Source organism: Manacus vitellinus, unplaced genomic scaffold (assembly GCF_001715985.3).
Source record: "Manacus vitellinus isolate BGI_N305 unplaced genomic scaffold, ASM171598v3 scaffold_22_pilon, whole genome shotgun sequence".
Classification (NCBI taxonomy): Eukaryota; Metazoa; Chordata; class Aves; order Passeriformes; family Pipridae; genus Manacus; species Manacus vitellinus.
The window spans coordinates 1,996,666-2,068,754 of NW_021939632.1; positions in this window are offsets into that span (position 1 = coordinate 1,996,666).

Below are 72,089 nucleotides of genomic sequence, written 5' to 3' on the forward strand. Positions count from 1 at the left end.
AAAGTTCCAATTTTATCTCATTTCCAAAATATGTATCAGGCTTTTAGTGTTCTGAATTTGAATGCTTTACCTTGAAGATCACTGTGCATGTCAAGCACAAATTCCCTTCTACAATGCAATGATTAGCCTCAAATGACCCCAGACTCTGGTTTTCTTTAAGCTTGTATCATACTAAACCAGAAATATTTTAGTTAAGAAACTCCTAACTTTAAAGTGTAAAAAATGTAAATTCACATTCCAGGTAAATTTAGTGCATCCATTTATGCCAAGTGCTGATAGGGATTATTTTTTTTTACTACAGATTTTATAGGGTTTGGGTGAAAAACATTTTATTGTAATTACAACTTATGTGAGTTGTAGCCATTTAAATAACATTTTTATAAGGTGCATCGCATCCAAGAAAGCATCTCACATCAAAAATGAAAGCACGTAAGGCATTATCCAAGAGGAACTCATGACTTAGAACATTTACAAGAAATGTTTAAACCTAGGTTCAAGTACCTCAGCTGCCTGTTTCATGTCCTAGGTGAGTTTCTTCGCTATAAAAATGTGGAATTTCCAGTTCCTAGAATATCTTCAAAGAGAGACTAACAAGAAAGTCAGATAGCTAAATTTCATAACTGGCTTATGGAAAACTTGGGCTGATGGTAGAATTTTGCCCTGACATGAAACAGAGGCCTTTTCCAAAACAGTGATTATTTTCACAGGTTGGAGAAATTGTTTGCAGCTCACCCTATTTATTATTGTACATTTATACCTATTATTTCTCTTTTACACTCTGAGAGAAATTATTCAATTGCGAGATATTTTGAACTTCGAGCAGTTTGTAAGGCTCTCTGATTTTGAAGGTGCAGATATAATATTTCTTATTGAAGGTGCTTTAAAAAGAAGTCTTTTGTTTGTTTAATACTTTCTACAGATCATTTATAAATTTTTAAAGGACTACATATTACAGTAATCAAGAGTTCGACACTAAAAGTAATTGGTAGAGAACGCAGAAAAAGAAGTATACAGGGTTACTAATATACATCAGGGCTTAAGCTGACATGAATTTTTATCTTAATTATCAGACAAATTTGTACTCCCACTATTTAATTCAATTTGCATGCATCGGTAGACACTTATTAAAGGTAATATTACATCTGTCATTTTAAGACTGGTGAGAATTTTATCATAGGAGCTGCATGAAGCAGCCACTCTATTATGCAAAGGACTCTTTTGTAAAGCTTTAAATAACCAGTATTGCATCCCAATTAACTATTTGGAGAAAAAAGTCTTCTTTGTGGTGCAATTATACATAACATGTAATAATATGTAGGCCTTTTCCTATACTAGGCTGTATATGGACTTAATGAGTTCTTCAGACCCCTCCTGTCCTTAACATCAGACCAAGGATAAAAAAAAAAAGGCAATTGTAACCTGGTTTCAAATCAAATTATTGATGAAGGATGTGTCTGCGCTATGGCAGTTTTTCCAGACCTTTTCTATATGAACTACACCTACTGTATGGAGAAAACATAGCTGTCAAGTGCACAGGAGCTAACAGCCCCTAATTCATTGTTTTTCTTTGGGATAGAGCCTTGGTATATTGCAGGAAGCAGGGAAAGAGGTAGCTGTTCTCACTACTGAAAGTCAGCTGTTCAATTAAAAGCCACACAGTAGTTACCATGGCACCAGCCCTATTATGCTGTGTATCAGTACAGAAGCTTAAATACTTCAGACAAACATATACCTTTTTTTTTTTTTAATATAAAAACCTTTTAAGGAAGTCTCTTTATAGTTCTAATGGATACAGTCAGGTAATTTTATTTGATAAGCAGCTTGTTAGGAATGTGATGTGTGGAATTTCCCCAGGAAAATTTTCGCTTAAATAAAGGAGCTGTGGAAAAAGAATTTGAAAATCAAGCTGATAGGAAAAGAAATAATAAGAACAGGAACAGCTGAACTGTGCACTGTTTCACTCCTGCACCTCTGTTTTTCAGTTGGCTTTAGACTAAAATAACATTGTCTTACTAACTCGATTACTTTAGCTGTGTCTTCCAGCCATTGACCTTCTGATTATTTGTCATTAAAAAGTCTGCTTTGCCATCCAGTGTTTACTGTGGGATGCCCTAACAAGATAATATAAGCAATGGCTTTTAATAGAAAGTGTAATTCCTCAGCTGTGAAGAATAAGGGTTTCCCAAAGTATCCACAAATCAAGACATACTGTCAAATATAAACCAGTATAATTGCCTTGGATTTTTAAAGACTGCAGAACTGGCTTAATGGAAGTTGAGATATTTTTAGTATTAGATTATTTTCTATTGCAGAATTAATCAGAGCATTACTTATTACTCTGGGAACAGAATAGGAAGATGATCTCAGCCTCAAAATGTACTTTAGAGCTGAGTTGAGTCCTGAACTTTCCTAAGTGCATCGTCACTGTGGTGGTACTGGAAAGATGATCATCAGCTGGTATATTTGATCTCTGCCTTGTATCCTCAGCTGAGCTGTGTTTTCACTAATATGGCTCACAGGACACAGCCGTGACCAGACACGGCTATTGATGCATATCCTAGCGCTGATTTATCTTAATTGGATTAACCAGTTAGATATTCAGAAATATTGTTACCTTCTTTGCCTTTTTCACAGGAATTTTACAAAATATTACTTCATATTTTGCATCAGTTATTTTCTAAAAGGCGGGTATTTGGCATCGGGTGTTATTTCACGAGCAGTTGGGTACTCATGCTGCTACATCCAAAGCTGTATTTTATTTTGCTGCAGAAAGAGAGGAAAAGACCAAGTAATTTGTCTCCACTAACAAGAAGTTCTCCGCGACTTTCTATTGCTGCTATTGTTGAACGAGCCCAAACGGCAAGAAACAATCTGGGAATTGAAATTGTTGCTGGATGCTGTGTCAAAGAACAGCCCATCAATCTTGGAAGAAATTTTAAGGGAACAGGTTTTTCATGCCTGTGCGCTGGTAGGAAGCCAAGAGCGTGTTGCCATTTGATGGTAAAATCAGTGTACACCTGTTCCAACCAGCTGGCGACATAACCTATGTCAGAGGGATATGTCACTGCTGCACCAGCCCAAACTGCTGGCGGTGTCTGCGTGACAGTCAGGGAAGACAGAAAAAGGAACTTGGGGACCAAAAGAGGAGGAGTTTACAGTGCCATTTCAGGGACACAGATGTGTGAAGAGTGTGATAAAAGAAGGAAACATCGGAGGGAATAAGCTCAAACAAAACAGCAAATGTCATTTGCATGATGTAATTATGGACAACCATTGACTGCTTCGTAATAACACTCAGTAGGGCAATGTTAAACCTACTGTGAGTGCTAAAAAGGCCTCAGCTTGAAAAAAGGTCAGTGTGAATTAGTATATATTTGCAGATTAATTCTGAACATTATATCATAAATTTTATAGCCTAGCGGTTACTGGTGTATGGTGAAGATGACACTAATGCAATTCAGACAGGATTAATTCAGAGAGGACTAACTTCTAGCTTGTCACTTTAATTTGTGGGGAATGAAGAAAACGGAGATATGTTAATATATGTGTATATTGTGTGTGTATAACTTGTGCATGTATGTGTTAGACAGAATTGTTACATCTCCTGCTGTGTTGCATCGAATTCACAACCAAAGTCACAAGCCACTTTAAAAGCGGAAACACTATCAAATGTGCTATTTTTAAACTAACTAGATTTTGAGTTCAACTGCACTTTCTTTCTTAAAAAAAACAAATCCTACTAGCCCTTCACAGGTGTAAATGGTTATGCCAGTGTATGCCAGCTGAGGATGGTGTTGCTTAATTATTGAACAATGTTATAGTCTTTCTACTCCCCTCATACCTTTACATGTATTTTTAAGTTCACAGATTCTGGATGTCCTATCTTGAATTTCAAGGCCCAAGGCCAAATTGTGATGTTCCATGTGCAGTGTGTCCCCAGTAAGAGAAGAAGGAGGCAGTACAGGACCACGAGCACAGAGCTGAGGTAATTGCATTTAGCTACAAACTTTGCCATGGACTCTTGGAGTGCCTTTGAGATTATCACAGAGGATTACTTTGGGCTTCTTTGGGAGGATTGAGAGGTCTAGATCCTTGTTGTGGCAGTCAGTAATGTGGAGGATAAACACAGTTGTAAACCTGAAAACCCTTTCCCGAGCGCCGCCTGGCTCTGTGGGCACACAGCTGCTATTGGTACTTTATCCCAATCCGGGTGCCTGCAGCCACAGACAGGCTGTAGGGTGGGCTTCATGACAGTACTCCATTTGACAGCATTATTTAACAGCAACAAAACCAAATCTGAGACTCTCTTTCCTTGAGGAAGAAGTCAAGACAACACCCTAAAGGATAGGGAGGTGAGGGGCTTCAGCTGTCTGGGGGTTTTAATTTCCTCTCAATTGCTGGCACAATGGACACGTGTCTATGTTCAGAAGAAATCCCAGCTTGAGGCCAAGGGGACAAAGCTCTTTGCAGTGGGCTGGAGTGAATTTTTACATTTAAGACAGCCATTCAGTGCATTGTATGTTCCTTGGCTCTCCAAAGGGCCAAGTGGTCAATGCACAGAAGCACTTACCTCTAGTGTAAAGAGCTACTTCTTTCTCCAAATATTTCACAGGGAGTCAAGTTGCTTTTCCCTTCATCTGAAATTTTAACCTAGCTTCATCCTTTATTAAGCAGAGGCTTAGTCTAATCCCCAATTCCCATTTGGTAAAATGGACAAATTATATAAAATGTTATAAACATATACACATAAAAAGCAATTAATAAAAATGTAATTCCTTCTTTCTTACTCACTGGAACTAGGAGTTCCTTACTATAAAATTTATGGTGTCTAGCCCAATATACTTTCAGTGACACAAGAGTAAGTTCTTCTTAATTTTCTGTACATCTTTTCCCTTTATAATTTTGTTAGAGACAGAAGTTCTGAACTACAGATTCCTAAAGTAGTTACAAAGATTCCTTTAACAATTTTTGTAGCAGTGAATATATGCTGCCTTCTGTCTTTAAAACAGTGGGGAAGGTCTGAAATATTGACTACACTGCAAAGGCAGTCAAAAATGTCATTATGCTTGGGACTAGTGATAAAGTTATGTTCTTGATTCAAATGGATTTTTCTATAATTGAAGGGTTTATTATTATTATTATTATTATTATTTTCTTGAGATTGGATGAGAAATTATGCTTTCATGAAAATAGGAATTCACATTAATTTCTTTGGTTTTCATCCTCCCCAAAAAGGTGACATGAAAATTCAATCTCTTACAACTAAAAACTACCACGATTCAACCTGAAAACAAAGCAGCAAACCAAAATGAGGAGAAGGAATTCTTTTCTGACCTCTTCTCAAGACCTCATATTTCCAAGTCAAGGTTATTCTAATGGCTGGAGCTGCATCAGTACAGTGGGAAGTAGGGTCCTTTTGGGGCAGTTGGTGACAGCAGAAATTCATGCCTCAAGCTGGGAGAGAGGAGAAAAAAATTCCTTGCTGGCATATCTAAGCTGCAGGAGCTGCTGGACCTGCAGGAAGGTGTAGGTGCCTCTCTCGTGCCATGGAAACCCATTTGAAGCTGGAGACTCTGGAGACACAATAATTCATCTCATAAAACAAAGACTTATGAAGGACTCATAGTGTTCTCCTAGAAAGCCAGTTCTCACCAGTGAGAGGAGACCTCTGCTGACATGGGGAACCCCAGAGCTGTGGGCACAAGTGGGGTGAGACATGACCCCAGCTTCCAGCATCAGCTGGGCTCTAATTGAAAGTGTTTGGGCTTTTTTTTCCTCAAAAATTGTAACCTGGGAATCCCTGAGCTGCTTACATAAATTAATGCAAGATGTTACCCGATAAAGCTCTTCTCTTAATCTGTGAGAAGGGGTTTGGGTCTGACATCTGAGTCATGTGGTTGCATGTTGCCAAATGAGACCATTTATATTTTCTTAGTGTTGTATTTATGCATTCCTGTACTGTGTGTCCTATTATGAAAAGGGATGATTTTCATATTTTCTTTTTCTTTAATCATATGAAAATAACATTTTTAATATGCAAGGGAGAGGATCTCCTTTTTCTCTCTCCAGGATGAACAATAATTCCCTGATGTCCTGCTAGCTACCTGTCTGATGATATTTTCGCACCTGAATGCTCTAGTCACCAAACTTCCAGTTTCATTCCATACTTAAAAGTGTAAGCAACCAATTTGGCCAAAATTTTGCAGTATTTGTCCTACAGGCAGCAGGATTTTCTAAGAAATTATGAAAAACTCCAAAGTCATCAATGGAAAAAAAAATACTACTTTGAACAAAAAGTTAAAAGCAAAAACAGAGCTTCTGCAAGGTTGCTCAGATATCACAGTGGTGTCTGATATTATCCTGAACCACTGAGGAAACTGGAGCACTCTGAGTGTGAAATATTTAAAAATAGTTTCATGACTACATAAATACCTTTGGAGTCAGAATTTAATTGAAACTTAAATTCTTTGAGAGTTATTAGTCATTAAAAGGAATGACCCTCTATTTAATTTTTAGATTTTAATCTCATATTCTTTTCTCTCACATTAGCTCAGAAACCAGCTTGTTATTGCCCCTTAAGGCTTTCTATATAATTAAATATTCCTGAAACTCCAAATGCCAGCCATACTGGAAGAACCTGAATCAGGGTAAAGCAAAGTTATTTACAAATTTTTTATGTTGAGGGTTCAGTAGTGGAGTCTGCTTTTACTCATGTCAGGTATGGGTCATACTTGCATAGCAATGGGAATTTTTGTCACAAGCCTTGGTGTGATCTTGAGTAGGTACCACATGTCTGTGAAGATATACAGCTCTTTTAGATTAGGAAGATGAAGAAGATATTTCTGTAGAGGACTGTTAACAAAAACCAAGAAGTAAACCCTCCAGGTCTGGAACAAGGGACCAGAACTTACACTTGGTAAAATGTGTGGCCATGTGCATGTATATTGTTTTATAGGTGATGTAAGATTTATGAAGTCCTTAACTATAAAAAGCCTTACTTTTAAATGTTGGATATTTTTTGGTAAATGGGGTGTTAGATAAGTAGACCATGTGGTGGATATGGAGCAAGTATTTCATAATCTAGGAATATGTGCTATAATTTAGCCAACAGTGCATGTGATTGCTGGTGATGCACCGTTCCAGCATATCGATATGCATTTACATTTTTATATGTCTAGTTATTGGAGAAACCAGCAGGAGAGCAGCACAATGATTATATAAATAAATGCAAGACCAAGGTCCACTTTTAGGGGCCAGGGCAAGATTGCACAACTTTTCTTTTTGGCAGAACTGAATGCTTAAACGGTTCGTGAGAAATCAGGCATTTAAAAAGGAGTCTCTGAAGAGGAAAGAAAGCTCTGAGAAACCAATTCATAGACAGACCAGGTGGAAGAGACTCTGTGGGTGCACACCCTACAAGAAAAGAGTGTTTCTAGCCAGCCTCAGTTCTCATGCAAATTGTCTTTAAGGGCAAGCAGGCATGAAACTGTCCCCAGGACTAATTAGGTCCTAGGTTTAGATACAGAAATAAACAAGAAAACAAAACTCAGAGAAGGACAGAGTCCAGATGAAAGATGAGCGTGAATAACAAACTACCATTAGCAAACACAGTTCTCCTTTTAAATGGAGCCTGAGGTCAGTTCTTAGTGACTCCTGTATAAATTATGCACGATGAAGGGAAAAGATAGTTACTGGGGAGGGTGGTGGGAATAGAGGTCAGTTCTTAGCTTTGCCAGAAGCTTCCTTGGGCAGTCTCTTAGTCCATCTAGAATTTAACTCCACAGGGCCCTGGACTTGCCTTGAAACCACCACTGATGAAAGAAATAGCAGTAATGATAAAATACCTGGGTTTTGTGCTGGTTCAGCATATTTTTTTCAAATTCTATCATTTACCCCTTTCCATGCCTCTTGGTTTTACTTTGCCACAAAAGGCAAGAAAGAGGATTATTTAGGAAAATGCAGGTAGCGACAATTACCAACTTTATCCCAGGTAGTTTGAGTATCACTGTTTCCAGTTTCTGGAAAATCTAGAGATTTTGTTTGTTTGCTTTGAGGTTGGATTTACTGACTGAGAAAACAGTCAAACAAGCAAAATAATATGAAAATATTTGATTGCTCAATATAAAGCAAATGATTTATCTTGTAGCACTGAATTAAAACCAATATATCTTCAGAGGTATATTCACTGGTTGCTGAAGAAGTTTAATAAAGCACTTTGCTGCCTGCCAATATCCAGAGAAAAATCCAGACTAATGAGTTAGTACTGTTGATCTGGGTGAAGAGATTCTTTTGAAAGTTTTGAGCTATAAGATCTGTGTTAACTGTGTTCTGATTTTCATATCAAAAAGCACCTTCCAGCTGGATGCGTTCTGGATAGAACTGGGTTCTGGATGAAGAATAACTGACTCGGATGGATCTGATCACATCAGTGGTGAAATTAGCTAGAAAGGGAGAATGCTGGGACAAAAAGATCATTTTTTTCATGACTTTTCCTTGATAGTTATATCAAGATAGCATTCATAATTTCTGGACTTCCGAAGACAGCTGTGACCAAAATTTTTTCTCCTTTTAAAATTTACAGGCGTACTGCATCTATTTCTGTCAACCAAGCTCAGCAATTTAAGTTTTGTCACATCTGTCTAAATGAAAATAAGTCCCTACTTTGCCACTGAATGTCTGAGCTTTTTTATTAATTGCATCTTGTTTCTTTTTTAATCATGAGATCTTATGTATTATTTAATTAAATATTACAGAAAACTTCTTAGCCATGAGGAGAACAAAGTAATACTCCTCAATATAAGAAACACTATATTATGGTGGGAATACATTTTAATATTTATATAAGGAAAACATGTTTGCAATGTAGAATGGTATACTCAATGACCCAAAGGGCTTCCTTTGAAACTTAAAATGTCCATAATTTCAGATTGTGACTGCATACTTCTGCTGTTCTTTCTTTGATTCTCTTTCTTTCCCACATCAGTGGCATTTATTTGATTCTCATTATTATATTGTCAGGACTCCTCAAATTACCCTGTGTTTGTTCTGGTAACATCTGTGTGAAGTAGTTAAGTGCTGGTGCTTTCACTTTACAGGCTGGGAACCAAAGAGAAGGAACTAAGTGACATGTCCAAGGACACTTGAAGAAAGACTGTGGTGAGGCAGACTTAGAAATAAGCCTTACAACTCCCAGACAAGCCCCAAATATCAGGTAGCGGGATTCCATTGCCTCTTCTTTTAGTACTACATCACCTGACTGCTCTTAGCTCCCTTTTTTTATAACCTTCAAGGCAGGAAATCAATACTAGGGCTCCTCTATCTCAGTGCCAAGGACATCTAAGCATATATCTAAATGTAAGTAGTAACAAGTAGGTTCTAGGTACGGGATTTTCTCATCTAGCTCAAAAAGTCTGTGCTGTAAGTTAAAGCAGCTGAGTTAACTGTCTTACTGCCTCTTCAGTCCAGAAGGTGTTTTGAGGGTGCTTTTTGTTTAAGGGGGGCAAGGTTTCACCCTGTAGGTGCTATCTCACTGCTATCTTCTGATAGTTCTGTGCAGAAGTTAGGTAGAGAGAATCCCAACTAGCTTTGATTATTGTTTCCAAGTTAACAGAAATGTTTGCTCTAATATTTCTTACCCATCTGTGTGCCCACTCAGACTCTTTAACAGGACAAAGATGCTGCTGGTTGGACAAGCAAGCCATGACTGCGTGATCATGAAGCATGGGACAGACTGCTTATAGTCTAACCACAGCAAAGATTTTAGTACATGGTAAGTGGATGGGAAAGCACATTAAATAGATCACTGAGGAAGAGGGGGCAGGCTTTAGCCAAAAACAGACTACAGTTTCTACTGGATGGACACTGTTATGATTCATGAACAGGGTAGGAATCAGGATAACCTAATTTTTATTCAGCTTCTGTAGTTCACTTGGTCCCATATTACTGCTAGAAAAAGTCCACATCCCAAAATTTTGTTGCCACAGTGATTTTTATTTACAAACAATAGCAATTGGCCTAAACTTTGAATGTGATACTTTAGTTCCCCTCCATTTTCTTTCCTTGTTTGTAACACATGTGAATTAATACATTTGCATTTTTAGGAAGAAGTGTCTTAGACTTTCTTCTAATGCATCATGATCTAAATAGTTCTACTGATCACTGATTAAGGAAGGCTAACCTAATGAATTAAACATTGGCTCAAGAGCATGGCTTTCAAAGAGGACTTTCTGTGTAGGGTTGCCATGCTGCTATCCATGATTTCCCAGGCAGAAATATGCATGCATGCATTATGGAGATGGATTCCCAGTGTGCAGTAAGCCAGGCATATCGGGTTTATTGTGCATGTGTCGACATTTTTTGGCACATTCATGAACGCATCCAACTCATTTTGCCTGCATCATGCAGTTGAAATGTAGCACATTTTCCTCCATGCAGAACTTGCCCGTGTCCGCAGACCTAAAAGAGATAGTGTTACTCTTGCCAAGCTGCCAGATATCCAAGAATGGCTAATGTCCTCGAATGCCATAAAAACAGGATTTCCAGGAGGAGAAAGAGGACATATTTGAGTTCTCTGGACAAGTGATTATCCTCAGTCCATGTTCTTAGATAAATCATGTCTTCTGATTGCTTACGCATCCATGCTTAGGGCGAGGTAATTACAATGTTAAGTTACACTAAGTGGTGCTGTGGGTTGAAACAGTGTTAGTAAAGAGCAAAAATTCTTCTAGATGTAAATTTTCAGGAGGTGTAATCCATGAAAATACATTTCAAATCATTGCAGCCCTCTCTATATTTCAATATAGAATATATTTCAATATATTTCAATGTGCTTGGAGACATCCCCGAAGGACATCCACGAGATATATTTTTTGCTCTTTACAGAGAACCAGTTATTGTCATCTTGTATTTCACTAAATACTTGTTGGGGTTTTGTCTCTTTCTTTTCAAAAGTCATTCCCAATACAGTGTTGCAAACAGGAGCAGGTCTAATGGGTAGAAAAGGGATTGAGGCAGCTGATTCAGAAGAATAAAAATTGACCACAGAGGCAGAAGCTGCTCTTCTCTTAGACAATTCTTCAAAGCATCACAGTTGCTTGCTCTGATTTTCCGTCTGTTCTTATATCTCTTTGTTTAATGTCATCTCAGGGACATTGCCTTCTGTCTGGTAGAGGGCACCTTGTCACCTTCCTAACCTCCAGTTAGTCTTTCCTGAAAAAAACACTTGAGCATGAAGAGAAGAAAGTCTTTGCCCTTGAGAATGGTTACTGCTAAACTGCATTTGCCCCTCCATTGCATCATGAAAATTTGACTTCTTCTGAAACTCCAGTTATATTTATAATTACATGAAGGGATGTGACACTAAAGGAAAATTGTGTGGGTTTTGTTTCATGTGATTTGTTTATAACTTAACATGGCACTTAATAAAAAAGGCTTTATAAATCAACTGATACAAACAATCATTCCTTTATCAGGAAATTACATGTGCAAAGTATTGGTTAGCGGAATGAGTCTTAATGAAATTCAGTCAAAAGCTGCAGATCTGAGAATGAACAGGGGCCTCTTAATAGAAGAAGGTTCTATTTTTCCTGTAAGGTTCAGAGATTCAGACAATAAAATAGTGATTTAATAGACTTTAAGTCAATCAAGATGATACAATAGTGCTAATTAGCCTTTTGTGCCTAATTCACAACTAATTCTGTTGTCTACTTATTTATGTTCTAAAGTGGCTCTGATGAAATTTTTAATATTTCACCTTAGCTGAGGATTCATTTTTACGCTGGCTGGTAATTTTCTCATATATAGCTTGAAATTGTACTCTAGATAATTTTGCATAGTAGTATATCTACATGTCAGGACCATTGGCTGCTGTGTTGAATGGCTCTTCAGAGCTGACAAGTGGATAATAGCTTTACTTTCAGCCAGCAGAGGAAGTCAAGAGCAAAAGTGTAGAGATAATGTGAATATAATTCATTATTCAAATATGCAAGTGATGAACTGAAAACAAAGAGGGAAGAGTAATAATGGTGTCATTATTTTTATTACTCTTGTTTTACAAACGTAGCGTGAAACATTAAAGTAGATCTTTGAGAGATTCTGAACTATACAGTGACAAATTTACTTTCTTGGCAGTATTGATAAAAGGAAAGTAAATCAGACAGGTTTCTGCAGAAGGTATGCTGCACTGTTAGTTCTACTATTAAATATTTTCTTGTTGCCTTTTGCTCCTTAAAATTCACATTATTAGTTACTCTTTAGAAGCCTGATCAATGACTGGAAGAAAATGCATTGTTGTCCTTGCGGCTCTATTTAGTTAAGACAATCTGCAAAGCTTCTAAGTCTTTGTAGCATGACTAACAAAGGCCAAATAGTCAGGTTATATAAAGCTTTCCTTGAAAAATGAGGAATTTGCGTGTGATAGCAAAACATCCTCTGTGGAAGCAGATACAGATTTTAATGAAATAGGGACATAAAGAGCATCCATTTGGTAACTGTTTTTCCCTTACTATTCTGTTTGATACTTTACCTTTCATATCATCTGGTTTATTTTTCCAATGCTTAGATGAAAGTTTATTTTAAAAATCCTTTAGTGCTTTTAATTTTTTGAGTGTAAATACCATGATTACAGAGACTTATAGAAATAAAACTGAAAGCCATTTTCTGCTAAACTTAGAGCAGGGGTAATGACAGTCCCTCGCAAAGATGACATCCCTTTTTTGTGTGGCACTGTGGCAAACACCCCTTTCTCCAGGCAGATTATGCACCAGAGAAAAAAAACACGGAAGAGGTGTGGAGGTCTCACCTCTGCGTGTGTGAGTAATGAAGGGCAAGGCAGCACATCTGGAAAGGCCCAGGTACAAGCTATGCCATTGCCTATCTCAGTTTAAAATCTCTTTGTAGCTGCATGGGAAGGCTTTGTGGATTATTTTTATAGTACCTGCAAAGTGTGCATTAGTTGTTTATCGTACTGCAAGAGACTATATGGCATGTTCTATGAAAACTGTCCAGAATTTACTGGCCAATTTGCCATGCAGCCGTTGTGATGTTACAGCTCTCTGGGAGAGCTGGACTAGGGACCGTTCTGCAAGGGGTTAATTTGAGAAAGGGCAGAATTACCTTCATGTTTTTAAAAGTAAATCGAAGTAGGCAAAACCTGGGAAGAAGAGAGGATTGTTTTCCTGAATACATGAACGGGGTGGGGAATTCTCAGGAATACTGAGACAAGGGCAATTAAGGGTGTTGCATAAGGTGAAAGAAGAAGTTTGAGGGAGATGTCTCCCTACATTCAGTTCACTGTTACTCCCACAAGACTGCCTTTCTCAGCTTCACAAGCAACTTTTTGCCTCCTAAGCCAATGATACATTGATAACTACTAGAGAAATAGTATTCAACTCTGAAAGTTTTATAATTTTCACTGTAAATTAGCAAAGGTGTGAAATGCTAAAATGAGTAGGAGTACCACAAAGGTTTGCACAGTATTGTAACTGTTGATGGATCTGAACCTCTTCTGACTTACAGTATAAACACAGGTAAATCCCATTTTTTTCTTATTTAGAGCGGGTTAAACTGTAGGAGACTTGACATTTAATGCCTTTAATTGTTCTTTCTATTTTTTTCACCTTTAACTGATTTCACATCTGCAACCTGTACACAAACCTGAAGTAAACTTTCTATCTAAATAACTGACACAGATTTGGCTACAGCCTCCAGCTGGAGAGCCTAAGGGGTTGTCAGAGTTCTCCAGAACACTTTTGGAAATGGACTCTGTGAAGATATGACCAAGGCTGCAATGTGAACTGGAGGCTTCACAGTCAGCTTGTCCTACTGCTTTTATGACTCTGAGAGAGTCATTTAGATCCCCAGTCAAAAAATTATTTAAGCGCGTGCTCAACTTCACTGGGACAGAAGCCTGTGCTTGCAGAAGCATGTGTTTAAGCACTGTCTTGAAAAAATATGGTTTCCTGTATCAGGCCTTTTAATCTCTCCATTCTCCAGTTCTCCATCTGTTAAAAAGAATTAACAGGTGGCAGAAAGGAAATGTTGTTATCTGTCTTCTGTTAGCTCTTGAAAGCCTGGGTGCATGGAGCCACAACCTCAGTGAGCCCTCAGCCTCTCCTGAAGCATCCGTGTCACACTACAGTGAAAAAGAATAATTTGTGCAGTTACTTAACAAGGATATTATCCAACATGGAGATGCACAAATGAAGGATTCTGAGGAATGGGGAGAGACTGTTGAGCTTCCTGGAAGGAGATGTAACTGTGCAGAGAACCCCACGCATTGCACTTCAGCACCAGAAATGCAGTGGCTTCCCTGTTCTGTTGGACTCTGAACAAGTACTGCTGTTGTTGAGACCAGATAGACCAACCTCTTCTAGGACAGCCTCAGAAAGCAGAGGAATAGTCCTCCTAAAGATAACAGCTGTTGCTGCCTAATAATAAACGTTCCCTTCAGCAAATACCAAAGAGCATTAACCTAAAGAGTGAAATTGCCTTAAGGTGCTGATCTTAGGTCTGAGAACAGTGATCCAGAGCATTAGGAAGCTGGCCAGGCACAGGAGGAGAAGAAATAATCAAGTCTGCAAAATCTTGAGTTCTGTTCCTCTGTCATGGATAAAGCCAAGTCCAGAAACCAGGTACACTTTGGATACTGCACTCCCTGGCTTGGAAAGACTTCGTTAATTATTATTAGTAGCATTTGTTTGCATTGTATTATGAAGGCCCCATATGCAATACAGAGTAGAATAAATAGTTATAATCTAATTAGATGAGACAATTAAGAATGGGGAAAGGATATAAAAGAGTGAACAAAAGGATAATTAACCAACATTTCATTAGTGCCAGTATTTTTCCTTTTGTTTGGCCCTTCGAAGTTTCTTCCTTGCTTATTTTTTAAATAATTTCTTTTTAAATTAGCAAAATCATTTCAATTTTCACTTTGGCTCTATATAAAATGGAGAAATGGCTTCTCATTAGAAATGTATTAATTAACATGATAATAAGCATGATCCTGCTTCATGCATAAAGGCAGCCCTTTCCTATTAAAGGAGTGAGAAGGACATTATACACTGGCTGCTTCAGCTGCTGAATAGCAGTGTAACTGATCAAAGCCAGCTCAGTCCATCACAGGGACACACGGGGCAGTTGCCCATGTTACCAAAACCAGAGGGGCAGGTTTTTTTCAGCCCAATTTCTTACTGCCCAGTTATCAGCTGAGTCACTCCAGTGGATGCGATGGGTAGATTTATGTTGCCCAAAGAGTGGGGCTGACCCAGGCACAACAGCAGAGAGCTCCTTGCACAGTCAGGGGGAGTTTGTAAGCTGCCCTGGGCTCTGTGCTGCAGCAGCTGCTTTTCCTCCAGCCTGCAAACCAGGCAATTAAAGTGAGCCTGGGTATGTCTGCAAAAGCTGAGGTCAGAACTTTGACTGAAGGTTCACATACTTAGCCTAGCCTGTGCTTAACACTGTGTTATTTATTCCCATAGCTTTCACGGTCAGCTGCTTGTTTATCTGGTTGTTTTGCTCACTGTATTCCTGGGAAAATTTCTTTTCCTCTGAAGGTGGGTGGGGGTCTGGACAACAGCCACAACACAGGTGCAGTTTCAGCCCCTCTCCAGTCCTGTAAAACCATGTGCTATTGTGCTTAAAAGAGCATCTTCTCCTTAGACAAAGGTCAGGAATGACAAAGTGCAGTTGGAGAGGCAGAGACCGGCCTTTCCCTGGCTGGTGTTTCCACAAGCTCCACAAGCCTGATAGAGTTGCCGTAGGACTCTTTGCTAAATGGTTACTCTCAATCTCCTCGATCTTTGTCCAGCTCCAACGTTTTTGCACGAGCTCCACAGGCAGAAGTAGCAAAAAGCATTGTGATGGGGAGAGTGTGATATGTGAGTTATTTTCACAAGTTAGAGATGACCCCATAACTCATATGTGGTGGAGCAGAGCCTGCAGAAAGGAATTTCTGTCCACCACTGACTGTGCTCACTTAATTTATTGCTTAGCATGTACCTCTCATCATCAACAATGAGAAAACTAGCTTTCTGTGTGAAGTTAATGCCTTTGCTTGCTCCATCCTGGCAGAGGATGCCTCCTTCCCCCTCATCCTTATGAGTGCAAGGCATCTCTCTGGGTAACATGTTTTCAGGTGCATTCTGAGTGTGCTGGGTTGTCAGCTCCATGCAACATCACAGACAAACTTTTTAGTGATAAAAGCAATTGACAAGTACGTGTGTGACGTGGCATCTGACTATCAGATGTTAGAGGAATGCAAAAGACATACCATCGCGAGGCACATAATTCAGTGTGTGTGTGTCTGTATATATAGAACTAAGAATTTATATTCTAATCATCACAAAGCAATCATACTGTGAATGCATTTTTGTTATTAATTCTTACTCTTTGATGCATAAACAATCCCATTTGAAATTCCTGGTACCAACCATGCTAATCTTTCACTGGAAAAAATTTATTTGCAGAGGAGGAAGAATGAAGGGTAGGTAAGCGAAATGTATTTCATCTGTTTGAAATAACTGCAAAACTATCAGCAATAACAGTAAAAATATTTAATGAGTATTGCACTAGCCAGCACCAAAAGTAGTGAGATACAGAATTGCATTTGTTCTGTCACAGACATGACTGACATTTAATTATTGTCTATTTTTGTGCTGATAATCTCATTCTTATCATTTGTTGTTAAATCCTTTAGAACCCCAAGAAAAATGAGATCAAGTGACAAAAATAAGATAATGAAATCATATGAAATAGAATAAAATTATATCTTGTAGGTAAGAGATGATTCAGGAGACTAGGTTATTTTATAGGGTTGTATAAGCTCTGTAAGTGATTGTGAATTAAATGTGTTGAGCTCACAGAAAAGCTTTGGAAGAGAATGGCTGCTTGCAAGCTAAGCTGACTTCTGGGTTGCCATTGTGCAGCACATGCCATATGTGATGATATAAGATCATTGTAAACCTCAAAAGATGGTGAATTTGATTCTTGTTGGGGAAAAATATATATCTTTCCAGCTCACTTCCCTTTTGCCAGTTTGTTCCCTTTGTGCTGTTGTGAAGCTTTTGGAAGCCAGTTTGTCACAGTGACTGTAAAATCAGGATCTATTTTTATCATTCTTAGCTTTCAGCCAGAAAAAGGCTTCCCAGTCTTTTGCCAAAAACTATATTGACTACACAGCCCGATCCAAGCTTCTGAGTCACTTATATATCTGTTTGCAATATGTAACAGGAAAGCACTTCTAGCTGAAGTTTTAAACGAGGTAGGAAATCTGTTGCAAAAATTAGATGAACAATGAGCTCTGCTAAGTGAAAGTCAAAGGCAACACTCACCATTTATTAGACTTTTCCAAGATAAGATAACCTGTTAAGTGCACTGAAAAATGACTTTGCAGGTTGTACAGTGGTGAAAACATTGAGAATTTAGTTTTGTTCCCTGCTAACCTCTGAATGATGTAGTGGAAATCTGGTCTACACAGGCTAAGAAAAAGTGCTGACAAAGTATATAACTCATGAATCTGCTAATTTACTGAACAGGAATATTACTTATCTGAGTGCCCTAGGTAGTGACCACTTCAGTGTTTGTATTTCTGCCAGCTTTCCTCTAAGTGGGTTTTGCAGCTATTCAACGACAAAAAGTTTAGACAGTGCAGAAATACAGGAATTTTTTTTTTGCTCCCTTCACAGGATTATCTGTGACCTTGTGGGACAGCTCTAAACTGGGAGAGGAGGCTTTTTCCAAATTCTGTTTTTGACTCACTGTACATAGGCATAGGTCTCAAATATTGTTTCCATTAGTCTCGAATATTCTTTCCATTAGTTTCTGCCTTGTAAAATAGTACAAGTCATGATGACAATATTTTGGAGTTCCTGGATGAACAGCCTTTTATGAATTCAAAAAGCTCTTGTCAGAAGAACTTTTTTGTAAAGTATTATTACAAACACCTCTGCAAATCCTATGTAAGGACAGTGATGTCTGAAGGGGGGTCTCAGTCTCTGTACTGTTTTTGTCCTACTCTGGGAGACTTCAGTCTACAAAGCAAAATTGGCTTTATAAAGTATTTGTTTTAGAAAAACATACACAGGGTCAAAAAAAATTACATATATATATATAAATATTTACTTTGGACTAGTATAATTCTGTTGCTAACATACTACCCTCAGGCAGAATTTAGATATGTGATTTGATAACCTGTTGACATTTACATGTCCATAGGTGCTAATGACCTACATCAGCTGCTTGTTTTGACAGAGGCTTCCTCTGCTCTCCCCATTTCATATATAAAGACATAAATCTATTTAAGGGATTTCTAACTTTCTGAATTGGAAAATAACACAGAAATATCATTTAAACAGTGTCTTGGTCTTACATACCTTTTTGGTTTTTTTCCTTGCAGTCATTCTATAAGCCTTTCTGTTGGTGGTAGAATAAAATCTGCCACCTTGCTGCCTGGCAAATCTAAATACAGAGTTGCAGCTGGGCCTGTTTGTATCTTCTGCTACACTGGTATTCATGCATTATACTGGCATATCACTCGTGGTAAGAGAGAGGGGAAAGCAAGCCTGTTAGCTTGTTTACATTTACTAGCTGGAAATATTCCTGAATAATAGAATTCGGGAGATTTAGAATAATTCATGTGTTTCCAACTACGATGTTACTAACCTTCATTGTAGTCCTGGACTGAATTAATCATGCCCTTTTCAAATATGCAATGCAAACAGAGGCTGCAAAACTTTCTAACTGACTTGGAAATCTCTAAGTATCTGCTTGCAGGTTTCACAGTCCACAAGATTTTGAAGACATAGTCGCTGCTTCGTGAAAAAAAGAGCTGTCCCTTTGTTACACAGTGGCAAATGAGTCATGTACAAACTCGGTCAACCTAAATTCATATGCATAAAAATTTGTGCTAATTTAGATCATGACTCAGATAGAGAATCTATTCACCTCCTGTGACGCTCATGGGAATCTTTCCCTTGACACCAGTGCACTTTAAAGCAGATTTTTGACCAGGGTCAAAGCAAGTATTATTATAATATTTAGAGTTAATGGCCAATTGCGAATTTAGTCCCTGAAGCCAGGTAATATATAAATCTATATTCTGTCCTTAGTTATAGGATAATGGATGTACTTCACAGATGCAATCAAAACAATTTACCAAGGATGAAATTCTCGTTTTGGAAAGCAAAGTCAATCACACACCATCTGCAGACAGTAAAGTATCATGAGGACAGATTTAGTGGCACAGTGGTTGTTCCCAGGGAGCTCCTGCTGCACTGAAATGGTAACATGAGAAAAAGGGCTAATTGCTGGAAGATTGAAAAATTATCATTTGTATCACTATCAGAGAGGTGGGAGAAGCAGATGTTTCGGAGTAGGCAAGGCGATGACTAGACTGTGGGGAACTTGGACATTGAAGAGGGCACGTTGCTCAGCAGTCTGCAGAGCCCAGGAGAGTAGGTTTGCTTTGCTAGACATTGGTGTGAAAAATGAGCCACAGCAGTGGGCTGGAGCTTCCTCTGGTGAGATCCTCTTACGCCGACGGCTCCCTACAAGAAGCGATTTCTGTTTGCCATAACACAGAAAGTGGAAAAAGATTAATATAAGCAAGCAGTATAAATAGTTCCCAAACTCTGAATAAAGGCTGCAGACAGAGCTCTCTATCACGCCTTTATGCATCCTCAGTCTCACAGATGGTGAGGCAGAGAGAGGCTTGATAGATAATACTCAGCCTGCGGTTCTCCTTCAGACATGCTGACAAACATCCATCAGTGGGGCCCGAAGCTGGTCCTAAGGTCCAGTTACAGTGAAGGGTGCCTATACACACATCCCACAGGAAACTAATTTCCACTGCTGGATTTCTTGTCCACTTATTCCTTGCCCGCTGCGGTTGGCAGCTCAGTGATGCTGCATTTCTCAGCTTGTCTGACTGAATACTCCTGGATTATTCTTCTTCCTTTGATTATCTCTGTCTGCTAAGCAATAACATGTGGCCTGTCTTGTAAGCTAGGTAAGTCATGGCTTAGGAAAGAGCCATGGCAAGTGGCAAATTAGAAGAGAAAAGGAGTATCTTAGAAAAATGTTATATGTCTGCCTTTTCTAAAAGAGTTCCCATCCTTTCACTTCTCCTTTATTTCAGTAACATACTTCGTATCTGAGATTTCCATAAAGAAAGAGTCTCTGGAGTTTGGCTAGATCCACAATTACACAAACAAAGAAAGAAAAAAATCAATGCATGCTCTTTGCTACTTCGTTTTTCACTGGCTATTACAAGTTCAACCTCACTGGGGGCAGCAGCAGCATTGCAAGTGCAGGTGGGAATAGCTCTGTTTAGTAGAACTGTTATATGTGCCTGCAGGATGTTTATTCCAAGAAACACTGTGTTTCTACACATGTTACATATTAAGGAAAAGCTTGAGGCTCTGAAATATGAATATCTTAGATTGTAGCCCAAAGAGCATTTAACCTGACCTAAGAAATGTTGAGGGCAGTTTTGTGGAGCAGGCGAAGCATGACCACTGAAAACAGGTATGGTCAGATATGGCTATGGGGAGGTCAGTGCTACCTGTACTGGAGTGATGATCTAAACTGAAATCAGAGCTTTTGGGTCAGCCTGGGAAGGAACCCCCATAATGATATTTTAATGTGTGCTTGGGAAAGTAGGAAAGGGGGGTAAACACACAAGGAAGTTCAAAGTTTGAATGACTTTCCTATCTATTCTTCTAAATAAGGGACAGATTTTTCTCATTCACTCAGGGCTTATGAGAATATCACCCACACTAAAAAAGACAGGCATATTATTTTCACTCTCTATTCCACCAAATATGTAAAATGAAAAACAGGTGATTGCAGTGCATGTGTGTGCCTTTTTTTTCCTTTTGGGGGGCAAAGAAACTTTTGATCTTCAGTCTATACAGAAGCATCCCAACTTTGAAAAAGAGCACTGTCAGATTTATTATAGCACTGAAAAGTACAGATATTATGCTTACCATTACTCCGTGACCTCTTTAGGATTTATTGTCTTCTGTGTTTAAAATGCAAAAGGATATGTCCTGTTAATATTTCTGGGTTTGCTGTGAAGCAATGACTTCCTGTTTTCTAGTACCACAGGTAAGGAAGACACAAACCACAAGTGCCAACACTATGTAATTTTTTTGGTCCTGAGTCCCTAATTTCTCAGTCATCCAATGTGTTCTGTCAAAACGCAGCCTGAAAGTCTAGACCAAGAGATATCTATGATAGAAAGTGTACATCAGTATTTCAAGCCCTCTAAATTTATTCTAGCCATTTGACAGTTGCTTGGAGATACAATCTCAATTTTTTTGCAGTAGCCCCTTCAAGTGGATATTTATGGCAGATACAACTGTAATTATTTACCTGTAACAAAGTCCAGGTCTGCCTGCTCCAGGTGATACAGACAACAGAAGAACACAGAGAAAATATTAATCTTCTTTCTGTCTAGATTTTGACCTTTTGCACCCAGCCTCTTAGCTCATTATGGAAATGGGGCTGTGTTTATTTTTTTTGTTTACAAGTTTTGTTTCCTTGCTCCATGAGTCTGTCAGTTATCAGTGTCAGGGCCTAAATGACAGGATCTGAGTGTGCTTCCCTGCCTTACATTTAGTGTTCCTACTTACTTTTATTTAAAATGCTGGAGTCAAATGGGACTATTCGTGTGAGTTAAAGTGACTCCTGAGTGAGAAAATCTGAACATTTTGGGACACGGAGTTTTTATTAGCGTAATTCCCATTTTACAAAGCAGTTTATTTGACTAAAACAAAGTGAAAGAAAAGAATGACAGAGAATATAACTGAACCACAAATAATGGGAATCAGTATCTCATTTTGGTAAATATACTAAACCTGTGCCTGCTTCTAAAAGGATAAATAATGCTGTTGATTCAGTCAGGACTATTTAATGCCATCAAGCATGTGCTGAAGGAGCTCAGTGATTCAGAGCCACAGAGACTAATAGTATTTATATACATTTAAAATGCAACAGCAGTAAAACAGAATACTTTGTCCACTGCATCATGTGGAGCAATGAGAACGGATAATAGGAGCAACAAATTCACATTTGCTTTTATTCCTTCAGCAGAAACGCAGTGTGTTTGAATTGGCCACGTTCCCATCGTATTCATGTTGCCTATACACAGAAAAGTCTTTGCTGGGCTTTGTGCCATTTTGATGTGCCTCTGTGTGGCTTGGCAGAACCAAGTTCTTAACGCCACTCTCATAAGTGCTCTTCCTGTGGTTTCTAGGCCTGTTTGTTGAATGCACCACACAAAATTTCTTGCCTAAATTATTTCAGAAAATGGTCCTTTTACTTGCAAAAGCATTATTAGGAAGAGGGCTTAACTATGTGCATTATTTTTCTTAATACATGTCAACTGAAAATGTGTCTCTCTTTGCTCGTGGTTTGGTTTGATTTTTCATGTGAAATTATTTAATCTTTGATTTTCATATCATTAATTTAACTTTTGGTGTGTTTTTCCACGTTATCTGTAATTTGATCAGCCCCTTTTACATAACTTCTGATAATCTGCATTCTCATATTTTGGTATAAAAGCTCAGAAATATTCAGAATCAGAGTAAATCATTTGACAGCAAATATCACTGGAACAGGCATATTATCACTAGCAGCACTTAAGCCAGTAATTCAAGTACTGCTGAATGCTCAAGTTACATTTGAAACATGAAAATATTCATGTGAGTAATAATACTGTTCTAAATCACCGTTTAGCTTCATCTTTGTTCTTATCTCTGTGCAGCTACTACATCTTGCTTTGATTGTGTTTTTCAAATGTATTCTGCTTTTACAGACTTCTTGCAACTAGTTATTTTTTGAAGCAAGAAAACAAACCCAATTCTGTGTTATTCCAATGAAGGCAACCTGATGGATTAATTCAATCTGTTTACCACATCCTTTCAAAGCAATCACCACTAATTAATTTATAGTGGATTCTTTAAAAATTGTTGAAAATCCATCCAATTTATTATGCACTTGCCATCCACTAGGTAATGTGCAAGATTACTAAGAGCTGATTCCTTTGCTTTTTGGTTCATGAAAACTGTCATTTAAACCAAAAAGTAGTTGTCTTAAAGACTTTTTCAACATCCAGTAGCCGCAATGTTAAAGAATCATTCCCAGAAAGTATACAGGCATTTTTATTTTCCAGTGAAAGGTCCTGCTGCCTAAAACTCCAACAAGCTGCATGACTGTAGAGCAGGATTTTTGCAGCAGGCTGGATGTGGAATTTGAAGGAATCAGCAATACAGCCTTGCAATCAAGCCACCAAACTAAACTGGTTTGCAGAAGTCATCCTAGTCTGCAAAGAGATTTTAGGAACCTCCCTGCCATGCCCACTGCCCATTCTCAAGAGCAACCAATCTGCATCTTTCCCAGTCTGCATCCTTCCCATATCCTGGAGTAAGGTATGGACTGTTTAGTGGACCTCTAAGAATAAACATATTCATATTTATTATGGATGCCTTGAACATCAAACACAACTGCTTTCCTGAGTGCAGAGGCTGTGGATCCAGTGCAGGCAGTGTTTCCACGTTGTTATCCCCCCTCCGTTACCAGCTGCAAAGCGATATGGAATTTCATTCCATTTCTGGTATGCAGCTTCGACTCCTGAAAGCTGCGATGAGATGTTCATCTTTACTGAACTCATTTCAGCAATGTGTCCACTGCTTTGAACAATTTGACACACAGAGATGCTTTTAACAAGTTGATTTTTGTTGCTTTCCTTTTGTTGACATGATTCACTTGTCAGGTTATGTACTTGGGTTTTCAGCACCTCTTCCCAAGTGGAGACTGCATATCTTCATTTTGGCAGTTTCTGGATTCCATCTCAAAATGTAACTACTGTACTTTGTTGCCTTCAGTGCTGGAATCTCTGGAGATGATTTTTTATTGCTGTTTGGGAGGAGGAGGAGGTTAGTGATTTGGCAACAGCTCTGCAGCTGCGACCCAAAGCTTCCTATTTTGCTCTTTATTTTTATAATAGTGTGTATTATTATAGCATCCAAAAGTCCAGTTTTCAGCCTTAAGACATGATGACAGCAGATACAATTAAAAGCAGCACTTTGAAAATTGCACATACTAAAATTTGACAGGATCAAATTTGTTTGCAAACTTACATAGAGCTTGTTGAAATTGACTGAAACAAAAAAAAATATTTTTAAATGAAAATGAGCTGTTTCAGATCTACTTCTACAGGTTTTGGATGGCATTGGGAAACTGGAGGAAACTTGGTGATTCATTTGAGCTCAGACTTTTTAAATTAGTGCACAAGAAATATGTGAACATAGCTCAAAGACAAAGCAAAAGCGGAGTTTGACTGCATTTTCATGATCCTGATTTATATGAATATTCATGGAGCTATGGGCAGAAGTGCCTTTAAATGATCTGGTTTATTCTCCTGAGTATCACATTCAACTGAATTTCATCCAGTTATTCTTCCATTGAGACCAATCACTTGAGTCTGATGAAAGCATTTTTATTTTGTTTTGACAAAGCATCATTTTGAGAATGGAATGTCATTTTACTTTGCAGACATCAAGAAATGAAGAATCCCTCAGTTCTCATGGCTCTCATTTCCAAGAAGTTTTGTCTGTTTGGGTTTTTTTTATTATTCATTTAATACCAACTTCATTTAGAAAGTCTAATCACTTCAAAGAAGCACAGCCTTCTCCTCACTGTTGTTAGCTTACTTACCCCAGAATTGCACAAGCCCTCTCTCTTATGCAGGATTTTACTGGCAGCTCAGGTGGAATTGCTTATTCTTCTCAGAGTCCCCACTATCCAGGATACTCGTCCTTATTTCCAAAAGCATGGCCTCCATTTCTGGTCCCTGCATGTCTATCCTTGCATCTGGATCTGTTGATGTGAGCTTTGTTTGGTTTTGCCTAGTTTATCTGATTCCTCTCGGTGACCATCTCCTCCTTACTGAATTAACTGTTCCACCAACCTTTGCATAATCTGTGCATTTTATCAGCAAATATTTTTTATTTATTCTCTCAACTTTTATGAAAAGGATATGTAATTATTGGTAGAAATTATTGCCGTGAAAACCCTATAAAATATTCTTATTCAGTGGCGGCTAAGTATTATTTTTTTATTTAGCTTTAAAAATGTTCACTATTATGTCAAACTCATGATCTACCATGCTCAGCCTCCAGTGGTTCCAGCTGATGCCACTAAGATGTCCATATCAGTAGTTTAAGACAACCTAGAATAAGAGCATACAACATACTCTTGTTGCCTATTAAATGTTTATTCTGCGATTCCAGGCCAACTCAGTAATCCCTAGTTTCAGTGGGTTCACTGGAATGGTTATACATCATGCCAGAAGGTATTTCCTCATGTGAGTCATACATTTCTTCTAGACTGAATGAGCACATTAAGCTCTGGTGTTCAGGGGCGGAGCAAATTTTAGAGCTGTAAGAGGAATTTTGTTTTTAAAATTCAGACCTTGTGTAATAAACTTTCTTACATATATCCTGGTGGATATTCCACAAATACTGAGATGCTAAAGGCCCAGATGTTTGGTGCAGATCTCTCTCTAAGGTTAATCTTACAGCGAGGGTCAATTATTTATATATCACAAAGGATTTATGATATCTCCTATCGGTGCAGTGTCTGCCCAATGTCTGTTTAACATCCATAGCAGGAAGAGTCTCTGGTACTCTTCATGAATTCTCATTAATTTAGAAATCTACTTACTGTAAGACTTTATTTGATTATAATTATGATTATTATTACCATGCTGGTTTGGGAATTTATTCTTTGGGGGTATTTATTGGCTCATTTCCTTCACATCTTTTGTGGGCATTTAGGTGGAGGAAGAAACAGAAGTCTTGAATTGTGACCTAGAGAAACCCAGAATGCTGAAATTGTGAGGCTATCTTCAAACAGAAAATCAGACTGATGGAGCTGGTAAAAGGATCTCAATGAAAAAGTTTTCTCTCAAGTACTGGAGCTATGAGGAGAAAGGCTCACTACTGCTTGAGTTAGCAGACATGGGTTGTTGTTCTTTTCCCTAAAAGATTCCTAAGTATTTTATCAAAACAATTGATTTTTAGCTGGCTGTAGAATAGTATCATGTGAAACACTTGTGCCAGATAAATATGTAAAGTGTGGTGAGTCACAGACATAAAATATAAGTGGGTAGCAACAGGTAATGTTTACATAGAGACTTGCCTTCTGGAAAGAGGAACAAACCAACCTGAGGAAAAAAAAATTAAAAACTGTTTGTTCTCTGTTTCAGTAGCTACAGATTATTAATAACCAAAAAAAAACCCATAAAAACAACAAAAAAGCAACAACAACAACAAAAAAAACCTAAGGAAATGAGAAGCTTAGGCAAATGAACTTAAAATGGGGATATAGTTCATAAACTATCATAAGAGATGCCCTGTTTTCTCTATGCAATGTTTAGCCACATAAAGTGCTATAAACAGGGCTTTAGGCTTTTTCCTATTTGAAGTTTAAGATTATGCAATAGTTGTGCCTACTTTGCTTATATATTAGCACTTTTTCGGTTTAATGCTGGCAGTTTTCAGAGACATGATGTTTCTCTGGTAAAAATCAGCTGCCATCCACATCAAGCTGTGATGTGCAGCTTCGTATTCAAAATCATAATCAGGCCTGAAATTTTTTCCTCAGAAAATAATAAAATAGCTGAGTCAGGATTAAGATAGTTTTAGCTGAGTTTTGTTCCCAAGAAGACCTCTTTTCTTTGTTATGTGAACAACGTAAAAGAGTTTGAGACTGATCTTTTCTATCTTTAATTACTTAAAGTGGTGGGAAACAAAATCAGCTCAAGGCCCATGATTTGAGATTTAATTCTGATTCTAAAGAGTATTTAAAATCATTGGCTAAAAGACTTGGGATACAAAAAAAAAAAAAAAAAAAAAAAAAAAAAAATTTATATCAACCATGTTTTCTTCAGGAAGACTTAGGAGCTCAATACCTTTTCTGAATTTTTGTCTTTCAAGTGTTGACTACTTTCCAGCAAGACACATAGGCTTGCAGTTAAATTGGAGTATGGAAGTAGTGTTGTTCCCATTGTTGATTTTCTTTTTGCTAGACCTGGATCTGATGACACCTTTTTGCAGAACTAAGAGCAGAATTTGGCCCCCTGTATTGAGATGTTTCTTACAAACAGATTCTTTCCATTTTCTCCTCTTTTTTGCAACTCAATGAGGAATCATCCTCAAAGTTAAATAATAGGAGAACTATTTTTATAGTTTAGATTTCCTCTGAAACTTTACTGCATGTAAATCAACAGATAGTGAGTGGTCTCTGTTGAGAAAATCAGTTTGGTTTTTTTGCTATGAATAACTAGAGGGAAAGAAAGAAACAAGTCAGTGTAACTGTCCTAGAATTATCAACAAACTGGGGAAAAAAGTATTAACAGACCAGTAGAAGAATTGCTCTTCCATTAACAAGTAGGAAATGGACTTGAGTTTGCTTCTGTGCTAAAAGGCCACCCGGTGAAGAACGGCATTGTAGGATGCACCTTTCACTGCAGACCAAATTTGCTCATTTTAATGGTGAAAAGATTATTTTCCCATCCAGCAATGCTGCCAGCTAATCCTGAATGTGAAAGGTGAACTGTGCTCTGTGTGATTCACACTTGATCACCTGTAGTAAGGACTGGGCATCTGGAGCAGGCGTTTGTTGTTGATGGAAGAGTCTTGCTCCCTCTCCATTATCTGAGCTGGGCTATGCTATGCTAAGTACAGTAGTAAAAACATGTTTTTATCAGGAAATTCAGTAGATATGTCCCAATTTAAATGAGCCCCCACACTGAATGGATCAGTTGAGTCAGTATGTTACTAACTGCAGCTGCAGTTCTTGCAAAGGCAAAGGGTAACACCAGCCCTGGGCTTAACTCAGTGAACTTATAGAGTCTGGGCAGCAACTCCCTTCTAAGCCCTGACAGATGAACAGAAAAAGTCAGTAAAATCAGCAGGAACCATCCTGCATTCTCATTCATTAAACAGAGATGTGTGGTAACCTCCAGTCACCTCCTGAAATCAGGGAAGCCCAGAATTAATTTCCACTGGAAAGAGTCCCACTAAACTCACTCAGCCTGGATCAGATCCCGAGTGGAGGCAATTAATCTTCTGACTGTGGGTCAGCTTTACAGCTATGCAATACTTCTCTTGAGCTCTACCACATGGAATTTCCAGTGTTTACCTTGTGCCGAGCTGGTAGCAAGGGGCTGAGTTTCATTCAGGCTCCAGCACATTTCCTTCATCACTTAGGCACAAGCCCCTTTCAGCACTTGGGCACAAATCATGCAGCAGTGGAAGCCTGGTCATTAGGAGGCAGAATAACCTGCTCAGTGCCTGGATTGGTGATCCCAAAACTGCCCATGCAGATCTGGGTTAAAAAAAATGAAACTGAAACTGCTGAAAAGAGCTCTGACAACAGGACAAACTCTTCCAAGTTGCAGCTGGTTAGCAGAGGAAGTGGACGTGATCAAGGACTTCAAGCGTAGGCAGATGACAGATGGATAACCAGTTTAGATGGTTAGACTGATCTCAGTTTAGAGTTTGTTTCATAACTTACTTTTTAAAGAGACCCTGTGGAGTAGTTATGGACTCCAACTTTGTTTTGATTTGTTCTCAAATATGTATTTTGTGTTGCCTCTTTCTAAATATTCCCAAGCATCACAAAAAAACCCCAAACCAACAAACCCAAATAAAAACAAAAAGCCATTAAATCAATGAAAGACAACTTTATTTTGCAACATTTTATAATACCACATATGGGCAGTAGCCACAGATGGAGAACCCTTGTACTAGAAGCATCACAAATTTCCTGTGATCTTACTGACTTTCTAAATTTCTGTGAGAATCCTATCAATTTAATAACTTCCACAACTTGAATAGACCCACGTGCTGCTAGAATGACACAATGTATACATGTGCAGTTACAGAATAAAATCTTCAGTTTAAAAAGAGGTAAAACAGATGAAAAAAGAAAGTGAGCTGGAATAAGGCTATTCACTTCTTACTTGCCAGTAAGAGTTGGGAAATGTCCTTGTGTTGTGGCTCTAGGGAATTTTTCCACTGAAGGAATAGGACCCCAGCTTGGCGTGTCTTGCAACACATTTAATGCATCTCTCACTTAAGTGTAAAGGCTCATCCTAATGGCATTTCTTGCTGTTTGCTTAAGTATTTTCCTGTGCCAGTGTTTGGCTGAAGTAGTTTTTCTATAGACTGGACACTGTATCCCATTTTAAGTAAACAAAGCAAAAGATATCCTCACTGAAAACTAGGCTTGATTCACAACACAGTTGTAGTTTGTAGTACCTAATGTGTTCTTAAAATACTAGGTTGAGGAATTTTTCTTTTCTAAGATATTCATCTCAGCTGTGTCCCTTATAATCAAAGCCCTTGATTAGAGGCTCTCTTCATGAAAGACCAGTAGCTGCTGCAATTAAATATATAATACTTCTGCTCCTGTTACAGTTTTAGGCTTTTTTTTCCTTAGGAAACATCCTTATCTGATATAGAGTTTGAAGGACAGCGACTTATCTTTTTTCTTCCCTTCCCCCTTTCCCTGAAAGACATTTCCTCAGTCTCACTGTCCATTCATTGAAGGAATTTTGATAATACTTTATACCAGTCAATGGCCAAATATCTCAGGGAGGAAAAAAGCCAAAACATGTTAGTGCTTGTTTTACAATTAATGGCACAAAAAAAGATAACGATCAAGAGGAAATGTCAAAGAATCACTGACTTTGAACTATTAAGTAAAAAATATGAGTAAAGATGGTCTGGGGAGTAAGGTGAGCCCTTCTGGCTTGGCTCAGTGGGCAGGTGACATTGTATGAACAAGCATTATCTGCACAAGGGTATCTCAGTTCATATAGCATAGTTCTTACAGATGAGATTGTATTTAGGCCCTACAAACTCCAGATCTGGTAGGTCTTATGCACTTAGAAACCCACCAAGAGCAGTTAAATGAGTTATAATAAATGTAGAGCCCTTGAGCTTGTTGGGTGGAAACTGAACCCCTTTGCACAGATCCCTGCTTCCTAATAAGAATGCCATATCTGCTTGGGAATCTGGCAGCAAAGCCCAAAGCTTAGCTGCAGTCATATTAGATGTCCAGTTTAATTTCATTCCTACTTGAAATGGTGGTCAGACATTTATTTATATTCATTTATTTGTGTGAGAAACAAAGCAGAACACCTAATCCTGGACTGTTTGTGTGGTTTAAGTATGACTAGTCCAACAGAATTTTTCTTTTATTTGATGGAGAGATGGGGGGGACGGTGGAAGGAGAGATACTGTCCTTATACCAAAGTTAAATTTTTTTGGTCATAGGGCAGAAAATGAAAGTTCTGACATTGAGGCAGTAAAATCTAACCATGATCCTGGCCCCAGAGAGCACATCTTCACTGATATCTGAGCTACTGAAGTAAAGAAGGAAGGAGTGGAGGAAAATAACTCATTTAATTATTTTACTCGTAAAAAAAAGCAAAAATCGCTCTGAAGTGACTGGAAAAATGTGGGATTTTTAATTCCTTGAAATACTCACATCTCTCTGCTAGAATCTAAGATTATCAAACTTACAGGTGACCACCCTAATTACTGCCCACATGCAATTCTAGACGGAAAACATACTCTGTAGATGTAGCTGGCATGTCCCTTAAAAGAGAGAAAAAGAATTGTCATTTGGATTCAGACCATAAGAATAGCAGGAAAAAGAGAGAGAAAAAGAGAATTAAAGAGGGAGGGATACTAGAATGGGGAGGGGAGGGGAGGAGAGGAAGGGAAAGGGAGAGGGAGAGGGAGAGGGGACAATTGTTCACTGCCAAAAACCTGCAGCAACTGATTTTCACATAGCTGACTTGATTCATTTTATTTTAAGTGTTTTTATTAGAGACCAATATTGTTGTTGTATTATATGGGTTCACAGTCACAAATTCTTTGATTTCCCATAAGACCAGGGTTATGTCGACATTTGGAACACTACTTCTGAATCCTCAGTTGTCATTGCAACCACAGGCAGCTTTGTGAAATACAGATGATTTTGTATATGAATATATGGATATGGGTGCATATGTGTCTATATATGTGTGTATTTATAGTATATATACATATGTGTGAATAGATATATAAACCAAATCGTCACTGGAAAACTTTTCTGCAGGGTTAGTGATGCAGATGCACAGAAGTACCTAGTACAGCAAAGTCTGTACTTCTTTTTGCCTTTGGGGAAACTCAGAGGTTTCAATACCAATCTGTAAAGTTTAGCTCTTAGGTGTCAGAGAATCTGTTTCTGCCTCTGCCCCACAGTGATCTGGGCTGGTTGAGGTACCTGGAGTTGACGGTGCCTCCGTTTGTATGACTGACAAGTATTGAAAACACGTTGTCAGCAAATCCCCTCAGTGCTGCACTTTGCTTTTCCATTTCTCTCAGTGAGGCTCACTGTGATCATCTCACCGTGCTGCAAAGCGGGAATGGGTGAAGCATTCAGATGCAAGGCTAATAGTGAAGTTTATAAAACTGCAAAGCAAAGCTGAATTACATGGAGAGCTGGACCGATGGCCCCAAAGATTCATCGAATTCAGCAGACACATTTTCAGTAACTCCATGGAGCCAGAATTACACCACAATGCAAGGTTAGCCCTTTAATTATGTTGATTACCCTAAAGCAGATTTTTACTTGCACACAGATCTCTGCAGCCACACAAAGGCTTTTGTCTACAGTGAGACTGCATAGTGATCTGCCTGTGCAGTGTTCACAGCAGGATCTGACCCTAAGGTGCTGTGCATATGCTTAATGCCAGGTAACCAGCCTGGACCCATGGATCACACACGGGCCATGGGATGTGTCTGCCTCCCCCACTCCCTGCTTTGTGCTGGTGCAGCTGCTGCAGCTGTAGGCACTAGTGGAAGGAAAAGAGTGCAATGCAGGAGGAGCTGCCCTTACTGCTTCCACGGGGCCCAGGAAGGCAGGTTTCAAAACTTGCATCAAACTTCAGGCTTGTTAATAATTTCCATCACTCTTATTTAAAATATTTCATTATAATTTCCACACAGAACAATAAAGGAATATGTCTGTATTTATGAAATGGTAGTCAATGTCTGAAAACTAGATTTCTCTAAGAGAGAGAGACAGCAGATACAAAAGAAAATCTGTTTTGATTATCACACCTGATAAGCCTCATTGGTTCATCATGTCCAGCATCTGCACCACTAAAACCTAATGATCATGAGTGAAACCTTTCTCCCTGACCCATAATAAATTGTGCTTGAAAGGTGATGAATTACTTTCTGCTTTTTGCATCTTGGACAAAAGACAGCCTTTTGTACAGAAGCCCTACTAGGGAACTAGCCCATATTACATTAAAAAAAAAAAAAAAAAGAAAACAAAAGGCTACATGGGCTGTTTCATGCTTTTTTGGGAAAAATCAGTCTAAAGAGAAACAGGGCATTTCTGCAGTTAAAGCAAGGGGGAATTTTTTTAAGAACAGCCTTTGCTGTTTCATCAGTTCCCCTTTACATATATTGCGAAATATGATCTCCAGTTTCCACACTGTTGTGCCAGTGACTTTCCAATGGCCAGCCCAGCTACCTCTTCCTTACACCAGTGACTTGCTACTCAAAGGAGCAGTTTTACTGAAGGCACACAAGTACCTGCCTATCACAGAGGTTTGGGGCTCACAATCAGCCCCAGGACGGTGAACAGTCCGTCCGAGAACAAATGAGGGAATTTAGTAAAATGTATAAGTCCTTCCCATGCTACCTACTGAAACAAGCAGATCTATAGTCAATTTATTGAGCATAAATTACTGCCAACCTTCGCTGGAATAATTTATACTCCTGAGCCACTTCAGACAGGAAGGCAATAGGGAACTGTCAGGATATATGAAGTTTTATATAGAGATGAACGAATAGCTCATTATTCAAAGTCAAATGATATTCATATTTAGGGGTCAGAGAATTTGGGAAATGTTTAGACCCTCACCTGAGATTACAGTATGAATCCTCTTTCCCCACAAGGTCTTCTCAAAATAAGTGCTGGCTTTTCCAATCCTATTGCTTAACCAGAATAGTTAACCCAGGCAACAGTTGGGTGGGGAGAATTATTAACAGTAAAGGAGAAGGAAAATGAACAGAGGGACTCAGTGGGCATAGGATTAAGGAAATGAGTGGAAAGACAGTAAAAGGAAAGAAAAGATATGGAGATGAGATTAAAAAAGTGGTGGGAAAGAAGAGAATTAAACAGACACTCCAAAAGAAAAGTACAGCACAGTATTAGTTTGCAGAAAGACATTGTCCATTTTTTGGTTGTATTTGATTATTTAAAAATCTTTGAACAATGCAGTACAAAAGGTGAAATATTTTCCTCTGCACTGCTCTGTGTTGCAGCCTAGGATGCTCAGGCTTTATGAAGTAGAATGGGATCTTTGCCATCTCTTTTTCAGTTGATCTTAAGATCATAAAGATTAACATCTCAACAAGCAACAAATCAACTTCCTTTTTAACTAAGAAAATCCAGTTCTACTTTAAATCAATTAAATCTCAGTTCTTCTCTGGACTGGAGGACTTGCAGTAGAAAAAGAACCTGGTCCTGTGTTTCAAGCTCTGGCTTTCCAAACTGCCACAGCTTTTGTTGGGCGTTGCTTACTCTGAGACTGAATTTCAATAGAGAGAGCCTGGCTCTTATTTTGGCCCTTTCCCACCCCTTCACAGTTGCATTTGGGCACTGTGCAAATGCTCAGCCAGCACAACTGTCAGTTCACCCAAAGCCAGGGGGAAGCAAGAGGGAAAGAGCTCTTCAAGTGATGCAAAAAAATGTCAAAATGCAAGAGATTATTTTCTCTACAGTATCTCCATTAATTCTCAGGAAATACTTGTGTTCAGTGAACTTGAGTGGCACAGTCACAGAGAAGGTTCGGGGTATGTTTCACTCCAAATTTCCCCGGTGCTGCTAATTCCCCAATCAGCCATTACGTTAGTTTACTAAGTCATCTGTACTCACCTACAGTTCCTTCACTTCATTACTCCCCAGCTAAAATCTCTTCCGAAGGCTCCTCTGACAGATTTATATTCTGAGCATCAGACAGGAATGTGGTTCTCTGTTTTCCCTTTACCTATACTACATAAACATGTCCGGGTTGCTGCTCGCAGCCTGAATCAGCCAACAGAGGATCTCAGGCTGAGCAATGCAGCTGCCTACAGAAACACTCCTGAGCTCCCTGTGACCACTGCAGACTACTCAGGGCTTCAATTCAAGTCTCACCTCCGTTCCTGGACCCATTTCTTGACTGCAAGGGCTGTGATCAAGGGAAGCCATGACAGACAGATAAACATTTTACAGTTATGGTCAATAGGACTTGCAAAGTTTACTACAATGCTACATCTATTCAGCTAGGTGGGGTCTCTACAGCTATTTGGGTACTTTCATTTTGTTCTTTGAATCAATGAGAATTTTATGGGTACATGTTTTACAAAATAGTTTCTTATATCACACAAGAATGACTGTACAAAACCCAACCTTCCAATTCTGTTCTGGCAATAGTGGCTTTTCAAAGCCTTCCTCTTACCCCTTTTCCCCCAAGAAGATAGTGCATACAAAAGTATTGCTAAGGATAAGAGCTTTTTCCTTTCATAGAACAGTGATCCTGTCTCTTGAGAACTTCAGCCATGAGAATTTATATTAAATGAAACTAATTAGCTAAAGGTTGCATCAAAACTCTCACAAAGACCCACTGAGACCAGATTCCTTTCCTGCTAGTTATCTCCCCCACAGATCCCCAAACAACAGAAGGCATTGTAGAGACAATTGTACAGATGCAGGTACGAGACCAGCTCCAGCAATGAGGGCTGCTTCAGGGGTACAAGTATTAGAAGGAAAAAGAAGGAAGAAAACACATTCTCCTCAACCATTTTCTGAAAATACCTCCAACGTACCTTTGCAAAACTTCAGTAATAAGGTGTTGAGGCTTCACAATCCTGCAAAAGGCTGGAGATGATACAGTCAACACCTTAAGATTTGTCCAGCCATGTTTCTCTCATATTTAATACATTATTTACCTGGGAGCATTATTATAGAATCACAGAATATGATGGGTTGGAAGGGACCCATCAGGATCATCGAGTCCAACTCCTGACCCTGCACATGACACCCCAAGAATCACATCATGTGCCTGAGAGCACTGTCCAAAAACTTCTTGAACTCAGGCAGGCTTGGTATGGTGACCACTTCCCTGTGGAGCCTATTCTAGTGCATAAACACCCTCTGGGTGAAACACTTTCTCCTGATATCTTACCTAAACTTCCCCCAATTTGTTATCCAAGTGTCTTTAACAGATGTACAATTCAGGCAGAGAAAAGTAACCTCACCTAGTGATCTTGCTCTTCCAGATGCTCTCAGAGGAGAGACACAAGCACCATTTTACACACACATTGCCCTTGGCCTTCTGCATGGGGGGAAACAAGTTGCCCACACGTTTATTGCCAGGAAGGGTGCCAAGCACAGCACCGAGTTCTGGTTTGGAGAGTAGAGGCTGCTCAGGGCTGTACAAAAATTACAACTCTTTCCATCTCATTTCATTGTGTGTATAAATAGGCACAATGCTACTGAAAGTGTCAGCCTCTGCCTGCTGCTCTCAAACCAGCTAACCAGGCTGAGAGTCAGAGCACGAGGAATGATGGTGTGTTACCCCAACCATTCTCTGTGATGAATGTGAATCATATTGGTAGGCTCCTGAAGTATTTAGTCAGGAAAATGAACCTGTAATACACACATATAGACCTAAAGAATTCTTGCCTCAGCTATTCCAATATAATATTTTTCTTGTTTCATTTACATTCTCGCACAGAGTGAAGCACCTTAGAAATGTGTTCTTCATACACAGATAGATGCCAAGAGCAATAATCTGAAGATCATAGAATACTCTGGAGGAAAGATTTTGTTTTCTAAGGCCAAAGATGGAGCATTTTTGGTTGCAATTCCTTAAAGAAAATTAGAGGGTAAAAGGGAGAAGGAAATGGGAGGATTTCTGTGTATTAAGCACTATAACTGGGTTTGTTAGCTTGCTATTTTGAAGAAATATAGGTAAGCAAGGCAAGATAAATCACAGCAATTTGAGATGTCATTTTGCTCTCCTATAGCGTTTGAATTTCTTCCATATTACAATAGATCTTCTCTCCTTGTGCCAGCTAAATTGAATTCCTTTTTTTGGGCCGTTTCTTTGAAGGGCTTTGGATGAAATGTCTCATGCAGTTCAGTTTGGAAGCTTCCCAAATCAAAACCCCAAACCCTACATTTTGTTTCAGTTGTGGGGAATGGGAATTCAGTTTGTTTTTTACCTGTTTCTAAGACATCTGCTTTCACTATTTGGCATAGCGTGGGGCTGAGGTTAGTGGGGGAAGGCAGGCTGATTAGCCTCAGAGGATTTATTACATTTGATGCATTGAATGTCTGATTTTGCCTCCCTTGTTCTCATTCGTTCACAGCCTGTACATTGTGATACACTGCAAAGTTTTTTTTTTAAATCATTTAGATTTAATTTTCATCTCTTATTTAACATCGAAATATCCAGAGTAGGTCATTGGTATCTGTTGGTTTTGGAATTTTTGCCTGGACTAAACTTCTGGACTCAGCAATGGAAGTCAGAGAATGGGAAGTTGATTTACAAACTGCCTTTAAATCCAGTGACATAGGCTAAAGTGCACTGAATATTCACAAGCTCTATATTAACATCCTCTACCATTTTGCACTCCCCATGGCTCTGGTTCAGCTGAGGAACACCCAAAGTGATCCCAGATTTTAAAGTCCAGCTGATCCTGAACAGAGCAAATTTCAAATTAAACCAGAGTGCTTTCACATGCCTCCAATGCACAGTTAGCACTCGACTACATATGCTAAAATTTGTGCTTTTTTTCTATATGAGATGTCTTATGCAAATTTATTAATGCAATTAATCCATTGATTTAATTCATCATAGACCATGATGTTTTTTTGTAAATATTTATAAGTAAAGTATATTTGAAGATGATGCCATATCTCTTTGTAGGGGCAAAGAAACTTAAAGTATGCTGTGAAGAACAGCCAGAGCTTGTCAGATGTGGAGTTTGGCTGCAAGAAAGGCTGGTTAGAAACCATCTGATGACACACAGTTTCAGCAGAAATGGTGACATTTGGATGAAATGGTGAAGTTCACAGTGCCTGTTAGGTCCGAAGAAAATACTTCCTAACCAAGGCAGAATTCAACTCAGAGTCGCCAACAGAAAAAAGTCCAAGCAGGGGATTTTTGCTTTGGTATAATTCAGCATGAATCCAAACTGCAGAAGAAAATAGTGAATCCTTTTAGGTCCGGTTGTGCTTAATACACTCATTGGAAAGGTTTTCCTGTAAACAAACACACATGTGCACCCCCAGACACATACACACACCACAATGTTCTTCCTAAGTTGCATTTCAACATCAGTACATTATTTGCTCTGTTACCCTTCTGGGTGGCCAATAAAATATCAAACAGCAATTCAAGAAGGCAACAGATAACGACACATAAGCAAGTACAGTGAGCTTTCTGTAAGCTGAGCCCAGGATAAGCAGGCAGATTTATACACTTCAATTTGAGGCAAAAGTGAAGTAATAACAAGAAATAGCTGGGGTTTTTGGTTGTGTTTTTTTTTTTTCTTCCCAAGCAATTACTGCACAGAATTTACCTGAGCTATGCAATAGACATCTTGATTTTAAGATGAGGGCTTGGATTTTCACCTGGTGAATATCAGCCCAGATCCATCACTCAGAGCAGCGGTTGCTAAATCGTGAATATTATGCCTTAAGCTGAAGGCACTTGGCCAGGTCCTTCCCTGTGTTAATGATTTTTGTACATTGTGCAGATTTACATCAGCCAAAGATCTGGCTGAATGCCTCTTATTTTTGCTGAGATTGTAAATATAGCCCTGATCTGTATATTCTTCAGATATTGTCACAACTGGAGTCTTCAAAACTTTGCCTGGCCTTGTTCTCTTTTCCCAAGCTTTTAGTCCCATTCCCTCCCTTTATAGAACAGAAAACAGATTTATAATTGTCAATTACTCTGTGGTTAAGCAGACATAATGTTGGTATATGCAAAAGATGAGCTGACCACTAGAATTCCTCATAAGTTTTCATTTCTGTGAAGACAGTGATGGAAGAATAATTAAGAGGTGCCATTACCTTAAAGTAAAAGTGCTGTACTAAGTTATGCATCTTACCATGCTTATAGACAAGCATTATTAGTTTCAATAACACCCCGAATGGAGAATAAGGATGGAGAGGGAGATGAAGACATGCCCCACCTAGAAAAAGAAATGCTGCCATGCAGTAAATGAAAAGGAAAAGCACAGCATGATAAAAAAGAGGAGGAGATCGGGGCTTATAAAACTGCTGGTGATGTTATACTGACAGAGGGGGAGAGACAAATGGGGCTTGAATAAGCAGGGAAGGTTTTAGTTAATGAAATAATATCTGTGGCCTGAGACTTTAAAGATTCAAAATCTTAATTTAAAGCTGAATTTTTAAATTTAATTTTTAAATTTAAATTTTTGAAAATGAAAAAAATAAATAAAATTCATTTCATGTAGGCTAGTACTTATGAAGGGAAAGATAGCTATAAAAGATGTAAGTTAAAATCCCATTGAGGATAGTTTTCGTATAGATTTGCAGGTCAAGATGAATCCTAGGTTCTCACATTGTCTTTATTTGGACTTGCTGACAGTTGTTCTTAGGAAATGGCTTATCTTTATTAGGGCTTTTTATATTAATGCTACCAAGAAACAAACCTTTTCTCCTCTGAATGGAGAATTCATTTCTCATTAAAGCCAGAGGAATTAAATCTCTCTGAAAAAAACTGTTTTGTGTTTGCCAACAGTTTTGCAGAATCAAAAAGTGTTTCACTTTGAAAAAATTCTTCCAAATTTAAGAAGTTTTTTAAAGCAGCTTTACTTTTTAAGTGTATTAAAGGAAATTTCAAAACAAAAAAATCATTTAGATTTCAAGTATTCTGGTTTTAAAATTATGAAATAAAACATTACAGCATTTTCAACATTATGGTTTTGTTCCAGACAATTTGGCAACACTTCAGTGAATTTAGAAAACACTTCAGTATTGCTAAAACTGCCTTTTTTTCAAAGAAAACAAAAACCAGTCAGAGTTAATGTGAACCCTTTGTTATGAATTAAATGAATCTGTGTTATGTTTTGAGCAAGCTCACTTTTACCATATTAATCTGGATAGAGATTTAGTTTAATTTCAAACCACCTAACACAATACAATTTTGTAAGCAAAACTTGTTTGCTTGTTCATTAACATTTTCAACTCTTGGGCTTTAAGCCAGTGTGAGCCAAAAAGAAAGAGTATGATAAATCACAAATTCATTGCAGAACAACGTGGCATTATACTTTCATGTATTTAACTGAGATAGAGTTTGCCCTTCCACTTCCTAGGAGCTAATGGTTGATTTAATCCAATGCTGAAATCATTAGACCTGCACTTAGATTTTCTTTCAACAATGTGCCTCTGATAAATAAACTTCCAAACTGAGCATCCCAATCTAACAGGGGCTGCTATTTGTGATGTGCTAAACAGTGGCAAAAATGTTTAAATTAGTGAAATGGAACTATGCAATAACAATGGACAAAATTTTGGTTTTCATCAAAGAATTAAAAACCATATTAGTTTCTGGTTTATCTTTAAACGTACATACAATCTCTCTGTGGCACATTGTGGTTGCATACCCTTTCCCTTTAGAAATACCTCAGAATACCTTTATAAACATTAAGCCAAATTTTTAATCATGCTTTAAGTAAGGTTCTCTTTTTTTTTTTTCATATGAAGATCTTTCATATGAAGTCTTATTTTGTGTGTTTCTTCCTCTGGCTTGAGAACTGTCAATGTTGTGTTATTTTTTCCTATTCGTTAGCAAAGCATTTTTTTCTTCACCTGAAACCAGGCACTCTCTTGTGCTAGCTGCTGTGCACTCATTAAAGGCAAGAGAAATTCCTGTCCCAGAAAGATTAAAAATTGAAGTAGTAATCTCTAACCAGCAGTCTCAGAATTGGGGGGACAAATTTGAGAGCTGCGTTATAGAAATATTCCCAGAAAAACAGAGTTTATTATTTTATTCAAAAAACAGTATAACTAGCACATTTTCTAACTAACTCTTTCCCAGATCCCAGTATGGAGACTGTTGTCCTCACCCCTTTCTCCATGCCTAGGAAAGCACATAGGGAAGAGTGAGGAAAAATTCCTCCTCACTTAAGAAACAGCTTCATGAGACAGATAGAAAGGCAGGTGCTGCAAAGTTCAACAAAAGCTTAATCAAGCCAGTTTTTCAAATTTTCTACTGTTAGGTCATCCTGTCATTTTTCTGCATAGGCAACTCTGACTGCAGTTAGTGGAGGGGGGGTTGTATTAACTAAGAAAAACAAAAATAAAGAGCCTTAAGGAATTGAACAACACAGCTCACAGAAAAATTACATCTGCCCTATGTGTAATCTGCAACTTTCTCCTCCTTGGCAAGAAAAACTCATATGCCATGTTTTGCCTTCTGCTGAACCTTGGCATATTTTCTAGCTGCTTAGGGGGTGTAGTAGCTTCCTTTTACCCCATTTCTGTGCCGTACATACAATATATTTAGGGCATATTAGTAGAACACTTTAAACAGCTTGAAATCTCCCATTCTCGAAAGACAAGGGAAAAAGGTGTTCTGAGGGTCTGACTGCAAAAATAGATAAACAATTCATTTGGATGATGGTTTTGCAGAGTAGAAACAAAACTGTTGATTAGACTGTGGTTATAACACTCAGTGCCCCAGTCCTGCAAGGAAATTTCTGGGGGCAAACACTTTCATTTTAGCAGAACAGGCAATGGGAAGTCCTCTGTAGTGTGAGGACAATATCAGATGCCCATGGAGGTTGGGTGGTTCCTCCATCTTGCAGAAGCAGAGCACTGGAGCATTTCCTCCTACCGACACACTTTGAGGTTGTTAACTGCATATTCACATTTTGTTCCCAGAACAGTCAGAATTAGTTTGGTCACTGGCTTTTCACAGCAAGAAGGGTTAAAAACAAATCTGCCTTGGACTGCCAGGAAGGGGGAAAAAAGCCCTGCTGTTGCGGTGCCTGTTAGTGACAGATATTCCCCCGTATTCCTCTCCACCACTGAGTGACAGCAGCTGGAATTTATGAAGCATGCTTGTACTTTGCACATTCCCTGTTTTTACATTCAGGAGAGAGAGAAAATTTCTGCTTTGTTCAGTTTGTCAGGCTGCTTCCTCCTTTGTGCCCAGATATGTGCTGTGTCTTTACAAAAAGTCCCTTCTTAAATTACATCCCTAAAGGTGAACTGGATATGTGCTAAAGTCATTTTGCCTTCAAACAATATGCCACACCTATACAGGATATGTGACTTTCTGATGGAGAAAAATGACCAAAATTACTCATGCAATTCCCATCTGAGTTCCCACACTCAGGAATTGAAGATGGCTACTTATTGCACATGTATGGGCCAAGCCCTTTAGTACGCCAGAGTTGACAGAAGGTCTCATTTTGATGGCTATTGAAGTGGGCAATATGACTGAAACTGGACACAAAGTAAGTAAAAAATATTAATATAGTATTTTCGCTACCTGTCTGTCTGCACCCATAGGAAAAGTGATATCCTTTTTTCCCTCCTTGACGTCATTCCTCATCCCTATGCGCATGCGCACGCACACACACATGCGCACACACACACACATTTCTGCAACTGCAAATGACTTAGAGCCATCAGGCTTTCAGGATGGAAAGGGAAGAGAGAAGGGAATCCATAGCTCAGCAGTACTATTTCCCCTACTTCCTTGCAAAACCTCTCTCACTGGAGTTTCATAGGCTCTCTCCTCCAAATTATTTATGGGAGAGGGGCAACCCACTTGACACTGTATGTGCCATTATCCCCAGCTATTATCCAACAAGTAGTTAATGTTGTTTGAAGCAAGCATGATTCCTTCTGAGCTCCTCTGTGGCTGCCACTGCATGCCTAGGGCCTGGTTGTACTCCCTTAAAGTCGATGCTAAAACTTCCCAGCCTCACAAGGTGGTTGTGAGGATAAGTTCATTAACGTTTGCAAGGCCCCCAGATATCATAGTGCTGGGAGTAATATAAGTATCTAGATAGCTAGTTCTCAAAGACAGCATCTCTGAGGGTCAGATTCTGCACTAGAAATTCCCTTATGCCCATCAATTAACATTTGCTCTTGAATATGTATGTAACATGATGTTTTCCTATTATACATATTTAATTATGACTTATTCTCCAATAGCTTTATAGACAATGGAAAGACACATCACAGATGCTAGAGTTTTGCTGACTACCTCAAGAAAAATAAGTTCTGAAAATCTGGAAGAGTGTTGAGTTTTTATTTTTGTCTGAATAGCTTCATCTGAGTTGCCATTTCTCTCCATAGCAAAGTGTGGCTTGTCTCCATTGTGACATACCCATGACGGTAAATGTTTAAATATCCCTTATTCCCTTATGGTTTCCATTATTATTTATTTCTGTTGCAAGCAGAAGGATGTCTGGGTCATCCTTTCAGCCAGGAGGAAACATGGCAAAGCAAAAGAAGAGTGGTATTCAAGAGAAGTTTGCTTGGGGCATATGTTGGGCAATCTTTTGACTTAGCTGGAAATTCTTGAGTCTTTGAATTCTTAAAAGCTTTTCTCACCTTTTTTCAGCACAGTGGGTCAAATTCATTGCTGACAACATTCCATTGGCCCTGTTGTCAGTACTAAAATCATAAATCAGTGTTATAATCAAATCAAAATCATTATAACGCTTAAGCCTTTCCTTAGTTTGAAACATAGAAGTGGAAGTCAATATAAGCAATTGTATGCATAAAATTAAATCACACCTAAATGTATTTAATTGGATTGATGTTTTAATCTGGTTTTATGACTTTAGTAGCTAAACAGAGTCATTTTGCTAAATTAAAATTAAATAGAATTGTTAAGAGTGCAAATTATTGCCAGATACAATATCTGTAGCTGGCATGAGGAACACACATACAATGCAGTTGGCTGTAAAGACTCAACTTCTTAATTAATTTTCCTGAGGCTTAGCCTTTCATTCAAAATACAACTATTCCAGTTCCAGGGGAAAAAATATAAAAACCACCCTTGGAGATGTGGCCCAAATGTAACCAGCAACGTTGGTTTCAGATCCTGAAACCACATCCATGACACATGAATTTCTCTACCAAGTATATCCTGAAGCCAACAAGAATCACGCTGTTTCAAACAGAGACATTGCTATCTAATTTGTCATTCATTACAGCATTAAGAAATGCAATTGTATTTTGAAGATCTCAGCATTTTCAAAGACTAGATGGGGCATCTGCTGGAGAGCAATGGAGGAAAAGTAGAACTCAAGACAGGAGGTGAAGTCGGAGACATTAAATTTAATATGTTGAGCAGCTCATCATTAGTTTGTAGCCTGCCATAACTTCCTGTTTTATGTCTTCTACTTGGGCTCTAAGTTCTTTCTGAAAAGGACTTCTTGTTGTACAGCACATGGCAAAGTATCACTTACTGCTCCCAGAAGGCCCAAACGTAATATAAACAATAAATACAAGTAAGACACACTTTCCCCAACAGAATGGACTTTGCTTTCAGAAGCTTAGAAACCTCCCCATTTCAGCAAATATGTAAATCTCTATTGTAAAAACATTATACCCATTTATATTTTGTAAATTAATTCATTCCATTTGATCACTTTCCTTTCAAATAGTTTGGCTGTTAATTGGATGCAGGCAGGACTCACAGACAAAGCAGTCCAACTTCCCTCTTGGCTCCACATTTCCTTGCAGATATTTTGAGAGACGGGCATTGTCTGTTAAATGGGAGTTGTGAAACACAACTAAACTGGGCGGTTTTAAAACTTTTCAGTTGCCTTAGGTAACTAGATAATTTTCTCTCTTTTTTTTTTTTTCAATATTCCCTAGGTATTTGCTGCACTGTATGCCAGGGAAGAAAGCCCTGGAGGGAATATTAAGGTCAGGATGAGATGGAACTAACAATATACAGAATATATCTGCTGCACATAGCCATCAGTACAGTGTTTACCCTCAACTTCCCTGGTGTGCCTTAGTTACCATTGCTTCAGTATTCCCTGGGTATCTCTTGTGTTATGAAAGTCCCCTCTCTGCTGTGGGGAGGGGAAGAGCTGAATAGAAAACAGAATAACAATGGGAGGAGAGGAACAAAAACTAGACAGTTATTCATGAAACGGTGCTCATAAATCCGGAAAATGGTTCCTTGAGCCATGCTGCACCCTATAGTGTATATGCTTTAGTGATCATGTAACCCATATAGCCAGAGGTTGTCCAGCACCCATTTAAGCCACAGATTCATGAAGTTGCAGGACTGACCTGGAAAAATTAATTTTAGAGTGGGTCTTTTGCTGGACAGTGTAAGCTGTTCCATCTCTGCCAAACCCTTGCAGCCTCTGCCCTTAAAGCTGATCAGGTTGCTGTTCAGTGGGCTTTGTGCAGTTCATCATTTAAATGTGCTCCTCATTTAGTGCCTTATAGCTTTCATATGGTGTGAATGTTTTTGCATCAGTTGAAAAGAACTGTAAACGCTATTGTCAGTTTGGTACAAGAGTTCGTGTTTGTTTGACTGCAGTAACTCTGCTTCTTATTGCAATAATCTAGCACAGTAGGGGCAACATTCTGCCATTACACAATGAAAGCTTTTCCAGGCAGGACTGACACACTCTGAAAAGCAGAACAGATAGTGCTGTCTCATCCTGAAGAAATTAGCAGGGGAGAAATATGAAATCTCCACCTTCCATTACACACATTCACGGACATTTGGAATCCGATCTGAGTATGAATCCGAAATACTTTTTTCCTCTCAGAGCATGTATATTTACTATATAAAACACAGTACTTCCTAAGATGAAACAAGTGTTGTATCAGGAAGCAAAGAATACAATAAACATTTTACTCCCAGGTCAATAATCATATAAAAAAATTTGATGAAATGCCCTCTATACCTTTTTTTTTAAGTGTCAGCAGGAATACAAAACTGCTTTGCTTTTTCCCTCAGCTTCACTACTTTAACTCAAGCTGATGGCAAGAAGCCTAGAGAATATTGCTAGCAGCCTGTTCTCTTATGACACCCACCCTTCATCTGGATGTAATATCTCAATATTGCTCCAGAAGATTGGATTTTATTTAGTCTTTTAGCATTAAATGAAAAAATGAACCAAATTCTTAGATGGCAGGGGCTTTGTCAGTTAAAGAAGTCTAGTTTACTGGGAGCCAGCTGAACAGTTGACTTTATCATATGCTGTAGATTAATGAATGCTACTGCTAGTCAAGAGAAACAAGAGGTCATCCAAAGACTACTTTGTTTGCTCTCTTGGTACTTTTAAAAAATATTTCTTTAAATTCTTTTGAAGCAGGCTTGTTCAGTGCTATAAGGAACACACTTGCCAGTTAATCTGTGATACACACTGGCACCAAAGATCTCTCCTAGTTTTCAGGTTTGTATCTAAAGAAGCTTTTGTGACACCCTAGCTGGCCAGGGCTGTATTTTTTTAACACAACTCCTGTCAGGAGAGCAGAGAAAGAGAGATGTTTTCTGCTCCTTTCCACTGCCCTCCTGTTACTGTAGACACCCAACAGTTTTGTGGTTTGGCACCTGCCTTTTTGCAGAAGAAACTTCAAATTAAGTCTTTAGAACAAGGTTTTAAATGAGGGTCACTTACTGTACTAAAGTGATGTGAAAACCATCTGTTTGCTTTTTCTTACACTGAAATTTTCTAAAAGCCTCAAGTTCATTTGGCATCACAGTGAAAACAAGAGCTGGAACTTCAAATATTTCAGCAAACTGGAAATGCATTCGTTTTTCCTGGGCAGCCTTTAACTTGAAGAAGGATACTGGATTTGCGCAGGGCTCATGGATCCCACTCTGACAATGGTACAGCAGGGAACTGGGGCTTGGGAGCAACTGGTGCCTCCCAGGATGAGCTCATTGGAGAGCTCCAAGTACTTTAATTCCCTGTTCCTTCTTATGGGAATGTTGTTGTTTTTTAAACTCCTATGTCTTGCCCAGTGGGGGACAAATTTCTTCTCCTCCCAGAGCAGTTTCTCCCCACTTTGTGGATGAAATCCTCCCTCGAAGGCTCATGGATTCACAGCAGAGCTACTGTGAAGGCATCATTGCAGCCATGAGGTAGCAAAGGAAAAAGCATAAAACCACAATTGGATGCATAAAACAGAGATTCACAGCACTGACTGAAGTGATGCAAAGAGAATCTCAAAGTTGCTCATCTCTGAAAGTCACTGGGGTCCTTTCAGCTCTTTTTTTTTATTTCCTGCTTAGTTCAACAGAGCAGAATCCCACAGGCTTGAATGTCTCAGGTATTCTCTCCTCTCCCACCCCATCTTCATACTAAAAGAATAAAAGGACTGAACACTGTAGATAAAATTAATTCAGCATCTCCTAACCTCTTCACAGTCAACAATAGGTGCTAAAAGGACACTCTAACTATAAAGATGCAAGAATTTCCTTTAATTCTCCAAATGTAATAGCCTGGCTGCAATATATTTATTTTCCCATCTGGATGCACAAGAAGTGGGAGACAAGTTTCTTAGCACTTCCAAAGGAGAATTTTCCTCTTAGATGGCCAGATACTTATGGAAACAGCCTGTGAAAGGAGAAGGCAGTAGGCTTGCTTTGCTCCATTCCCACTATTACTAAAGGAATAGCTGAAAAAATAAATCCATATTTTATCATTATTTTTACCTCCCAGTGTACATCACTAGAAGGGTTTATATGCAGCCCTCTTAATTGGCACAGCCCCTGCTGGAAATAGAAACATGCCGATGAATTGCTCATTCAGATTAGGCTCCCAGGAATATATTGTGCTGAGAGACACTCACTTTTATTTCCTGAATTGCTTTAACGATGAGCACTGAGCAACTCTTCCTCCACTCCCTCCCTCTCAAGTACCCTGAGCTGCACACCTAGGCAGCAGCCAGAAGCTCACAGCCAGCCCCAACAGCAAGAAATATCTGCACATAAATACCAAAGCACACCTGTGAACAACCGTGAGTGGGCCTTCAGATATTGTGTTTGCCAGATAAACATATAATTCTCAATTAAGCGAGCAATTACCCATTGTTATTTAGTTCTTGAAATGCATTGTGTCGAATCTATTCCCTGGCAACAATCCCAGTGGAAAAGCAAGTCATCTCTTTAAGGTACAGATTTATATTCTCTGGTAGTAGGGTCACTAATAACACTTTGAAATAGGATTCACAGGTAAACTCCAAAGATTTCAGGAGGCTTTGAGCACCTTCAGCTCCTACTGTAGAGAGGCTATGTTTCCAGAAATCATGGGTTTCCCTTTCTTCTAGCTACCTACTCATTCAAGAGTGTCTTCTACGAAGTTATATATATGATTGCTTTTTGCTGTTGTGAAGACTGGGAGATAAGAGTATAACATTTGGCAGGTCTAGGCTCTAGAACAGGGTAAAAAAATGCAGTGCCCCTGAGAAATGTTCTCCTGAATAGTTACAATGAAAAAGAGCATTATAGCCAAGGAAACTGGGACAGGTTCATCTTGCAAGAGTGTTTGTTCAATAGACTTTAATTGCAGGATGGATAAGGCTTTGTTTTCTTAAAAAACTGTAGTCATGGAGATTTTAGTTGAAGATTGAAGATCATTAATCGATAATCTCACATAAAGATGTTCTGGCTTTAAAACAATGAATTAATTTTTTCCAGCTGAAAACCAAAACCTTGGTGTCAGATATGAGTAAGTTCAGCATAACTGGTAGAATAGGCTGAGGTGATTCTTTCTTAAACTGTGTGGATATTTCCTAAAATATTGAGGAGAAGAACTTCCTGAAGAACTTGAATTAATCCAAACCCCAATTTGCTATCAAAAAAACCTATAACCAAAGATTTTCAAGCACTCTCAGCTGCAATGCAGACCTGTGAGCATTTTTATGCAGACCACAGCTGTTTAAAACTGTGTACATAGGATAGATGAAAGGTTGACTTCAATCTAATGGTATTTTAACCTGTAGTTTCTGGAAACCAGATTATTTGGTAGGTTGCTGCTTTTGCTCTTATAACAAAGTGAATTTCTTAGATAGCTTTTTAGCCCCTCAGTCCTGCAGAGGAGAGAGGAGGAGGGCAGTTCCCTCTACACTTGTGGACTCAGGACAGTGAGGCTTGTTAGGCCTTGGAAATGTTTTGAGACAGGATTGGGAAACGGTCACGTTTCGAAACCTGGAAAGAGATGGAGCAGGGAAGGATTTCAAGCTTTGCTCAAAGTTAACTTACACGTTGGGTTAGATTTTATTCAGTTCTATCCGCAGCAGCACCCAACTTTGGCAATACAAATCCGATGCCACTCGTGATGGATTGCACATGGGACCAATTGGAGCCCTATGAGCTTTAAAATTGATAGTACATAGAACAACGGCGGCCGTGCAGTTTTTCATCAAATGAAATGGAAAAGTGATTTAATAATTCTTTCTGTCTTAAATTGCCTAAAAGAATTTTAGACAGTTAAAAATTGCATGGATTTTGAACCATATGTGTGAGAGTGGAAAAAAAATAAAGGTTTTGTTTTTCCTATTTTTAATACGAGCCAGATGAAACTAAAAGATTGTTTCCTTGCAAACTATAGGTCAAGTACCTATGTAGGCTTTGAGATGGCTCTGTAAGTTATCATGTTATCTTTCTTTCTTGACAGTATACCATTATGTGGTGTATCATTTCAGCATTTACTATCTTTCATGTCCTTTTATCTTCACACTAGGATTTCTTTCTAAATTCCAAACCATGCATTTGGTTTCATTATATAACACTGGCTTTTACAAAACATTGGCTCTTCATATTCTTTGGTTTCATATTTGTCGGCATCAGGCTGAAATAGTAAACCCACTACGTCTATTTTATCTTGTTAAAGATAAAAACAATATGGCAAATGAACTATTTGGGGAACACTACTTTCAAATTAAAGGAGAGGAAAAAGTATTAAGTGTCACCACTGAGTTGAACTATATTGAAATCTTGAACTGAAGTGATTTTTTAAAAAAACTGAATAAAAAGGTGACCCAAAATACTACAACTGTCATGCAGGACTCTGTTATCTTAAATTATTTATTTAACATCTGGTAAATATTATCCAAGCTATAGTACAGATAAATTGAATAAAAGAATACCAATGCCAGGGGAAAAGAAGAATTGCTTAATACTGTAAGTATATAGAACTGTTCCACAAAGCAGCTCATTCTCTCTCTGCAAGGGGAGATGAGAAGCATGGTATTGGGGTAAATGCATCTGCTTCGTTTCACCCTAAGTATGAAGCTATCAAAGCAGTTTTAGAGATTTAATTTAATCTCAAACACAAATTCTATGAAAACAGTCTGACAGCAACATGAAATTTTACATAACTTCTTTACCCCTCCCCCTTTACAATGCAGCCTCCCAGCTGATTCATTTTATTCTATCCTATGCGTATTGGGGATCAGATTGAATTTTCTTTGAGAAAAGAAAATAATTAAGCCATCTGTAAAGCTCTGGCTGGGTATGAACATAGCATCACAGGATAGAGTTACTTGGAGGGGGGAATGAGGTCAAAGAAAAGTACTGCAGGGGAAAAAAATTCAAGTTCTGTAACTTGGGGAAAAAATAAAAAGTGGATGGAGTCTGAGAAGGGGGAAGGGACCTAAATTCCTTGTCAGTTTGTGGGTTACAAATGGAACAAAAGGCTTATCTTAAATATATGCAGGTTCAAAGATTTTTTTTCTGGAAGCTATTGAGACCTAATTAAATTATAGTCAAGTACTAAGCATTTCTCCAGTGCTTCCATGGTCAGTTTCTGCTGAGCTCTTCTTGGTTACTGGATTCCGTTTATGAAATAAAGAAGATTGATTCCTAAATATTTGTTCCTATTCCCCCTTTGTGGATTACATTATACCACTTTTCATTCTTACAGTCTTTGCTTAAGCTGCAGGATACTGACTGCCAACTAGGGCGTCCAAGATTAGGAGCCTGATATCACGCCTAAGTTCAAGAGGGTAATGAGCAATTCAGACCACCTAAGTGTCTGCAGCTGCCAGATCCTGGCTCCACACTCTCAACAGTTAGCAGGAGTCATGTCACTGCAGCTGTGCATGCATAGCTTGAGCACCAAGATTATTTCTTCCCACTCCACTTTCACTGTGTTTAGAAACAAAATTTGGCAGCCTGTGCACCAGGTACTACTGGGTCTGGCTTAATTCTGCCTTTCTCCCCACACAGCCACGATAGCTGACATAGCCTGAAGTGCCTCAGACCCCACTCCAAAGAATACTGAAGTCAACAGGCAAATTGTGATTAGGTATGCTGGTGTGAGGATCGGGTTATTACACCTGGAAAAGACTTCCAGTTTCATTCTGTCTTTAACCCCAGTTCTTACAGGACCAAACTTAATTTAATATCACCCACCAACCACCAGTAAGTCCCAGATTCACCCCAAGCTTCTGACCCTGCTATCGAGCCTCCACCTCCTCTGTCATGGGTAGAGAGGGCTTGAAGATGCTATCTACCCATGAGTTGGTGGAGAAGGGATGGATAGACATGTCTCCCAACCCACCAGGTTTTTTTTATAGAGGCACGGGGTATTGTGTCTCCTGCCCCAAACCAGTGGGTTGGAACAGTCACCTGGTAACCACTCAAGCTAAAGAGTTCTGTTTTGACACCCTAGGCTATGGATGGTTTTCCAGAACCTGCTTTCCTAGGCCCTGCCACCATCAATGAGTGACAACCACCACCCTGCACAGGGCTGCCCCTCAAACTGGGGAGAAATATGTGGACGTGTTAGAAGAACCTGATGCCTAATCATTACATGAAAACCCATAAAGGAAAACCAGAGGCCAAAACATAAGCCATGAAAAGTTCATTTGGTTAGTTCATGGGCAGTGTAGAAAGTTTAAACCCACTCACAGTTTCTGCAAATGGATAATCATAAAGATTAAGTGAAATGCCACTGAAATCTGTAAATTACAGAGCCAAAACCCTTTCTCTATAGTTGTTCCAAGGTAAAGCTTTGCTTGTAAGAAATAATTTTCTGCCATACCTGGATTTTTCTTGCAAACATGGTTAGTAGCAAATCTGAATCTGTCAGCACAGCAGTATAATTTAAATAGTACAATTCACAGCTGACAGGGGATTTCCACCGACTTCACTTGGAAAATATGTCATTTGCTAACTCTTGTTAACAAGTAGTAAGGCATCTGTTGCTTGCCCAGGGTTACACGGACCAGCAAGAGATATTGCTGAGGAGAAAGAGAGAAGAGTTGACAGCACAAGCCAGGTGCAGGAATAAAGCTTGCAAATTTGTGTAAAACTCAGAGGAAAGGCCTGTTAGTAAGTTGCTGACACCTCAGTTTATTTGAACTGTCTATTGCAAAGTCTGTATTGGAAGTTCTTACTCCAAATGCCAACCAAGCAAAAAACCCAGATCTTGAGATGACTCTTGGCATCATCCGAATCATGTTAAAAGTGAAGTTGTCAAAAGACTCCTAGTAAAACTCCACCTGGGCAAACATAGTCAATACCTCCTTGAAAGAGAGACAGCAGGATGGTTTGGCACCTAAAGTATTATAGCATTCTAGTGTATTGCACCCACCATAATCTTATGTCCTCTTGGAACGGCACATGCCATCTCTGCAGTTCTCAGATTAGCTTTCCATGACCTGCCATTAATGCAACCAGATAACAGGATTCCTTGCCTCTTTATGGTCTAAGTCACAAAATGACAGCTTGAGAGAAAATGGATGGCAAGCTCTCTGTTACATTATCCCAGTGGATCACTACTGAAGTGAGTAAGCAGGATTCTTCCTTTGCAAACAGTGAAGCAAAACAACCCTTCTTTGACTAAGTTTCCTTTATTCACACAGGTAGTATTGGAATCTTCTCTTCTTAAATGCAAAAGAACCATCAGTAGAAGGCAATTTTCCTGATCAGAAACCTGTAAACCTACCTTTTTTCTTAATATGATGGCCAAGGAGCCCTGTCTCTCTGCTCGTTCCCCACACAGTCCTTGCACGGACTTCACTTGCTGACTGTTTCTCACTCTCTTTCCCCCACGTGCTCAGATAATTGCAGTTACAAAGAATGAGTTCACCAGTCTCCTCATCAGTCTTTGAGAATTTCTTTCAGGGGATTAGGTATGTGTCTTTATCATGCAACCCAACACCGTTAAGTTTTGTTTGAACTATCAGTGTACAAGAGAGCATGTAGCTGCTTCTTCAGCTGGATTTGAAAGAAGAGAGTTTCCCCATGACTTTTTCATAAACCTGTAATTGTTTATAGATCAAAGTTCCATTTGATAACAGCTATAAATATCTTTCAGTATAGCACTGTTAATATACTAGAATTTAGGGGGTTTTTCCCTGGTGGAATTAGACTAAATTTTCTATAATACTAAAACTTTTCCCTTTACTCCAGGAGTTTGCCATGATAAGTTTTTAAGCAATGCTTTTGATAGGTGATGCCTAATGTGCCCAAATTTTGTGCTACAACGTTGATGAAAAAGGATCCTCAATAACTTTCATGGACCCTTCCACAAAATAAAAAGTCTAGGGAGTATTTTTTCTGCTGATTACCCCCACTGGCTGTACCCCATCTTTCACCTTCAGATAGGTTTATTCCTTATGGTAACAAAAATTGAAACTGGGAAGGTCCATTTACTATTTGCCGTATAGCGGGAAGGTCTCTATATATAATTTACTGGAAAGGTGGGGATGCATCTGAAAAAGTTAGATAGTTTTCAGGGAATTTACTTCAAAAGACTGGGTTTTTTTCATTACGGACAGTTCTTCTTTGTTGTGAAACTGCATTGTAAAAAAAACCCCACACTTCAAGGTCTAGTTTGTGAGGTTAGAAAGGCAATCTACAATTAAGACCATTTCCCAATTTATCCCTCTTTAGATCCAAACTGAGTATCTTTCTAAAAAAAAATACACCATCAATACAAAGAAGTTATGAAGTTAAATGAGAGAATAGAAGTCCTTATTTGGTATTTCTCTCAAAACCAGAAGAAATCATAAGTAAAATCCTTTCCAGCCCTAAAGTTTCTGGGCCAAGATAACGAGTCTTAGTGTTTTGGGGAATGCTGCAATACCTGCAAGATAGGATTTTCTAAATGATCTGGGTAAATTAACTTATATAGAAAATACATTTTATTGATTACATAGGTTTTTCAGTTGGTTTTTTTCATTTTCAGTTTTAATTTAAAAAAAAATATAGAAAGTTAGCAGTTGGACTCTTTTTTCTAAATATACCTAACCTCAAAGTAGTGGCAGCTGTGATATAAGGTATCTGAAGATAATTTCTCCCCATATTTAGTTTTGAATAATTGGCAATATGGGCTTTTTAATGTTGCTCATAAGTCCTTAAAGCAAAGCCCCATACTTATAACTTGTTCCATCTTCACATTTGTCCTCCAAAGTCAAGATTATTAAGAAATCAAAGATCTCCATAGATGTTTGTGAAGTTTATCAAACTGTTATTACAGTGGAGGCCAATCGTGTCAAGTAAATCACATAAGGCAACTTCCAGAGCAACCACTGCAATTCATAAAAAAAAAAAAACACAAGTACAAAAAGTAGCCCAGGACTAACCAAGGTTACTGACAGGGGATTATGGAAAGAAAATGCAAATTTTACCTGAACAAACATTCCAACTGGCATAGACTATATCTTACCAAAGCTGTTAGATAGTGTTGCCTAGTGCACAATATTTTCATCACAGAGCTTATAGTCCTTGAGTCTGTTCACAAGTTTGTATCTTTATTTTCCGTCAGGTGTAGGACTTAATCTACTTACCTACCTTATTAAAGGACACACTAGCTTTGGAAAAGGATACCATGACATTTAAATCACAGATTATACTATTATTAGGGAAGCTTAGAAGAAAGTTGGAGAAGTGCATAGAAATGACAGAACTTATAAATAAGTCTGCCAAACATACTTGAGTCTGAAATCTGTTAGAATTCTCTCCTGTTCTCTCCAGTAATTTACATCCTTAGCTGGATTATCACTACAAAGTCACTACAAAGTCACTACAAAGACCTCATCTTGGAACACAGGCTGGAAATATTTTTCAAGTGCTTTATAACAGAAAAGTCACAAATAGATGATGAAACATCACAATGGTGTTGTTGGATTCTGAATATTACCAAAGAAATATACTTTATTACACTTCTTTAAAATTTGTTCCTCATTTAGTACCTGTTAACTGACAGGAATTTTGCTCTTCAGGTACTTTCATGTTTCTTGTCTTTGCTGTGGAGAGATGTGTTGTGGTAGTTCCCCCCTATATCATATAGAAATGTCTCTTATACAAAAATCTTAGAAGACATGGCTCCAGATGCTGAAAAGAAGACTGAATTGATTTTTTTTTTTTTAGATTTCCAAAGCAATATTTTATTAGCTGTACCCCAAGTACAGAACACATTTGCCTTACAGAGGTAACAATTACACCTTAGCAAATCTTAAAATTAGGAGTAGTCTTTAAGACACATACACTAAGTAGTTCAAAAATCCAGTGATCACTTTTGTATCTTTGAATTTGTACTGTCTTATTCATGGCAACATTAGATAGTACTTGTGCTTCTAATGCTGGTGGCATAACAGGATTTTGGCAGTGGTCTAGCAGAAAATGCACATTAGTATAAATATGTAGAGTAGGAAATGAAAACAGGGATTTCAGCTTTGGCAAAAGAACATTTTTTTAGAAAAAGAAATCATGTCGTGTTTCAGCAGATTCCCACAGGGAGAAGGTGTGTACCAGGTTAGATTGCACAAGGTGGCTGCTGGTAGTGATGCTGGATTAAATGTGCTGTTCTTGTCAGTACAGTTCCTTACCTTCTCTGTGAGAATGTCATGGAAAACACAGAGCAATGTCTTACTGTAAGCAAAATATATATATAACAAAACTGCCTCTCACCTGCTGATAGGTCCTCTCCAAAAAACGGAATCTGAGGCACTATGGTCCAGCCAAATAAACATGACTTCCTGGTAATGCTGGAACAGAGTAAACAAAATCCTGTTTCAAGCATATATTCCAGAGAAGAACTTGGACTATAGCAAAGTCCGAATAGGACTGGATAGGATCCTGTGTAGCATATAGCATGTGTCTTATGACATATCACAAGTGTGCCAATTCAAGCCAACTCCTTTCCGTGGCAGGGCAACAGCCTTTGTGGATAGGGAAGAGATTGCTATTGTCATATATTTTAATTCCAGAGACAATTTTTATGTGGTTTCTGGGGTATTCTCATAAGAAAGCAAAATAAAAGTGGTATTCACATAACTCCTAATGAGACTCAAAAAAACACAGTCTAGAAGGGTCTGAGGTGGTTTAATCAGAAAGAAGGACTGAACAAGTGAACAGTACAGTCTCCAAGCTTTTGTTGCATGTCATCTGTTCTCCATGTCCATCATGGGCAAGACAAGCACTAATGGACTTATATTTTAGGTATATATTATATATATATATATGTTTTAGGTGCCAACAAAACCTTAGGAACACTAAGGATAAGAAGACACAGGAAGACTGGATTTTCCCTTGTGGGAGATCTCTCAAAGCAGGCTAGACAACCATCGCTAAGAATTGCAAAAGGGTCACTGGTCTTGCCTTAGGGTGGGGAAAGGTTCAGAAAATCTCTCAGTGGTCCTTTCTGTCCTATGATAAAACAGCGTTCTACCTTCCCAAAACAAAACCTGCTAGCACACTGGGACACACAGAGCAGGCTCTCCCTCCTCTTTCTGTTCAGATGACCCCTGACATTTGCCCACCAATTAATCAATTATAATCTGAAGAGTGAGCATATTGCCAGAAAAGGACTCCTGAGAAGTGACATTAATAGAGTATCTGAAATACACACTCTGACACACACAGAGACACAGGTGCAAGGCAGAGCTACATCCAGGTACTCTCTTTACAAGCCTCTGCAGAATTTTGTCCACAGTCCCAAGAAATGAAGTTTCCTGTAGCATTTCTCACTGTTACCATGTTTAAAGGCTCAGCAAATAACTGTTCATCTGCAGCCTGCCCACCTCATATGTCTGGGTGGACCGTAGCTAATATGGACTACACAGTCCATGTGTGAAACACGTGTTCTGCCCCAAGACTATGGGAGCTCCATAAATTACATGTGTGAAATATGTCAAGCACATGTAGACATGCCCTGAATCTTCATGAATTTTAGATACGAAATAACTCCAGGAGTGTTTATTTCAACTATTTACTCATAAGGAAGGACTTCAGGAGAACCTATGTAACATTCAATTTGCAGAAAATAGAAGATATTATTTGCCACTGTGATGTCCAATTTGTAAAGTTGGATGCCAGTATTTCCTTCCCTTCTGTGACTTTTACTCCCACACATTTATTACTATGTAGAGTAGGAAACTTGCTGCAAAATGTAAATTAAGACACCACAGTGGGAGCTTCTGGAGATAACGCAACCTTTTAGTCACCTGAATGCTGGTTTTGGCTGTATCTCTACTTATCAGCACTATTTAGTAGTAGACATTTAAATTAAATGGGAAGTGAAGTGTCTTTAGTTCTTGTAATGTATCAGTTGAGTTTCTTCAACATCAGTAGAGATGAAAACAAATTAGAAGAGCCAAGGTTGCATTTAGTACACTGAATCCAATCTTCAATTGTGCAGGACTCAAAATATGAAGGCACTACCTTATACCTGATGAAATAGGACACCGAATATAAACTCTGAAAAGATGAGTTTCACATTTGAGACTGGATTTTCAAATCACTGAAATTGTCACTGGAACAGGCACAGGTTTTTTGACTACCAGCTTTTTCTGCGTGTCAGCTTCCTAAGAAGGAAGGCGGGATTCCTTCTCAAGTTGGTGCTTCTTCATGTTGGGTAATTACCCTATAACAGGATATTTTTCTTTTCCCCAGGAAAAAAAAAAAATTGACTGAAAGAACATGTAGGACAAAGAGACCACTGTGTGTAAAAGAATGCTAACATTTGGAAAATTGCAAGTTCTCCCTGCTTTACTCAGACATCCTTGCAGGGAAGAAGAACTCAACTGAGACACGGAGCCAGTATAATTCCCAAAAGCAGTTCTGCAGTCCTGCTCCACGAGTTCTTCAAATCCATTAAAAATGGCTACTCTTACAGAAAGAGTCATAAGCCCAGCACTTTTATTCTCTGAGACCTCTTTGTATTCTTTGTTTCTTTCACTTTAAATAAAAGCTGTGCTGACCTTGTAGTGCAGGACTTCCAGTGTCCCCTTGCAGAGTTTGGCCTAATACAAAGAACAGCTGGTACCACTAATACTAATGGATTTCCTGGTTTTAGTTCAAATACAGTAAACTTTTAGTTTCATACGCACTAAATCTGAAGATAGGGTTTTCATATTTGTTTTTCTCCAGTGAGAATCATAGGCTTTAAATGTACTTTCAGAAATAAAAATGAAAAAAAAGGGAGAAAGAAAGTACTTTTTAATATGTTGGCAGAAAAACGTGCCATTTTCTTTCTTCCCTGTGTTTTAGTCCACCCCTGTGAAAGATCCTAATCAGGACCCCAGAACCGATCGGATGATTTGTGAGACCCCAGTGAAAACATGTACTGCAATGGAAGAATTTAGAACATAATTACAATACGTTCAAGAAAATATCTGTCAAAGCTGTTTCAAACTTTAAATTAACTGTACATGGAGTGTGAAAGGGTCAGACCGGTATTAGCTCAGCACTGTATGAAGTTTCATTTCCCTTAAAAATGGGAGAGAGTAGGGGAGTGGGCAGACCTCCGGGCCAGATCCTGGTGGGGCTGAATGGCAACCTGAGACCAGTGAGAACTGGGGGCCCTTGGTATGTCAGAGAGAGGACCAGCCCTTTACAGGACAGAGGGATGTCCGGAGAAGGCTTTGGAAGTTGTTTAGCACATCAAAGGTTCAGGAAGGTAGAAGTACACAATGATCCGTCTAGCAGATCTAAGACACTAATTCTATACATTTATTTTTCATGCACAAAATTCTTTTGAAACTCACCAGTCTCTACAGATAATTTTACCACCATTTACGTATTTTTGTGTTGCCACCATATAAATCTCTAGTCTGTAGTCTACCTCACAAACACAGTAGGGTTTACCTCTAGCCAAAGGCACACATACTGACATGGTAAAGATTAATTTGTAGGCTAGAAAACTACCAGAATAGAAAGTCAATAAAAACAAATATGTTCTCAAAGGAATTAAATTGTCGAGGGACATTTTAGCACCTGGAAAGCAGTTCTTTGTAAGTCAATAAACTGAATATAAAAGAGATACAGAAGTCTCAAAACATAAGGTTGGTCACAATAAATGTGTTCAAGGTAAGTTCTACTAAGGGATCTTCAGGGAACACTTTTTAGCTGGGCATTGCTGAAACTGAACAAAATGATCCTCATTCCATATGAACATTATATTCCTGTCATGATGCCCCTAAGGATAATCTTTTCCTTTCTAGAAAAGATCAAAACTCTTTTTTCCTCAACAGCATTAAGGAACTGGTTTACTTAATGTGAATTTTCCTCCTTGGAACAAATCTGATGATCATTTCACAGCCTCACTAGCTCAGAGTGGAATGTGATTTGGGATGAGAGAAAAAAATTTTGCATTCCTACTCTGTCTGAGTAGTAGATCCCCACACTAGTACGTAGCAAGCCAGTTTTTAAGGTGCTTTTGCCTCTGCTTTAGCAGGGAGAAAAGCACTATAGTGAGTCTCCCACAGCTGGCCTGGTGGTCTTTTATCACAGCAAGATCTGTTTCCACAGGATTTGAACCTTTGCCCTGGTGTGAGCGGATTGTCCTTTACCTGATCTCCCAGAGAAGACCCCTCTTGAGCTTTATCTCTGATTATTTCTTCTGGTTTTCCTTCTTGCTTTGCTGTTTAACACCAACGAGAGAAAGGCAAAATGACAAACATCTGCCTAACATGAACTTGAACTGTAGCCAACTTTGATTCTCGACAACATTGATTTTAGTGCTCTGATTATAGCACAAATCCACTGCTTTCTTTTGATCTTCTTTCTGAGTATTTCTCTACCTTGATACTCTGATGATAAGATAGTATTTGTCTTAAGTACCAGCAAACACTTCATTTGGGTTTCTGGCATCAGGCATCCTGCTGACATGCATTAAAGGTATCGAATGTCTCCTCTTCCCAATTGTCGGTTCATATTTTGGTGTTTATTTGCAGAACCTGGTAAATGTGTTTTTCAGCTATCATTCACCCACATTTTGATATCAAAATACTGTTCGTCCTGGGTGTTTATTACTTCCTGCTGTTCATTTACACCAAACAGCTATTTTAATGGAAGTAAGTATGGTGCATAATTAAAACCTAACAACTACAGTTCTAAAAAAATTATACGTGGATGTATGTGCTACACCCAGCCACCTAATAGTGCCTGCATATGAAATGTTTTTGATCTGAAGATAGATTAATAGATCTTTAATCTATCTACTGCCAGTACACTCTCAAATTTTATTGCATCTTTTAATAAGCAGCTATTAAACTTATATCTGTGCACATGTTGGCTATTTGTGCAGTTGATCCTTGAAAATGCCATAACTCTTGTTTATATACAGTCATATCACTTTTTGTCTTCTTTCTAGGCATAGAGACACTGTAAATATCAAATTTGTATGAATTATCTTTGATCTATATTGTCACTGTTTAATATTAGGCAGGAATTAGGAAATGTTCCAACTCATGTGAATACTATAGTATGATTGTACAATGAGAAATTTATTTATAGTTCATTCATTGCTAAAAAATAGCATCTGCTAAGTTAAACCAGAGAAATGTGATGTTCCACTCTTTACCCCAATACTCTCAGCACAGAAATGAGCTATGGTCACTGTGGAGTGTCTCTAGAAAATGCTGACTTTTCCATCAGCAGCAGCTGCATCTGTGTCATGTTAGTGTACAGACACACACAGAATGTTGTGGGTTTGGTTCTGGGGGTTTTTTTCAAGTTTAATGTTGTCTAAGACGTCCTGGAATAAAATGTTAGGAAACTTTAGGCATTTCAAAAATTCTGGGTCCGAGTTTTGCAACACAGAAGCGCTTTAAATGCAGACTGCTGCGCCTTCATGAAATAACCTTCTGGGATTTAAGTAGCTGGAGTTTTTGCAGAAAGAGAAGAGCAGTTCAGGACATGTGTGTTCAGGACTGAGCTGCAAATTTGTGTTTTCTTTATGTCTGTGATTTTTTTGTCCTCCTAACACCATCCGTATGTCTGTTGGTAAAGTTTCTCTTCATGAATCCACTTTGCAGTTGTGTTTAGGAGTCCCTCGGTGTCCAACTATTTGAGATACTCATAAGCAGAGGAGGAAAAGGGCTTGGAAAGGAGCTGCTGAATTGCTCTCGAAAACTGGCTCTGGCCCAGAGGATGAAAACCAATGTGATGGTGCATTTATTTGAGTGTTTCAGGGAAAGATGAACCTGGATTCTCCATACAGCTGGACAGAATCACTGATAAGCTGCAGAGATTTACCCAGCAGGGCTTTGGGAGGCTCACCTTCAGGAGGTTAATGCACTGCGGTTTTTATGGGCTCTTTGCACTAGAGCAGATTTCTCTTCTGGAAGTATCCCCAGAGGAGAAAGCACAATGACATTTGCTCCAAGGCTTCCATAGCCACCTGCCATCAGCAGCAAGGGACAGAAACTGTAGGATGTAGTGATGATGGAGCAGTGAACTAGAAATGTGGCAGACCTTACATGGGAATTCTCTGCACTTCTCACTGTCTGCACTCTGGGCAAACTGGATATAACATGAGAGTCTCTTCTGCATATTTTAGAATAGTCTTGCTGGTATTCCTACTAGATCAGGATGGTTTTCTTTATTTTCCATTCATTTCAATGGTTCAGTAGTGGAAAAGCACTGTGAAAGCAAACTTATTTAGTGAATATTTTAAACCCACTGGTACCTGTGCTTAAAAGAATAAAGCTTGTCTTAAGAATCTCATGAATTTAAATAGTAACTCAGAAAACTATCATTTTTATCTATAACTTCAGGGTTTTTTTCATTTCACTTTCTTCCTGCTTATATATTTTGCAGCTATTATAGGTGTGGAATTTTAAATATACAAAAAAACCCTGATATATTTTATTTAATTATTTCGGTTTTTTTATCTTTAAGTATGTTACTTCAAAATTTTTTCCAGGTGTAATATCATCTAGTAGTTTGGCATCTGTGTATATACCTCAGGCATGTTTTTAAGGCTTGTAAGTGCTCTGAATCTGAGTCTTTATTCTTCCAGCCAAAATTCACATAGCAAATTGACTGTTCAATGAAACTGCATATATAATATTCCTTGAATGTACTTCTTAAAAGAAATGCATAATTTTTTGTGTCTGTGGTGAGAAATATTACTTCAAAAATAGTCTAAAACAAAAGGGAATTCCAAACACACATACTTTAAAAAGTAATTATTTTCTTTTCAATTCATTTTTAAAGTGATCACACAGGATTGAAAACTGAAAATGTAATCCAACTTAGCTGAATAGAGAGTAATAAACGCCAGATTTATAAATGAGGCATGCTTTTAAAACCATAACTGTAAAAAATTAAATAGACAGAAGTGTACAGAGAGCAAGCCTGCAGAATAGATTCAAACTCCTCAGAGTTATAAATATGAGGTCATCACCAATATTGCTTACAAGTCATACAGGTAAAGAAAGTGAACTGGTTCCTTTTTGTCTTACCAAATGAAAACATATGGAAAATAGCTGAGAGTTTTTATGTTGATTTTGACTATGCCATGCTACAAATTTAAGGATCAATAGGGTAGACCATCTTTGTGAGCCAGTCTGTGTTGTCTTTCTGTGCAGAACATCATAGGCTGATCAAAATTTCAAAGCAGTTATTTCACTTGTGAGTATCAGGCCTGTCAAGGGGTAGTTTTTAAATAACTGGTGTGCAAGACTGCCCTTGGAAGAGCACATGAGGTCCAAGAAGAGGTACACTTAGCAGTGGTGATCTACTATTAGTGTGGGATCTCTGGATCTACCATTCCATGTGGGACAGAACAGAACAGTGCAAGAAATCTTTCAAGCTTGTGTTTCCTAAAAACAATAAGAATTTTGTAGGTTTTCATGTGTAGCGCTTTGTTTGGTACCATTTTGAGTAAATGACTGAAAACCACACCCAGAATACCATAAGGATAATATTAGCAGTTTATCTCTAAACTCTGATTCAGTTCTGCAAGAAGAACTCAAAGAGATCGCTTCCAAACTTGGAAACCTTTTCAAGTCTGGGTTTTTTCTTAAAATCCTAAAGCCTTTACAAATCAGAGGTTTAATTAAATCATTTATATTTGATCAACATGTATATTTAATTATATATTATTTAAATTAAATAATTTAATTAATAATTATTGCAATGGTAATGACATTTTTCAGTACAGTACCTAAACATCTCCATGAGAGTAGGGTTGAATTGTGCCAGGCTCTGTATAAACACACAGTTATAACCCAAACACACAACCTGAACAGACAATGAAGAGGAAAAAGGAACACAGAATGACCAGTATAACAGGCACCATAAACATCTTTTTCAAACCAAATACTTTTAGAGGCCTGGAAGGAAGAAGGTAGTTATATGGAGCTGGGTTGCTGGCTGACTTCCAAAGAAAGAAACAATATATGGGAAAGATGAAATGAGAATCAAATGTAGACAGAGTGCTTAATCTTTTCCTTTCTAGAAAAGATCAAAACTCTTTTTTCCTTAGCAACAGCTAAAATTACACAAATACATTCCTAATATTAGTGGCAAAGTACTTATAAGGAATGACTGCTTTGTCACAAGGCTAATATATTTTGTTGTTGCTTTATTTTATTCAATACAGTAGTGTCTGGAGAACCCAATTAACAGTCTCCACAAAATTTGGGAGGTTTATAAACAAACTGAACTGACTTATTCTGGGTAAGCAAGAGGAAATAAATAAGTAAATTCAGAAGAGAAACTCAAAAATTAGTGTAGGCTCTTTTACTGCCTTAAGACATTTTTCAACTAAAAAAAATTAGTGAAGGAAATCCTTTGTGCACAAACCCTGGACAAGAGCACCTGTGTGGAACACTGAGAAGAAAGTTTATTTTCAGGTGCACATTTAAGGCATAACAGAGAAATATTCTTGTGTATTTTGTCAATAACAGAAGTGTCATAAATGCACAAGAAACTTACAATGTTGAGTGACTTGCTTATTTGCAAATAAGTGCAAAGTGAGGTATGTTTGGAAAAAAAAATAGTCTTGGCTGTGTAAAATCACTGGTGGACTCTCACTGATCATTTCAGATCAGGGGCCAAAAAGCAAACCAAGTGCTAGGAACTATTTGGAACGGAAAAGACCATGCGATGTGTATCATCATTATGCCTCTGTGTATCCACTGTTCTCCCACATCTTAAATATTTTGTGTAGCTCTGGCTCCTTATTGCCACTCCTTTCATCTAAAGAAAGCTTATCCTGGAAATGGAGAAGGTTCAGAGGACTTTACCAACCATCAGAATTACGGAATAACTAGAGAAAGGATTGTTAATCAGAAAGAAGGATGACTGAAGATGTCTATAAACTCATGGAGAGCTGGGTTGGATAAGTCAAAGAGAATTGCACACTGTCTTTTCCAAGGTAGCTTAGGAAGCCAACAAGTAGCAGCTTCAAAAGACATGGAAGGAAGTGGTTCTTCATAAAGTGCACAAGGAAGTTGTGGGAACTCCTCGCCTCAGTTAAAACCAGATGCTCAAAGTTTGGTTACACAGTTCGATCCAGTGTCATCATCCTTGTGTTCTTATCAGCCAGAGTTATTTTACACTCCTAACTTTCCTAACTAGTGTCTTCACTTTCTCTGTACTAGTGCACCAGCTGTTTCTTCTATAGTTGGACTCATAATATACTTTTTATCTACATGTATGCTGGAGGCAGTAATATTTAAAAAAAAAAGGCATAACTGCTTTGCTAATTACGCATTCTGTGTGAATACTCACAACAGAATAGCAACCAGATCAAAACAATACTATTACAGACCTGTGAATTGTTAAGGGAAGAAAGCCAGGATGCAACAAAAGCTGGAATGAACACTCACAGCCATTGCTATTCATTCACTACCACATTAAAAATCTTTTAGCCTGGCAAAGCCATGTCACTGAGGAACCATGAAGTATTTAGCAGTGAAATGAGCAATCATCAGTTGTACATGAAAAGGCAGATCCAAAATGTGTTAAAATACCTCCAAAGTATAAAGAAAAAAAATATATATTAAACAAAAAAAAAGGAAAAAATCCTGGTGAAAATCTTACTTATAGAAATATTATTACTGAGGTCAATAAAATCAACTTGGATGAGTAACCGTGGTTCAAACGAGTAACCTAAATCTACAGTTTGAAACATAGGTGCTGAAAGTCAGACTCCTAAATTATTAGGATAACTTATAAACTGCCAAATGCTCTCCACTGTTCCAATTCCAATGTTTATTGAGAAACAGATATCTTCCTTAGCTACCCCAGCATGTACTTATGTCCTGATGTAGATCCTATTGGCCAGCTATATACTCTATTAAAAACCAGACAGGGCACTGTTGCTGTGTGCTAGTTCTCCACAGACTGAAGGAGACATGTTTAGTCTCACTCTAAAATGCAGAAGGCTTTAGGGATGATATTCTTATCACACTATAATCTAGGTAAGTCAAGAAATCATGAAAGATAGATAAATTCCCCATAACTTAAAAACATGGAAATAAATTCCTATAGCTGGTCTGTCCTAGACCAGTGTCATGACTCTAAGATTATTTCAAAGCTGAGGAGAGAGATCTGTCTCCTCCACCCAGCCCTTGTTCCTCCCAAATCAGAGTCCTACCTGCACTGAAAACTCTGAGAGCTTTCACCTTGAGAACATGACGTTTTAGAAATGGAGAAACTCCTCCAGGGCAATATGCCTTCCATGACATCCTGGTCAAAACCAGAGCACTGTAATTAGATAAACAGGCAGACAGACTAGGCAAGAGACAATCTCAAAACACTAAGGGGGAGGAGAAGAAGATTATAAAGAATGGAGTTTGACATACTTGCTGTGTCTCAGTTTTTTCTGGCATATACAAATCACCTTTTAGAGTGACAAATGTATGCACATTAAATTTAAGGACAGACAAAGCAAAGTAAGAGTAATTTACTCAGCTTGTGATTTCCACATGTTCTGTATATTGCTATGTAGGTATTTCTGGGAAAAAGAAAATGGTTTTGCATAGATACCAAATTTCAAAAGTATCTTTTCATATTGTACTTATCTCAAGAAAGCACCTACCCATGACTCATGATACTAAAAGTTACCTGTAGACACAATATTGGGTGACAAGTTGGTTTCCCAAAAATTTGGGCAACCGTAAGCTTTGTGCAAGAATACATTTGCATTGGTTTATGTCCTCCTGTAAAAAAATAATATACAGTATAAGAACTTCTCAGTAGAGTATTTTTCATGTTGTGGATTAAGTCAAATTTTCTGTAGACAGATTCAGAGACTAATTCTAGTTCTGATTCCCTCTAGTATGACTGTTGCAGTTTTTAGGTAATTTCTCATACAAGTCAATTACTTTAGGCTTTCTATGTATCTAAAACTGTTCCTTGGGAACACTGGAAAATGTTTCTTTTTTCCATTTCCTGTTTTACAACAATTTTTTTCAAATTTATGTGTGGAAACAATTCTAAAGTAGATGTAATTTTTACTTGGAGATCTGTTTGGGGAATTATAAATTAAAGACTTTGAGGAGGAAAACACTGATGGTTTCAAAATAGAATGCTAGCTTGTCATTGTGAGTGTTGATGAAACTTTGTCATGGACAGCTTCATAGAATACAAAATAGAATTTCTGCTTTTACTGTTTCTAGGAGATCTGAACCCCAAATTTCTCTGCAGTACTTCATGAAATATCAGAGGCTCAGACTGAATATTCCTCCTCAATTAGTTAAAGGAGGAGGACCTTGAGGAAACACCTCAAAATCATTAAATAGCACCTCAATAGTTAAATAGCACTAAAACCAGAGTTTTAGGTGTGAGAATGACAGAGTAAGGTGTCTGATCTGCCTTTTCCCCCTATAAGTGGCCTATGTACAGTAGTGTCCTGGGACTTGGTCATGGGATCTAATAATCACAGGGAAAACTCTCCTGCTTTTTGTCCCAAGGTAGATGAAAACTGGAAAGGTAAGCTCACGTGGCTTTATAGAGTGGTAGAATCACAGCTTGCTCACCGTCGCAGCTTTGGAGTCCCAGAATGCAGTGATTCAGTTAAGCTAAGTCAGGACTGGCTCTAGCTTTATTATAAAAAATGAGGGTTCTGTGGAAACAGTAACTACAAAGGAGACAATAATTCTTGGTTTAATTATTACCTAGTACACACATTATTCTCAGTGATACTGCTTTGAAAAGGTTTCTAGCAAACCTTTAGACATTAATTTTTCACTATTCCTGAAGGAAATTTTGATGTATCTAAATGACAATATTAGTGCAAAACCCATTCTCTACACTGCTTTTATGCTGAAATCTGAACATTTTAAACCTTTTCCCATGCTGGGTAGTGAGAAAAATCTCTTTATATTAATTCAGACTTCATAGATATCACATGATAGGAATACATTCCAAAAGCTAAGATAGAAGATTACTCTTTAACCATAGAACAAACCAACAGGAATTTTAATCAAGACAATATCCAGTAATGACTGAATGTTTTTGGAGGTGATCCAGAATACACATTTGGGAATTTTAATCTTGACTGCCTTTGAATTTTGTAAAAAATATTTTTAAAGTTTGGGGAGTATGCCACTCCAGCTGATTCCAGAAATGAGCCATCTAAGGTATTAAAGTGTTTCATCTATTCAGACATTGAATATTGCAAATATGTTTCAGTAATTCATACCAGATAAGTTTGCAATGAATGAGCCTAAGTGAAGAAACTTGTTTCCCTCAAAGTAGGACAGCAACTCAGAAAGGGAAGAAAAGCCACATTTTATTTTTTTTTTAAATCTTCCTCATATTTCAGGAAATATTAAGGCAGCTGCTTTTCTTAACTTCTCATCAATTAATTTAAAATTATTGAAACTGTGCTGTTTGCAGCACTGGGATAAACTTAAATTTCTTACACTCCATATGTGTTTCCTCATGTGTATTGAGGTGTCTCTGTGTCTGCATATTTATTATGATTGAAGTGTTCAGAAAATTTCAATCACTGTTTTGTGGAAGGATCATGTTATCTTCAAAATATATGTGTTGGTATATCATGACTTTAATGCTCCAACCCACATGTGCTATGTTGTTTTTTTTTTCCACTGGAAGCAGATTCCAACAGGCTTTGCTGAGTTCTCTAAAATGATATTGTATGACTACAAACTTTGACAGTACTAAACTATATGTATTATTATAAAATTATTGACTTATCTGTCCCACAACTTCCATTTAAAGTAATTTTATGTGCAGTCAATTTAAAACAATTTGAGAAAATGAATCCATTTGAATTGCTCATTTTAAGCTTGCATGATGTCTCATTTGAAATATCAATATCAATGTGAGATAAGATTTTAGGCAAGAGGATATTTAGGCTTCTTAGAATGAACAAGAATGGTCATTTTAGAGAGCTGCTAATCTTTCATTTCTAGGCAGTTATTTTGGGACCTGGTTATGGTGGTGACTAATACTTTAGTGGAAAACTGATAAGAGTCTACAAAGTAGGAAAAGTATTCATAGTTTTGTTTCTTTTCTGTATTAATATAAATTCCCATTCCTTTGTTTTGTCCTTTTAGCCAATCGCACAACTCAATCTTTTCTGTGCAGTGAAAGTTTAAAAGCCTAATTCTGTAAGTCATAAAACAAACTAAGCACAGAAAGGAATTTACAGTATGTTAAAAGAATAGGAGAAGAGGCTAATAGAGTTGTATACATTTCAAGGATAGATATAATCAAGTGTGTACAATATAAAGCAGAAGGTTCATAATGATTGAAAAAGGAGAAGGAAAAAAAAAAGCTATTTTGTAGTAGCTGCATGAACTCTGGCTGAACCTTGCTATTTGGCAGCCTCCAGTAAGGACAGCCTAAGATGAGGCATTAGGGTTTGAATCTGAGAAGCTGACATCAAGCAGACAGCAAGACATGATATCTTATTTTCCTGAGCTATGCTGACACAAATTGAACTCCACTTATTATTTTCTTATGCCAGTAAAGTTGCATTTGGCATTTAAGCATTTTGCTTGCAGATGTTGGAGTGCTGGTTGTCTTAATTTAAATAATTTGCAGATTGTTTGGTGGTATTAAAAGATAGAAACTCATTCTTCATATGAGTCCAATTTTATAAGATTTATTTTTTTTTTTCTGACCTTGTGCAAGGTAAAAATTTCATATTAAATCCAAGTAGCCCAAGGGTACAAAGCCAGTATTCTGTGTTATTCAAAGCTAGGAGTAGAAAAAACTTGCTTTGAGCTGTTTAACTGATAGAAATAGGAATAAAATATAAAAATTCTTCACAATTATTTGAGCTAAGGAAAACGAGAGTGTTATTTCTTTCTCAGGCAATAATAATAATGCAAATCATACATGAATGCAAGGATTTAATGCTTCTAGCATATCCCTCACTGTTTGAGGGTGTTATATCTCAACAATAATATCTACATGCTCCTTTTCATAGAACTAAGTAGATAGGTGTATGGTCATCATTACTTCTGTACATATGATGCTTGAACTTTTTCAGTCACTGCCATACAGATGTTATAGTTTCCCTTCTCTTAAAAAAAAACAAAAAAAAAAAAAGATACTTCTTTGTCTTGTGTGTTCTGTTGCTTTTATTTGTTTGTTCGTATTCCTAGGCAAAACATTTTAAGAGAATACTAGTGATTTTTTTGAGTAGAGAATAAGATGTCAGTTTACATTACAACCCCCCAGGGTAAATGGAGAGAATTCATAAAGGATTAGAAAAAAATGTAGTACTATATAATGAAATGCACTTCATGTAATTTATGACTACACAGTTAGAGCATAGTCTTTCTTTTCCATTTTTCCTGTGCTGCCTACAAACACTTAACAATCGTCTAGGGGAAAAAATCTTTTATCACTTACTAAGAAACAATGTAAACTTGTTTTCATTTTGCCAAAAGAGTTACCTTTGAGAAGTACACATATTGTCAGATTATGTTCACAAGCTATGGATGTGTGGCTGGGACCAAAAGCTGGAGGAGATCAGGTGCTGCCATTGGTCTGGGGGGGCTGTGAGAAATCCACCAGCAGCATCAACAGGACAAGTCTTAGGAACACCAGGGCCCTCTTCATATCACTCATTTTCCTAACTGTAAAATTGAAAGTAATAAAGTCTGTCCATATCCGTAAACTCTTGAAATCACCAACTGAAAAAATATTAGAGATTACTAATAGCAGGAAAATCCAGAGGTGTCTGTGACAAGAGATGATTGGGCCTGCTCTGCCTTCAATCCAAGTTAAGTATCACATATAGACTGTCTGTGCAAAATGATTTACCTTGATTGCAGTGAGTTACTTATGAAAAATGTGAGGACATATGTCAAATCATAATGTGTATCTTACCTAAAGCGACAGTTGAGTGTGATTTGATAGATTGCCCAAAAAGTCGTTGAAAAAAATTGTGTGTCTGTTGGACTACCAGGGATTAATGAGAGCAATTAAGAAATACGCAGACATTGCAGAAAACTTAAATTATTTCTTTGCTGTTGTCTTCACCACAGAGGATGTTGGGTGACGCATCTTCTCTTTTCTGGAAATAAAGATGAGGTACTGTCAGAGACTGCAATAGCAACAGAGGACATACTGGAACAGAAGAAAAGAATTAGAGAACCACTACTTATTAAAATAGGAGAGTGTATTTCCAGGACTTCCAGAGGAACTTAAGAATGAAATGTTGAACTGCTAAAACCCCTAAAATTCAGGCTCATTAAAATGAACTACTGTGCCTGATCACCAGTGACTATCTTTAATAAGAGAGCTACAGATAATCCTGGGAATTGAACACCAATTTCTTTTCTTAATATCATGGGTATTGTGAAACAAAAATAAATAAATGAGAATCATAATAGAATAAAGACAGTGTCTACCTGCCAAAGAAAAACATACCTCCCTAATCTATTAGAGCTTTTCAGGCACATTGTTCACAAAGAAAGGAAACAATAATTTAAAACACCTTTGACAATGTTCTGAAGAGACAATTCAGAAGTGGCCAAAGAAAAAAAGATTAAATAATTCCAAAGATCAGAGCCTAGCAGCTCATCTACACAAGGTCTGCGAGCACTGCACAGGGGGTTACTTACGAACTCCTTTTGTGGGTGCTCCTAATGAACAAGTTGAAAATGGGTTAAGTGATTTTTCACCAATGCAGACCTGGATAGAGAAGGGAGGAGCTAAACAACAGGTTTAATGAATTGATCAAAGATTTCCAGAAACCTGGAGAAGTTATAACAAGGAGAGATCATTTAATGTACTATTGGTTTAGGTAATTATGTGACAATTAGGACCTTGAATTTAATGCACCAATATCAATTTAAATGTAGACAGGAGAAGTAGAGACTTGTAGCATTCAGATATCCCCAGACTGGAATCAACATAAACTCACCTGGGACATATCATGGCTTTTATGGATTTTACTTTCCAACAGGACTTGCTCCATGTGACTAAGGGTGAAAAGGACCTACAGCTAAACTCAAAATAGAAACATAGAAAACAGCTATGTTTTCTGCAGCAGAGATGAGCACAAGTGGAAAAAAAAGCAACTAGACAGAGGCAGTTTATCTGGACAATATATAAGAAAAGTAAACTTGGTATGAAATACATTTCTTCTAGAAAACCATGATGCATCTCAGTGCAGGAATGTTGCTGTTCCATTTTTTCCTCTAGCATTACTTCAAGTCACCCCAAAATAAATTAAGTTACAGGTCTATTATTAAACTCAAGGCAAATTACTAATGGGCTTTCCTACATTTTATTCTACCCTTTACTTTTTTTTTTTTTAGCCTACATATGCTGTACTTTGTAGTCATCTCTGGTCAAGCTTTCATATATAGCATGGAGCTAATGAATTACTTCTGTATTCAGTCACTTAGACTTCATGAATCAGTCATCTCCTCCTGAAAACTGCTCTGGTCTGGATCTTTAACTAGTGTAAATTAGCACTGTGCCAAGAGAGAATTGAGATGATACAATACTGTACAAAAGTCAAGGACCCAGTTCTGTATTTCTGTGGCACTTTTACTATAGTGCTGTTTATAAATGTTGCAGATCCTAAGGGTTATATAAAGTAGATAATCTACAAAAATAATTTTTTTTTCTTATTTATGAAAACTTTCCCCTTTGCTGGCAAATCTATTGTCCTAAGACAGTGTCCTATGAGTTGTGCAGTTTGGGTAATACTAATTTATTTCAAGTCATTTGTGTTTATACTTTAGGAAATAATAGTAAATATAGAGATTGAAACACTTTTTTTTTCATTAGCCTAATCTTTGTTTCTAAAACTTGTTATGAACCTACTTTCTCCTTTTCTAGTAACACATCCTGCTTCAAACCACAGGCTTTTATTCCTTGGAAGCCGTTTTCAATAGTTTGCAATTCTCCAAGCAATGAAGTTATGCTGCATCTTTGTTGTACCTCTCATGTGTAACACACCAAGCACAAAACCATGGCAGTGCTAGTAGAGCTAGCCAAGGAAAACAGAAATACAGAGGGAAGGAACCAAACAGAGATCCCCTATGTATCCTGTTCTTGCCTTTAGGCAAAAATACTGCAAGCTGCTCTGATACCTCCATAAGAGTGTGTATGAAATATCTCATGTAGGGCTGGGCTCAAGCCTAGTCTCTGTTCATTTAAATGTCTAAATATCATAAAAAAATCAAAGATATTTAATTGCTGGAGTACCTAAGAAGGTGTTTGCACACTATAGTTTCTGATAGCAAAGTCGAGTTCCTGCCATGGGAAAACCCCTGCTCCCCTCCCACATCCAGGAGGCTGC